The 72,089-nt window shown below is 38.4% G+C and overlaps 2 protein-coding genes, 2 long non-coding RNA genes and 1 pseudogene across 5 annotated transcripts; 2 read left to right on the top strand and 3 right to left on the bottom strand.

Moving 5' to 3' along the window:
- Positions 1–3,297: 3,297 nt before the first annotated feature.
- Positions 3,298–13,744, bottom strand: LOC133707861 (phosphoglucan, water dikinase, chloroplastic). Its single transcript, XM_062133330.1, has 19 exons — positions 13,312–13,744; positions 12,237–12,846; positions 11,788–11,874; positions 11,577–11,708; positions 10,773–10,898; positions 10,405–10,583; positions 9,388–9,472; positions 8,677–8,835; positions 8,491–8,543; positions 7,718–7,926; positions 7,484–7,602; positions 7,048–7,118; positions 6,789–6,906; positions 6,039–6,125; positions 5,860–5,946; positions 5,692–5,768; positions 5,203–5,365; positions 4,838–4,949; positions 3,298–4,496 (listed from the first exon to the last, which is right to left on the bottom strand). Exons 1-19 carry the CDS (start codon positions 13,518–13,520, stop codon positions 3,598–3,600), a joined length of 3,582 nt encoding a protein of 1,193 aa, XP_061989314.1. The 5' UTR covers positions 13,521–13,744; the 3' UTR covers positions 3,298–3,597.
- Positions 13,745–14,410: 666 nt separating this feature from the next.
- LOC133712724 (uncharacterized) lies at positions 14,411–16,767 on the top strand. Its single transcript, XR_009847571.1, has 6 exons — positions 14,411–14,540; positions 14,700–14,781; positions 15,018–15,060; positions 15,597–15,700; positions 15,791–15,859; positions 16,053–16,767. It is a non-coding gene; the product is annotated as an uncharacterized LOC133712724 (long non-coding RNA).
- A 5,089-nt stretch (positions 16,768–21,856) lies between these two features.
- Positions 21,857–25,747, top strand: LOC133712749 (uncharacterized). Of its 2 annotated transcripts, none has more exons than XM_062138852.1 (10): positions 21,857–22,706; positions 23,010–23,205; positions 23,300–23,408; positions 23,659–23,734; positions 23,860–23,924; positions 24,551–24,652; positions 24,975–25,064; positions 25,179–25,253; positions 25,368–25,400; positions 25,528–25,747. In XM_062138852.1, the coding sequence occupies exons 1-10, from the start codon at positions 22,610–22,612 to the stop codon at positions 25,630–25,632; spliced, it is 948 nt and encodes a 315-aa protein (XP_061994836.1). In that variant the 5' UTR covers positions 21,857–22,609; the 3' UTR covers positions 25,633–25,747. The 2 variants fall into 2 exon arrangements, with proteins under 2 accessions (XP_061994836.1, XP_061994837.1); XM_062138853.1 differs by having other exon boundaries at positions 23,040–23,205.
- A 13,100-nt stretch (positions 25,748–38,847) lies between these two features.
- Positions 38,848–40,471, bottom strand: LOC133710785 (uncharacterized). The gene is made up of 3 exons (XR_009846863.1): positions 40,252–40,471; positions 39,952–40,150; positions 38,848–39,333 (listed from the first exon to the last, which is right to left on the bottom strand). It is a non-coding gene; the product is annotated as an uncharacterized LOC133710785 (long non-coding RNA).
- Positions 40,472–41,200: 729 nt separating this feature from the next.
- Positions 41,201–59,500, bottom strand: LOC133710780 (probable aldo-keto reductase 2; annotated as a pseudogene).
- Positions 59,501–72,089: the final 12,589 nt, after the last annotated feature.

The following is a 72,089-nucleotide window of genomic DNA, read 5'->3' on the forward strand; positions in this document are numbered from 1 at the left end:
TTTCAGAACGAAGAAAAGTAAGAACCAAGAATTGGTTCGAGGAGCTGCACATGCGCCTCATGGCGCCATGATTGTGCAAAGACCAGCCATACATGGCCGGCGCCGCCTACCCCCTGCGGCAAATACATGGCATTGACGCCATAAACTCCTCTCTCTACTTCTCAAGTCTATTGTGACATTATGGCTTAACCAAAACCTTCATTGGTTGATTATAAAGCCCATGTTTCGTTCTGTAAAGCCTGTTATTTAGGATTGAGACCATCCTATGCAAAGGAGATTGAGGAAATAATTCCATTCTTACAAAGAATCTAAGGGAATTCTATGGATTTGATCAACCAACTTGCGTACCGTATAGATGTTTTATGGTGTTGGTTGATACGCAAACACGCTGGTCACGTGTTGTGCCATTATCCACTCGTAATGCTGCTTATACTACACTCCTAGCACATAATATATGGCTACGGGCTCACTACCCAGATCATCCCACTCAGTCAATTTGACTTGATAATGCTAGAGAGTTTACATCGACAATTTTCGATGACTATTGCATATCATTGGATATTGATATCAAGTATCATATTCCCATGTACACACCCAATTGGTCTCGCGGAAAAGCCACCATTAAACGACTACGATGGTAGCCCGGTGGTGGTGTTGCCGTTTAATGGTGCCACCCAGAAGATGGTACACACCCAAGTATCATACCTGCTGCAAACATGCCTGCAAGGATTGATGTCCCCACAAGAGGACATGGTACGGCAACACCACCATGGATGGTGGGATGGTGACGCCACAAAGGTGGCATAATGGCGTCATAGGCCATGGGTTCCGCTAGAGAAAGTAGGAGACCCATAGGTTCGATGTATTCTCGCCCTAGAAAGAGAGCGAGTTTGGCACAACTTGATCCATTGATCATTGATACTCAAAATCCGTCTCATGAGAATATTTTGGATTGTGGTTATGTCTAAGAGACATCGTTGGGGGATGCCTCAATGTTAGAACCAATTCCTGAGAATATAGAAATCTCTACAAACTACACTAGTGTACATGAGGACGTGGAATTATTGAGACCAATGACATCGAACCTTACTCCGTTGAAGAATGCCAACGTAGAGAAACTTGGCCTAAATGGAAAGATGCGATCCAGGTTGAATTGGATTCACTAACGAAGAGGAATGATTTCGGGCCTGAGATGCCAACACCTCCTAACATAAAACCTATTGACATTAATAGGTCTTCGTTAGATAGCGTGCTGAGAAAAATAGATGGTAATCTCGCCTTATGGCGCAAGGTTTCTCACAACGCCCTGGAATCGACTACGAGAAGACATATTCTCTCGTAATGGATGTCATTGCACTCCACTACCTTGTCAGTTTGGTAGTTTCCAAATAACTGAACATGCAGCTTACAAATGTGGTCACTACGTATCTTTATGGGGATCTAGATACGGAATATAATGAAGGTTCTTGTGAACTTCATTTACCCAAGTCAAGTGGCTCTAGACCACGGAGCGTATTTGCAACGAGGTTGAAATGCTCACTAAAGTGACTACTTGATTGGGAAGGGATATGATGAACTATGCCCACGCGTTTCCATGACAAGTTCCGGATTTGCAATTGTCGCGGTTTATGTTGATAAACATAATTGGAACCCTTGTGAGTTAAGGAAAACCACTGAACACCTGAAATCCGAGTGTGAGAGGAAGGACCTTGGGAGAACACGGTTTTGTATACCGTGTCAATAGATGCTTAGGCATTTTGATAAAGTCAAAGATGCACTCCCATGGTCGTCCGTAGTCTTGGCCCTAAAAGGGATCCGTTTCGTCCCAGGGATGATGACGAAGACGTGTTAATAGCAGAAGTGCTTACTTATGTACAATAGGCGCATTATTGTACTTAGCACAATACAAGACCGGACACCTCAATTATTATGAACTTGTTGGCTAGATATAGCCCCGCGCCAACGCAACGTCATTGGATTGGCATAAAGACAATCCTTCGATACTTGAGAGGTACGATTGATATGGACTTGTTCTATCCCTACAAAGAGACAGAAGTGTGGGATCGGACCCCACAAGGCAAAATGCGACCTTCCGTGCTCCTCCTCCCCTCCATCAAAATGACAACAAGCACTTCTAAATACTGAAGTGAACCAAATCCGATAAGAGGATAATGTAACGGACTTATTTACTAAGTCGTTACTAAAATCCACCTTCGAGAAACATGTGAAGAGCATCGGATTGAGAAAGTTATCCGAACTCCCATGATTGTAGCAATCAGGGGGAGATATTGACATCAGGGGGAGGCATGATGTCTACATGTTCAATCTCGAAGAGTGAAGGACGTGTTGTGCTCTTTTTGTCCTTCGACCAGGGTTATTTTTGTCCCACAGGGTTTTTGTTACCTGGCAAGGTTTTTAACGAGGCAACAATCAAAGCGTCATCACCAAGTTTGAGCGGCACAAGGGGGAGTGTTGAAGGATATCGACATAATGTGTGCCTCTACAAACTAGGGTTTAGAGTTGTAATAGGAATGTGTTCTAGGTATTCAATTGTAATAGGAATGTGTTCTAGGTATTCAATTGTAATCGGATTCTATTACCTTTTTGAGTACCTTGTAACTCCCTATTTAAAGGGCTCCTATTATCAATAAAATACACACAATTCTATTTTTCTACAACATGATATATATATATATATATATATATATATATATATATATATATACAGTCCGGCTACACTAAGGACGTCCGGCTATACAGTCCGGCTATATATATATATATATATATATATATATATATATATATATATACAAAACCGTTCGAGAGCGGACGTCCGCAACCCAGAAAAAGTGCGGACGTCGCTCCTCCGGCCTCGATCAAGCAGCGACGGCGGCGTTTCTGCTGCCGGACGGAACCAGGCCACGACGTGGAGCAGTTCAGAAGCGGCTGGAGTCGTCGACGAAGGGATCGACGTCGAGCTCGATGGGCTTCCATGGTTTCCGGCGAGCTTGCAGCACACCGCTGAGTTTCCGATCACCTTCGCCGCTTGCTCGAGGTCGTCCGGGATGTCTAGAGGGTGCGTCCGGCACCTGCAGCGCAACGATCGCCGCCTTCCCAACGCCGGAGGAGCGACGTCCGCACTTTTTCTGGGTTGCGGACGTCCGCTCTCGATCCGGCCTCTATATATATATATATATATATATATATATAGAGCACGAACAATTAGTTAGTTTGCCTTTGAAATGATTGTATTATCCGATAACAGAGCCCTGCTATAAGGGATGGAACATACAGTAATACATTGCAAGTACAAGTTTTATTGATCATATCCATTAAACTTTCTCGAACCGTGGCTATCAAGTTTACAGAAGCCATACAGTAACATACTAATCGGCGACTTATTTCTTATATACCAGAACTTTCAGCAAGACGTGTGGAAAATCCTTTCTACTCAGCACTTGTCTACCATTAGTACACAAATGTGGCATAAGTTTTGAAACCACAGTTGACACTTACCTTCTCGCAGATAAATGCTATTAGGTTTCTTTCTACCAACCCATCTTGAAGGTATAAACTTCAACAAAGTTACAGAGATATTTATAGGGGCTGTGGACGTGTCTGGACTATAAAGATGTCTTTGCCAACAACACATCCTTCCACATCCTGTGGGCAGCCGAACTTCTGCTCAAGGAAAAATCCCACTGCACCGAGGCGCTGACCAAGCTGCCGACGGAAAACTGGATCAACAGTTAATGGTTTCTTGCTGTAGTCTACAGTCAAATGGATAACCTCCCCGTCTGCAGGGCCTGCACCAAGTAGTTCCTCACTGAAATTAGCAAATGCCAACGTGCGCACATTCCCATCAAATTTTCCAGACGATATACGCCAGGGTGTGCCCCTGGTGCCTGAAGCCAAAGTTTCACCGAGGCCAGAAGCAATTTCAGCCTCAACCAAATTATGGTCTTGGTCTGTTGGGCTGACTGTATGAAGCACAAACGATAAGTCTGGTGAAAGCATTTCTTGCACCAGAATTGCCATTGTAGCATCCTTCTGGGGTACACCGGCAACTCGACGGCTCAAAACTGCCCTCCTAGTATAAAGTGATGCCCACACTTTGCTTATAGAATTTGCAAATACTGTCGGATTTGAAACACTAACATTGGGAATTGAATCATATAGTCCAGCAGCCGACATTCCAGCTAAGTCCTCAACATTAGCACTTGAACGAACAATTAGCCGCGCATTGCCTGGAAATATTTTGGCTATTCTATCAATGATATCTTTGGAGGGCTGTAGAGAAGAGATCAGTTCCTGGAGCTGACCACATACTTGGTCAAGTTCTCCACTTTCTGGCTTCAATGTTTCTATCTTATTTAGAAAGGACCTGAATGATTCCATGGATTTGCTTTGCTCTAATGCCAGTTCCATAGAGCCAAATGGTATCACTGCTCCAGCAGGGACATTAAAGGAAGCTGGTACCCCTTGGTCACTAAAAACTGCAAACGGAAAAACCAGAGAGTCTAGTAAATGTACAGAAACACAAAATATGCAGGAAACTAACTAATAGTTCTTTTAGGGAATCCACATCACCCTTGGTCATTAGATATAAGCGCATTATATGCACCAATTTTCTACAGTAAACTAATGCACTCCAATGACAAACTAATCCTTCTAGTGCACCCCAATGACAATAATGTTGATACGTCCATTAGAGACAAAAGAGGATATTTAAAGATAGTTTAGGAAATACAGTTGTTTAAGAAAATAAGAGTAACAGGGATTAGTGAGTTAATGCTTGGAAAGAAAAGTTGCAGTCCCAACCAAATTTTAATATTACCTTTATCAGATGCTGCTGCCAAAGAATCTAAACGACCACAAGCAGCAGCTTTTGCACCCGAATTCCGTGCTTCTGCATCAGCAAGTAGTAAAACTCCACCAGCAGATACCCCCTAGATGAAAATACAATTTTTGTGATGATGAAAACCAACATCAGCGAACAAAAATATCTTGAGATTTTGCTCATGTGTGAAGCATGGGTTGACTTGGAGCAATTCCAAGTGCCTTTCATGTGATGAAAAAGGCCAGTGTGATCACAGAATATTTTATGTTCGCTCTAGGAGTGATGACTAGAACCCTACTGGTACGATGCTGGTACTTTCTATCCCTCTATTTTACTTCATTTGTTCTGGATCAAAATTGTACCTGATTGGATTCTGGGGTTTTAGCAGCAGACCAGGAAGGGTCAGGAGTTCCACGGGATTCAACTTTTGGTGCAACATCACTTGAAACATTTTTCACTGCAAAAGTGCCATTGCTGTTTTCTGATGAAGGATATATATCAACACTGGACGAGGATGCTTCTAACCTGCAAAATTCATGGATGCAAAAGGAATATTATATCAAATTTACAAATAATGTTCTAGCACCATTTTATCTTTTTCATTGCTACTGTTCCTTTGGCTCTTCTCACTCGCCTTTTTCTTCAATTTTCTTTTTGTTTTCAAAATTGGACCAAGGTTGAGAAAGGGAGGAAAGCAAGAGTGAGTCTAGCCTTGGATGTGGGGCGTAAGTAATACCATTAGAACTATAAGGCCCACTAGGCATCAATTGCAAGATGCGCTTTTATAAAGATGAGATAGAATTTCAGTACATGATGAATTTCGAAACTTTAGAGATGTCCAGAAAATTAACCTCACATATTTTCCCATGAGTTTTTGTATATCAGCAACTTTGTCATCATCTTCACATGTCACAAACACAACCTTCTCCTGTAGATCACCATCGTAGTTTATTGGTTAGATTTATGCAGTTATATCAAAACCTTTCAATGACCGTCACATTTGGGTAGACAAGACATACTTGTCGAGCCCTGACACCAAGATGAGACAAGTGAGGAAGCTCTTGCAGAAGAACAACTCCCACAATGTTACTCCCAGCCGCTGTTACCTGCCAGATAGAAGTAATATAAGAGAACTATTGTAACTGGATTGTTTATACCATTAATATGGCCTGAGTAAAAGAAATAATTGATCACAAACCTCTTCATCTCCATCTGCTTTGTTGACAACGAGAACAACAGGTCCCTCAACAGTTGATGGTATTGAACCGGGGACAATCCTTTCAACCTGAAGTTATAGGTTTATACTGTTATGGGAAACTGTGAACTAAACATTGCAACAAGCCAAACAGTACTAGACTACTAGCCCATGAAATCCTATGAGGGATGTACAAAGTAGAGATTATATATATTTCAAAGAACAGAAATAAGAAATGTTGATTAATCTATGAAAAAAAAGTATACATATAAAAAAAATAACAGAAAAAGAAAAACCAAATCACGAAACATAATGACCATAAGAAACTATCCTTAACCTCCTCAGAAAATGCTACACTACACCTGCAGTACCTCCCCCCCCAACACCCGCGGTTTGTCTGTACACATAAACCTATAACTTCAGAAGTATCTATTTGCCCTAATGTATACATAAAAACATTATGCTAGGTACTTATTTTATTTTTTGTACACATAAACATAGACAATATCTTCAATACAACATAAATTTAGAAGTATCTATTTGACCTAATGTATATCTACCAACTTTCTTAATGTTTTCAAAATAAAGCATTCTACTTCTATTTCTTTCTTTCTTTTTTTTCTTCAATGTTCTTGAATGTTTTGAACTTCACATGGAGTTCAATTAAACATTGCTCTCTCTAAACTGTACTCACCTTACACATAACTTTGAACTTCCAAAGAAAACATGTAACCAGAAGGATTATAAAGGTACCTGAACCAATGTTCCCATAGCAGCTCCCGGCACAATGACATCCCAACCCTGAGAACCAATGGTAGTTCTAACTGCTTTCAAAAGTAGGGAACAGAGTTTTGAAACCTGAAATATTACACTGCATAGCATTTGTAGGTCGAAAGTAAGACAACAATGTCTCTATATCATCAACACTGCAATTGAATAATTTATATAACTATAAACATTATTAGTCTCAAAAATCATTGTCAAATGCATGTTTAAAATTTTTAAGACATACCCAGCGCGAATTTCAGCTTCAGCATATGTCCTTACACTGTTCTCAGGTATTCCAAAAGCTTTTCCTAATACCTGCAAGAGTTGTTCAAGTTCCAGTTTACATGTGTTCCAAACTTTTAGCAATTGTGCTTATGAATTAACTAACACAAGTAGATAAGATTCAGAGAGGAATGTATCCTATAATACCACGATGACCATGAAAGAAATATAGTATAACTCCCCATGTTGGATTCTAACGATGAAAGAGACCCACATGTGAGGCGCAGTTTTAGAGAAAACTAACAACTGATAACCAAAAAGGAAATTGAAGTGTCCACACATAATCATTACCCAGTGAAATGTGAAATCCCATAGAAATCTACCAGTATTTGTATACTACATCCTCATCCTCATCAACAAGTGTTTCTTTTTCGAAAAGAATAAGGAACAAAAGATACCTGGACATTTTGGGGAAATATTTGAAGAAGTGCTTCAGAATATTCTTCAGTTAACCTCCTGGCTCTATCGAGAGTAGCTTTATGCCGTAGTCCCCAGATTGTTTTGCCATCTTCACTCGCTTCATGAATAAAACAGGAGGAAGGTTGTAAGATGATTGGGCCGTGGAAGCAATCTATCAAGTATTTGCTAGCTAAATGATGCAAAACTGTTGCAAAGACAAAAGGATGAATTACCTTCTGTTTGAGAAAGACCTCTTGCTTTCCAGGCAAGGAGCTCGTTTTGAATAGCAGCACATTCTTCAGGCTTCCAACCAGATAACCTTAGCTGATGAACACCAACTACAAGAGCACCAAGTGGATCATTCCAAGAGCTTACATCCTTTGATTTCACATCTTGTGCCAGCCAATGAGCCCCTCCCATAGCTTCAAGCTCATTAGCGAATCTAACCAAGTCAATGATTGTCAACAACGGACAGCCAAAATATTACTACCAATGGTAGGATTATATCTCTAAATAATGGAAGTTAAAAAGTTTAACAGTGGGGTCATGACTGCTATATGGTAACCTGAACAGGTTGCAGTATACAATGTCATTCACAAGAATTACTCTAGTTGCCTAATGTCATGCACAAATCATAGAACCAGGTTATTGTTCAATGCCATAATCAACTGTTCTTATATCATAAACCATCCCTAGTACATTTAATATAGAATGTTCAGTTTGCAGCGTCAACGTCATTTATTGTATTTTATGCATGAAGACTGGACAGAAAAAGCATCAGATATATAAAAACAACCATTATTTTAATAATAAGACAACAACAACAACAATAACAATAAACTGTATGACCGATAAAAACTTTGATTTTCAGCAACTTTCTACAGAAACCTTCTACAACCAAAAGGGAGGAGGAAGGAATACCAAATAAAACTACAGCGAAAAATAAATAATTGTTGCAATCCAGACATTCTGAATCTGCTTTAAAATCCAATGATTATATTCCTACCTGCTTAGAAGGATGAATGAATAGTCCTCAAGTCCAATCTCGCAAAGACGCCACTGTATTGTTCACAGAGAGATGAAGAAAGAATATCAACGATTAAAAGAAACATTCTCAAATTCTGAATCAATTCAATATGAATTGTTTCACTTTAAACTTTAACAAAATAATTACAAAACATTTTTTTCTCACCTTTTGACGCATAGCTATAGCAGCATCAGAAGCATCATTTCTAAGGCCACTTTCAAGACCCTTTGCAATTATATCTCTCAGAGCACTCAAGGATTGCATGGTCTTGAACAACAAATCAGATCCCAAAACTTTACTTGATTCTGCTGAAGCATCCAAACCCTGTAAGAAAAAATTAAATTAAAAAGAAAATTCCTCTTAACTGCATCAAAACTGAAAAACACACAAAAAAGAAAAAAGAAAAAAAGGCTCAAAGTGGCAATATCAACAGAATTGTTATGTGAGGGGGAAGTGGGTAGGCTGCGTATTATTATTAATTCAAGGGCCAATACTGAGGTACAGTTAACTTCTCTTGACATTATGACCAACAAAAATAAAACACATCTCCCATTGACTGAGAGTTCTCTTTTAATAGTAGTGTTAAACGTTAATTTCATTTCTTGAATCACACCCTGCTTAGACTCAAAGGATGTTGCAGATGTAATGAAAATTGAATCATCATCCAATTTGATCATGAACCTCACAATACAACAATAAGCAAATATGAGGATGCAAGTTCATGCCTAATAACTGCAAGCATTAAATTTTGTATCACATAGATATTAATAACATATAAGCACTAGAACATTGGCCCCAAATGAACTTCACATATTCAGATCCGAAGGGTCTTCATATGCAACATGAATTCAAGAAAATGAAACAGTGAAGGTTCACCTTTTTGCACTCCAAAAACAATGTAAGAGCTGAACGGCCTTTATCATCGATGGAATCTTTGATGGATTCAAGTTGTTCAGCAAGGCTGCAATAAGGGTTAATCAAATACAAAGGTCACATCAACCACACTTAAATTCCATTTATGATCAAAGCGTATTTGGTAAAAGATTAACTGCAGTGCTCATACACAAGTGGATGAAGTTTATCATAAACTACAGGAAAATATTTTGATTAATGCAGAAGAAAATACTAATGATGGTTGCATTTTAATTTGAATAAACTCTTTTATTTCAAAAAAAAAAAAACAGAGAGAGAGAGAAAACACTCGAGATAATCAAACCCTCTTACCTATCGTAGTCCTAACCCACTGCCCCAAACTCCAAAAAGATTATGATTTGTAAAAAAAACAAAACCACCCTAGTCTGAATTCTAGACAGCGTGGAGAAGCCTACAAGTTATTTATGTTTTCTGTAGCAGTAGTCTTTAAAAACAAAATAAAACAAAACAAGAAGAAGAAGAAGGTAGGGAACTCACACCTTGGCAGGACACCCTAGTCTTATATCCAACATCTTCAAGATGATCTAGTCTAAAGTTTTGGGGACAGCATATTTAAGTGCCTGACATTGTTACGCTTTCTTTCACTGATTCTACCGTTTATCCAATTGGATAAAACTGATCTGTTAAGACCATTAAGACCATGACCGAGGGTCATTTCCTGTAAACTCAGGGTAAGGCTCTAAACAACTTTCCTATACATTAACTTTTCAATTAACCAAGTAGGAATTCCAAGTCCAGAATATCATATATTTGATGTCAGTTTAGAAAGAACTAACAACGAGTTTACCCAAAAGAAAAAGGCAAGAACACTAAATATAAACAGCAGTGAAATATCATTTTCTTATCATCTTGTAGAAAAATCTATGTCAATGTAACACACTAAGATGTCATTTAAAACTTAACTTGTACAAGGAAAAGAAACTTAGCAAGTATAACTTAAAAAGTCTTTGTTGTCCAAACCTTCCAGCATTGAAAAAGTCTTTGAGTTCATGATGGAATATCTTGAACTGCTCCACAAATGCTTCACTATATTGTCCAGGGTTCTTGGTTATTCTTGCTAGCATGGCTTCTGTAGCAACTAGATCTTCAGGACCAGCATTGCGGTGAAGTTTGTTTTGTATTGTGTGCTTAATTTCTTGCTGGAATTTATACATTGTTCAATAGTTAAAACAACATTAATTAATTAGAAATAAGAAAAATAATACTATTCCAACCCTTTTTTTCTTTTTTATTTTAAATTACATGGCCAAAAATGATACTTCGTGTGGGATTCATCATACTATGTTATTGCATTAAAATACATGCACTAAATGCCCTGCAAAGTATACCTTGAGGTCATGAGGGATATCATTCCGATGAGCAATGTCTCTGATTCGTGTTAGGGGGACAGATGCAGTAAATTCTGCTTTGAACGATGGCAGACACGGATGAATTTTGCGGATAACAAGTACTTCCTGAATAACAAACATATTTTTGACTGAGAAAAGAAAACCAAAGAAAAAGACAAATCAAGAACTTATAAAAGTAGAATAAAAAACGGAAAAGCGCACACAGTTTGAAATCAACATTCATGAACAAAGATTTACGAACCAAGTTTTGTAGTGTGCTGACATATCTAGGAAATTTTAGTTGGAAAGTAATAGTAGGATTTTCAGGGCAAAGGGGGAGGAAGTGAATTCAAGTGGGATAGTGTGGGAGTTTTTGGCATTGGTGAGGGCTTTAAATATAGAAATACTGCATTATTTTCACTTTAGTTGGACATATATTTGGGGGGCAGCTGTGTTTTAAATCATTTGGGGTACTACATCTTATTAATATTTTGCTTTTTGAAAAGAGACAGATTTTAGTGATCAAAACTATGAAAGCAGGATTCTCTATGCTACCAAAGGAACTACTAAAATACACTACGAATACAGTAAATTAAAACTTTAGAAAGGAAGGTCCTTAGCATCTTATGTAACAACTAATCTTATCCTATATGATACAATGATGTTACACAAAAGACTAAGTGAACAGAATTATATATAATTGATAATTGTCATTGAAGAGAAAACCACAAAAACCATTGATTGTTCCAAACTCATGTCAAACAAAACAAAACAGAAAAACAAAAAACAAAAGTAAAAGCCGACCTGGAGTGAAGTATCTTTCCTACAGGAAATTCTTTCCAGTTCTCGAAATATAACCCTGGAAATCTCAGCATGCCGGTTTGGTCGATGATGACCTCCACCTTCAAAGCAAGGAATCTGGCCTGTGTTTATCCACTGCATTAAGAAGGAGATATAAGCAATGCAAGCAAGAAACCAATATAGAAAAAAAATGGAAAAGAATAGCGAAGTAGACCTTCAAATAAATGGAAGAATTTATGAGAGCATCCAACCGCTCCTCACTTTGCGAACTTTCAAGTAGTATATCACGTACAACTTCAAGCTTCAACATCAACAGGTACACTATTAGAGCAACATAAAAGATAGACAAATAAACAAAATGGCAAAGGTTTCTCATGAACACCATATGAACATTCACTATGTTTGAATCTATAAGAAGAGAAAAGTTTCAGCAAGAGCCCATCAGTATTCGGAGATAGAAAGAAAAAAAAAACGATACGAAAGATATTATCTTAAAAAATAGGTAAAATTCTAAATCACACAACAGAAGACAAATAAATAACAATAAAGAGACTATTAATGTAAACTACATCTTAGAACAGCTTGGACAACAACATTCAATTCCATAATTACTGGAAAATATTTTAGTAGACAAAATAAATACATGATAATTAGTAGAGGTACCTTTTGCCACCAATTCCTGGCATTTCGATCACCTTCAACCAACTTCAGAGACAACCCTTCAAGACCTGAAGTGTCCCAATTTCTTCCTGATTCACGATCCCGATGCTCATTTGACCGCATAAATGAGATGGCATTCCCTTTCCATTGACCAACAAAAGGACTGGTCTCCACATCTGGAGAACTAGCAGTTGTATTAGCAGTTTGGGCAGCAGAAGACCCCTTATATTCAACACCATCCTCCTTGTCCAATGGGAATAGATCTACATTCTCCCCAGTTGCATTCCAGTGGCAAACCATCCCAAAGCTTCCTCCGTTGGGAAGTTTCAAAACCCGGTCATCACCACCTTCCCAAAGCATACTCTTGTCAGCCCTGACAGTTACAAACTTATACTCAACGGACTCACCCCCCTTGAACTCCAATTTGCATACCCATCCACTCTCTGTCCAATTCAGAGGCACCTTCTTCTTCCACGACCCTAACTCCTTTGATGATCCCAAAACCGCAACACTCTCTCCAAACGCAACTTGGTGATCCAACCTAATATTAAGCCAAACCTTGTCGCGCCCAGACTTTGACTTGGACTTCATCTTGGTCTCCTTCTGCTCCTCTCTGCCAACCAACCAAAAAAAAACAAGCTACTTTATCATCACCTATCCAAATTCAACCCTCCAATCTCAAAATGACATTAATTAAATGCTCCTTTGGTCGTTCCTTCGGAATCACATTGTTACCGTCTCATTAAAATCGAATTTTTCATGACCAAATCAAGTGACAGCTTGATTTTCTTGCATTAAAGTCAGCTAAGGCCACTAAATAGTTAAATTACATCAAAGGCAACAGCAAACCAATCTTTTTTTCCAAAAGATGCTAGAGTGAACTGAACAGCTACTTAGATCCAAAAAGACGAAGAAATTACTGTGATCAATACCAAAGCAGGAAAAGAAGCATATAATCTACTTCCACAACTCGTCGGATACACAATTTGCCGTATATACTGAGAAAGCGAAAGGAAATGAAAGCTTAAGCGAGCAAAAAAAAACAAAGAAATTGAGGAAAAACGAGAAGGAGAGTTACGTGGATTGAGGAGGAGAAACACCGACGCCGCAGAGAATCCGAAGATTGTTTGATTTGTGATGGAGAGGACGGAAGCTTGTTGTACGGCCGAGTGGCGCAACGCTTCGACGGCATTGAAGGTGATTGTGGAGGAATCTGAATTGCTTGTGACGGAGGAACTGTGAAGAAGAAGAAGAAGCGGAGGTGTGCAGCGAAGGCACGCAATCCATTTCTCTCTCTGGTTTGGGGTTGGAAGCGCGGAGATCAGTCCATGAAGAATTGGGGGAGGAAGTGGCAGTGGAAGTGAGGTGAGGTCCCTTTATTACAAGGATGGTGATGCCACGTGGAGAGTGCAATCCCCGATAGTAGATCTCCGATTGTCCGGGTCCCAATATTGCCTTTGTCCCTTCCCTCGCAAAAGCCAAAACCACAAAAAAGATAATTATCTTATTCCTTTGAGTTTCTTTCACTCTGACTCAATCTTCTTAGATATTTTTCTATAAATTGTTAAAAATTGGGTTTCAAAAAAATAATATTAATACTTCTTGTTTTGTAATTATTGACCGACATCAGTAGTGTGATTGAGAGTGGAGATTCCTGTGTCAAAAGAGTGACAAGAGGAGAAAAATTATAAAAAATAGGTGACTTGTCACCGTGACACTTTATTAAAATTATAGTTAGTAACATTTAAGATGCGAATTAAAATTATAGTTAGTAACATTTAAAATAGTACCCATAATATCCTTACATAACATAATTATCAAATTAATCCAATAAAATATAAATAGACAAAAGTGTAAATTTGAAAAGTAACGTAATTAACAACTATTCTATGTCCTAAAAAAAAAACACTATTTTTTTTAATTGACCCACTTTTCATTAACCTGACAATATCACTCGCAATAAACGCGGACACCTTGCTAGTTACTATAAAGCCAGGCGTGGCCTTTGGTGTCAAAGGCTTCACCAATTTTTTTAAGTCCCCAAATTGTCCACAATAGGGATATAGTTTACATTAAATCAAAAATATCAACAAAGGTTAATACTGTAAAATACAAAAATAAAAATGAGAAACATATAAATAGGAGACTGAAAACAAAAAGAAGAGAAGAAACTGCCTCACGCTCGATCTCAAGAAAACAAAGACTGTGGACTACGTGGGAGGTGATTGGACCAGATATGGGTTCACGAAACTTTACCCCTATCTCAATTTACAGTCATACGAAAGGAGAACCCAAAACCAAGAGAGGGTGAGCCGATTTGGGTTTATGAATTTTCAACTTAAAATTTTTCTTTTGTGCAATCTTTTTGAGTTTAGATTAGGGATTATCTTTTAATCGTTTAGGTGCAATATTAATTAGAAGCAAGATCTTAATCGATTTCCTTTTATAATTCTATTTCTTACCTAGGAGTACTACAGAAGTCCAAGCAATTTGGGACAGGGAAACAATGGAGTGTGTCTTTCGTATTTGAATCTCTGATGATTATAAGGTAAGTTGTCTTTTCTGTTGTCTCATATATGATATAAAACATCTATTTACGAACAACAGAGATTTAGAGAGTTTTTGTTTGTTCAAATGGAAGTGTGAACAAACCTTAATCTTGGTTCCATAAATGTATTCATGTTGTAGTTTTCTCTTTTCTCCTCCATTTAATTGAACTTGGTTTTCCCCAATTCCTTTTTGGTTTCAGTTCTTATGTTTTTCTTTTTCTTTTCATGTCTCCAGGGTTTGGAAAGATGCATCTTTATATGGTGATGAACTTCAACAGGTTTGTGCTACTCTCCCTATGATTGTGGTAAGATTGTCGTAAGTGATAATTGTTCTAGACTACTATCTCATAGTCAGTTGGTTCTCGCATTTCCCAACTTATTAATTTTGAGCTGTATCATTGTGATAACAATGACAACCTCTATTACTTTTATGTTTTTTTATTTTCCCATCAAGTTTCATTCCTTAGAATTTTATGAGTTCAGCATGCATACGTACAGGTGTACATATTGTCATGCATGCATCTAGATTTTCTCTTTTCAATAAGCAATTTGATTAAGAGTTAGTATCATTGTTCCAAGGTCATTCTAAGCTTCATATATCTATTTGTCATTTGAATATTCAAATCTTTGTATCTCATATTTTTGGATAATTTTGGTATCACGTTAAACAACAAGTCTGATAGTTTTTTTCAAGTGTTTAGCAATTTATGCAAACGTTTGTTTCCTGTTTTGTTTCCATTCCACTAAATTTAGCATTGCAATTGTATTTTGTACGTTCATGAAAAATGGGGATGTTTGCCTTCCACAATTTCAGTAAAAAGGGGGAAGAGATAGATCAAAGAACGAACACAAAATTTGAGCAATGGAGAGGCACTGAATCTCTTAATTTGGTTGAATGGTATTGTACTTATTGTTCTGGTGAGTTTTCTTTCTGTCAATAGTTCTGCAAAGTTCATTTTGTTTTTGTTTTTGAGGTCATCTTTATTTATCTCTATTATTGGTTCTGAGGTGCCTAAAGGGTGAATTACTAACTGCCACATAGAATAGGCCTTGAAGATCAAGCCTGTGCATTTGAAGGTATCTTAATTTTATTATGTTTATGTATATTGTTCACGTAGAAGTAGAGTGAGTTCACTTTTTTGTCCTTTTTATTTTATTGGCTTTGTCCATAACGACAATATGAGGACTAATGAGCTTAATTTGCCTTTTATTTTTGTAAGAGATCATATTTTTCTGTAGTTAGCTTCTTAATACATCTTTGGTGTTGCAGAATCATTTGGCTTTCAAAGTCCACAATCTATATGGAGTATGGAAAGTTAAAACTTGGTTTAATTACAAAGGCTGTTTATTACAATTGGAGATTTTGTAATGCATATTGCAACTTCAAAGTTTTGATTTGTTCTCTTTGATGTAGCTGACAATGGTTGATGATTACTTTTCCTAACTTTATGAGAAATCAAGTTTCATATGCCCATGTGAATTTTGGTGCCTATAATAATGTCTTTTCTACTAAAGCATGATAAAAGTTTATAAGTTCCAGGTTTGCTTAAGTTGATAAAAGTTTAGGTTGTTATCGTTCTCACATTAGCTGCTAGCCATTGCGGCCTTAATCTACTCGGAATCCGTATATATATTTGCCCATGTTTTGGTTTAGTGAAGTTTTTTATGGTTGCTACTTTTTTTCCCAGGATCATGTGCTTCCTTCCATTTTGGATCTTTACTTGGGTTTTCAGAGCATTTTTCTCAATTGTATTTGCATTTTGTTTTGTGATCTTACAGTTTTAGTTTTATGTTCATTGTAATTTTTTTTCATAAGCGGTAAAGTTGATGTCCTCCTTCTATTATACTTTTTTTCCTTTATATGTTAAAAAAAAATGGAGGAAGGGTTGCCGGGTATTATTGGAGTGTGTGGATGCATGCTTTCCATCCCTTTATACTTTCACCAATTTGAGAAGATCAACAAGTCGATATTACTCGAGAGAAATATGAGGCACGGGACAATAATAAACAACAAAATTAAACGCACGCGCGAGCGAGGCCTTTTCGCACGTGCATGGCACGTGCAGGAAGACTAGTGTTAATAAAGCGATAACTTAAATGAAATAAATCTTTCATCTTCCACTAACAAAAATATATATTGCAAATTTGGGAGTGCTATATACACACTCGGTTGAGTGTGTGTTAGCCACACTCAGTCATGTGTCAAAATCTCAAATTTTTCTAATATTAAATTCATATAAAAATACAACAGCTGTTTTGATTGAGTTTTCTTCCTTATTTGCCCTTTCATGTCGTTGCAGCTGTAACAAAAGCTAGAAGCAGATCCAGATGAATCCACAAAGCAGATCCAGATCTATTGCTCCTCTTTAAATTAGTATGGGCTGATCGTGGTGGTACGAGGGAGGAGAACATGTAGGCCTGGCAACGTGCGGGTATAGTGCGGGTACGGTGCGGGTTCTTAACGGGCCGACCCGGTAAGAACCCGTTAGCTTAACGGGTTTCGCGGGCCAAACCCGGCGGGTTTGCGGGTTTTCCGTTAGAACCCGTTAAAACCCGTCAATACCCGTAAACATTTTTAAAAATTTTTTTTTTAAACTTTTTATCAAAGCAACTAAAACCAATTAAGACTTATGTATATAACCCCTCATTTGCCATTTTCTCTATATGAACTTTTTTTGTTTTCTATTTTGAAATTTTTTATTTTCTATCTTTTTAGATTTTTTACCTTTCCTTTTTTGACAAAAAATAATTCACAAATCACAATTATACGACGATCCAACGGTCCGACCCTCACAGATCACCTAGAGGATCATCTTTACCGATTTATATGATGATCCAACAGTCTGATCCTCACGGATCGCCCTTAGGTTCATCCTCTCAAAATTATACGAAGATCCAACAGTCGGATCACCTAGAGGATCATCTTTACCGATTTATACGATGATCCAACGATCAGATCCTCACGGATCGCCCTTAGGTTCATCCTCTCAAAATAATACGACGATCAAACGGTTAGATCCTCACGGATCACCTAGCTGATCATCTTTACCGATTTATACGATGATCCAACGGTCAGATCCTCACGGATCGCCCTTAGGTTCATCCTCTCAAAATTATACTAAGATCCAACGGTTGGATCGTCCCGGATCTCCCTTAGAATCATCCTCACAAAATTATATGACGATCCAACGATCGGATCCTCACGGATCGCCTTTTGAATCATCTTTGCACAATTATACGAAGATCCAACGGTTGGATCGTCCCAGATCGCCTTTAGAATCATCCTCACAAAATTATACGACGATCTAATGGTCGAATCCTCATGTATCTCCTTTTGAATCGTCTTTTCACAATTATACGAAGATCCAACTGTCGGATTCTCATGGGGAATAAGAAAAATTATAAAAATGCCCTGGTTGAAAAAAAAAAAAAAAAATGGGGAACCCGTATGGGTAATGGGAAATGGGTTTGTGAATTCGGAATCACAGAAACAGAGAAATATTTTTGAATTGGGTTTTTCTGTTTGATTATGTTTCTTGAGTTTTATTTCTTTGGCCCAGGTTGATTTTGTTTTCTATGTCTTGCATTGCTCAAAGTGATTGGGTATTTGAAAATCCAAAGAGAATGCTACAAAGATTGAAACTTTGGGACCTAAGAAAAACGAAATACGAATTTGGTTTTGCTTGCTTAAGACTGATAATTCAAAATTTATTCACTGAAGAACATAAAAGAAAGAAAAATGTTTGCTAAGAAAGAAAAACCCAGCTCCAAAACCTCAAATTTCCCAAATTGAAACCAACCCATCTCCCTCAAGATCCAAATATGTATGGTTCCAAACAGAGGAAACCCACCTCTGAATACTCAACCTCAATCAAGAACCGTACCCAAGGCTTTTCAAGGCTCATGGGTCATTAGATTCCTTAAATGGTATTCCTACTCCAGATCAAGGGTCGTAGAAACTCAATTGAGACAATCTAGAGCCTTGTTAGGGCCTCTAGTTGCACCAAAAGGCGAAGAGTCCTAGAATCAAAGTTCCTAATAAGCTAGCCAATACGGCAATCGAAATTGGTATTGTAACTAACCATGTTCTAAACAAGTGTTCTAGCCATAAATTAGAGAAGTGATTAGGTCCCCTAATTTGTTCTAGACATGCTCATCTACACATTCAAGAGTTAATCAAGCTCCTAATCATGCATCTAAGCCAAATATTATAGAATAGAACATATGCCAAACACGAAATTGAAAACCATTAAATCAAAACATAATTATTATATTAAATCCATGCTAGGGCTCAAACCCTAGCTTCTTAAATAGACTACTCACAACCCATCCACAAATCCACAACAAAATACATCAATTAAAGAGGTAAAAGTGAAGAGAGGTGGAAAGTAACAAAAACAAGTCACAAATTTCTATGGAGCAATTATGACAAGCCTTGATTTATGACTTTTCACTTTACCCAATCTCAAATCGTGATGCTCCTTGATGCTCTTTGAAATTTCTTGAGGAAGTGATGAAGATTTGGTATAGAGGAGTGAGAGAAATGAAAGAAAAATGAAAAAGATAGAGAGAATGGTGGAATGGTGGTGTGCGGCTACTCTAGGGTAGAAGAAAAGAGAATGATGGCTACTGGGCAATGTGTTCGGCAGAAAAGGATAATTCCAAATATATGAGTGGTCTCAGTAATTGCAAGAGAGGAGAGAATATGATATGGTAGATACATGGGTGGTGGTGATGAGAGGAAAACTGGAAGGCTGTGTTTGTTTCACGGAATCTGGGTATTGGGAAAGGAAAGTGTTTTCTTTCTTGTGTTTTCCTGTGTTTGGGATGGCCAAGGAAGGGAAAATGATTCCCAAAGGAAAGGAAAAAGAGGAGGAAACTGGTGCCCCCCCCCCCCCCCCCCCCCCCACGGCCCCACCCACTTGCAAAATTATATGTGATAACGCTAAAAGTAAGCATAATTTAACCCTGAAAATATCATCGTTAGTATACGGTAAATAGGGATCGTTCAAATCCGGGGATTGATGGTACACCTGTCATTGTAAAACAAGTAAATAATTAAAATAAATATAAAGTATAATATTTACAAAAATATATACAAATAACAAAAAGGGGGATTTTAGATTTAGGATTTCAAAAATTAAAATAAATAAAATAAAGAAAATACAAAAACACATATACAAGAAGGAAACGTAAGAAACAAAGATCAAAACCAATTCCATGTAATCAAATTCGATTCAAATCTTATAATTGATCCTCTAAGTCATGAGAAAAAAGTTGATCATGTGAAACATTCGAAGCAAATGATTTCCCATATTTTACTTTCCTTTACTAATTAACCTAACTGAAAGCACCTACATCAATCCTATTAAACATGCAATCAAAGTCTAGAAAGCTAGCTAATCAATACATGTCCAACGCAATAAGCATAGAGAAAGGTTATCAACTTAAGTGCACAACCTAGTATGAATAAGTTCATCTATTTGCAATCCCCTTCAATTGAATTCGACCTTTGTCCAAAGCCTTTACTACTTGTGATTTAGGTTCACAAAACTATTAGGTGAATCGTTTACCTAAATCTAGCACCAATTACATGCATATATCCTAAGTTGGCCACCAAAGAACATAAACATATAAAAGTTTTATGTAAAGCAAATTCAATCGAACAAACTCACATAAGCAACTTAGAATCACAATCATAGAATTCGAAAACTTTATTTAAACATAGAATTGGGCTTAAACTTTTCCCTAAACGTTATTGTTAACTAGAAACAAGTTCCTACGAAATCAAACAAGGAAACCAAAAATGGTTACAAGGAAAAAGAACGAATTACACCGTGAGGGGAGATGGAGATGGAGAGCTTGAACGTTGGATCTTGAATCTTGGAAGCAAGTCTTCAAGGTGGATGATGGAGGCTAGGGCTCACGGCTCCTTCTTCTTCTTCCTCTCCTTACTTGCAGACGCGGACTTTGCAACTAGAGAATGGAGAGAGATGGAGAGAGAGCTTTTACGTTTGGAATTTTCTGAATGGGAGAGTTGTCTTGAATTGTGTGAGAAGTGGTGTAGAGAATGCTCCTATTTATAGGAGGATGGCAACTTAGTCTCCAAGTCTTCAAGTTGATCCACACAGCATTAACCAATCAGATAATGCCACGTCAGCTCTGTTATGTCATCCAACCAATGAGAAACCTCCAATTTAACACCTTGATTTAGGGAGATTATTTTTGAATTAATTGCATGATTATTTTCTGATTTGTCTCCTCAATTTCAGCCACGAATGAATGTGGACATCAATGAATGTATCTGGACCTGTTTTCAACATTTCTGCTTGTTGCAATCCCTTGAAATTCTCCTTCCTTATCTGTCGAAATCTCCCTTTGGCCATAATCATGCATTTTGGATTTAATTGAGATGTCATTATCCATATATATTCTTGAAATTCGGCCAAAATCAGTTTGCATCTAATATGGACCCAAAATCTGATTTTTAAACATCTTTTCTTGCCAAAAATGACTCCTAATCCATATCACCTTTGTAGAGGACGTTTTGAGCTTGTTCTTGGGCTCTCCTAGTCCACGCAGGTATCATATTGTCATCAGGACTCCTAGTCCAACGAGGACTCTTCACATAAAATGTTCTTGAACCTTTTGGAATCTTCTTTTGCATTCCTAGTTCAACTGGAACTCCTCGTGTCATTAGGATTCATTTTCCTGGCAGGAGTAGGTTTCCTAGTCGGACCAGAATTTCCTGGCTAGACCAGGAAAACTTCATTTCTTCATTTCAGCTCATTTCTGCAGCCCTCGTGCTTTGCCTTAGCTATCTCCAACGTTTTCCTAGCTTCTCTTTTTCCTTTCAGCTTGTTTCAACTCCATTCCCTCCATGAGACCTAAAAATAGAGACATTTATTAAAATTCCTAAAAATAGAAACTTTCTAAAGATAGAAACTTTCTAAAGATAGAAACTTTCTAAAGATAGAAACTTTCTAAAGATAGAAACTTTCCTACACAAGAAGGATTTATTAAGGAAATAACTAAGTAAATATGAGGAAATAACATTTAAAATGTTGCATTAACACTATGCCAAAAAGGCCTTCAGACGACACACTTCAGACGACACAAGTATTGTTTTGTGTCGTCTGAGTTTTTCAGACGACATAATTTTTTTTTATGTTGTCTGAATATAGGCTAAAACCATACGAGTTCAATTTGGAAAAATGACCAGCATTCAGACAACACATTTTTGTTGTTGTAAAAGATGATGATTTCCTATCTCAAATTTGGAGGGATATCCAAAATTTGATCAAGTACTTTTCCCTCTCTAATAGCCAAGCTCTAGTTGACTAGAAAATGTTGTGACATTCAGACAACATTTAAATGTCGTTCGAGTGTAGAGCTTGTTTTAAAATATTCTAGGTTATTTTGACTTGTGCCTCGCAATTAAGTCATTTTCTGTCCTTCTCACTCGATCTGCTCTCTCAGCTCGACCTAGACCTCGCGAAACTGAAAACCTTAAAAACCAGCCTCTCTCATCCTCACTCAGCTCTCTCATATCTCGATTCTCACCCTCTCCTTCGTCTTCTTGCTCTCTCGATTCTTCTTCTTAATCTCTCCCTCTTCTTCTTAGTTTTGATTTTAGGGTTTGATTTCGATTAGGTTTTTCTTCTATTTAGGGATAGGGACCTGTCCATCAGCACAAGTCTTTCACTTCCCAAGAACTAAATCACAGAGCAGGGGCGGATTCAGCCCTGACTGGGTAGGATTCAAGCCCCATCGCCGAACTCGGTTGGAGAATTGGAGCACTCCCGAGTCCCGACCCGAACACGGAAGATGGAACACAGAACACAGCAACCTGCAAGGCTACAACCAACAACCAGTCTCCGCCAGTCCGCCTCTGCAGTCTCTGAGCTTCGCCTCCAGGCTCCAGGTATCTCACTATCTCTCTCTCCCTCTCCGAGCTCTGCTCCTCCTCTTCTTCTCTTCTGAGTTTCTGAATTCTAAATTTCTAATCTGTAAAATTGGGTTCGCTACTTTGATTTCCATTTGATCTTGTTGGGAAATTATGATGGGAAATTAGATTTTGAATGGGTAAAGTTGAAATGGGTTTGATTTGACGATTTTCATTTGATATTTTGATCTTGATGGTAATTTTAAGTTTTTAACAAAGATAATGTTACTGATTAACTGATTTTCTCCCCTCCTTTTAATTTTGGATCTCTCTCCTTTCTAGTGTTTTCAATCTGCTGGGTGACTGTTGCAGTAAGGAAAAGATCGTCTCCCATCACTTGTCAGCCGTTTTCAATCTCAGCAAAGAACTCAAAGCCGCCATTGACGTGCTTCCAAGCTTTGCGTCGCGGTCCAAACGACGTTATCGTCAAGTCAAGGAGGGATTCTCCAGGCCTTATCTTCTCCAGGCCTCCACCAAGGTAGTTCCTATTCCAACTTTTCCTTGTTCTCATTGTTGTTGTTTCTAAATTTAATCTATTTTGATTTGGGTTTTTTTGGTGCAAAATGAACCAGATGGCTTTGGAATCCTATACATTTGGACCGTTCAAAATCGGCAGCAGGGAAGTGTTTCACAGCTCTAATCTATCGTATGCCTTGGATAATCTGTGCCATGTTGTTCCTGGTACCGTTCTTACTCTCTTACTCTTGGATGCTTTGATGGCTCAGGTTACTTTTGCGGTTTATGTAATACTTATTTTGAAAATTTGTTTGAGATGTAGTTGAGTATTAGAATAAGGTTTTCTTTCTACGCACATGGAGGAATTCTAAATCAATTGTTCTTAGTCAGAATCAATGTGAATTCATTTGAAAGTTCATGGACATTAACATTCTTGAGGATGGTGTAATGAGACTGGACATTTCAAATTGTACAGATGAACAAAATACGGCAGGAGCTGCAGTCATATTTGTCAAATGGACCAATTACAATTGTGACTGGGAGTCAAACAGGTTTTAGTTTTCTTCTCTTGCCTTTCTAAGATTTCTGGGCTATTGATTATATGATTTGTGTTTCATGGTTTAAATGTCTAGTAGTTTATGGGTACTCTTTGACTCTTTATTTTTTGTTAGTGCAGGTGCTAGCAGATATGGTATAATTATTGTTGCAGTAGTGGCAGGATATGGCTACTTTTGGTGGAAGGTAAGAGGTTTGTTTTGTGCGATATGATAAACAGTACAGACATGCATGATTTCTGTGGTTTATTGTTGGGGAAATAAAGAGACAAATATACGTTCACATTGTAATATTGATATTGTAATTTCCATAGTCCAAGTTACCCTTCTGCCCTTATTAGGGTCTTTGAAACTTTTACATTAGTTTCTTTCTCTTTTCTTTTTTGTTCATATCAAAAAAATAGAACAAGAAGTCTCATGTGATGTTTTATGTTTCCTGGCCACGTTACAAAGCATTCCATCTTATTCATACATTGGAAGTTTATTATATATATATATATATATATATATAGGTTTAGAGTACATGAATTATTTCTAATTTGAGGAGCATGTCAATGATTAAGAAATGCAATTTAAAGTGTTGGCTTGGTCATTATCTCTGTACCTAGGGCTTCTTGCCTAAAATTATGTATTTATAGCTTGTCAATTCTGTACTTATGATTGGTTTCAGCAAATAATAACCACCTTGGCTTGATAAACTCATTAATTCATTATGATTCAGGACAATAAAGGATTGGATGACTAAATATTTATAATATTTTTTCCTTCTCTTCTGTACTGTCAAAATTTCTTACTCTACATGTGTGTTTTCAGGGGTGGAAACTTCCTGATATGATGTTTGCAACAAGACGTAGCTTAGCTGATGCTGGCAAGTCTTTTTCTAAACAGATTGACGGTGTCTTTTCATCGATTTCAGTAAGTTTTCCTTTTCTCATCTTATGTGTACTTTGGAAATGGGGACAACTGAAACTTCTTTATTAGATCATGTTGGATTAGATGATGGCTTAATCAACTACCATTAAAGAGCACCGTATATATGGTGCTTGATATTCTGTTAACTTTGGTCATTGATTCTAATTGATGCAGTTTAATTTTGTTTGTCAATAAAATAATGCAATTTCAGTGTCTGTTGTCCTTGAGGAAATTTGGTAAATTCCTTCAAATTGATAGACACATTTACCTCAAATATAAGTGCATAAACAAGTTTCTACTCTGTTGATATTTTGCTTGTTTTCAGATCACCAGGCGACAATTATCTTCAAACTTGGATGGTGTGGACTGTAATTTAGCTGAGAGTATTGAAACTACTGTTAGGACACAACAGGAGGTGGGCCCTGTCAGATACTAATGAGCTACTTAAATTTTTCTTCTTCTTCTTCTTCTTCTTCTTCTTCTTATTGTTCTGGTTTTGTTAAGTTTAACTTTTTCAAGACATTTGCAGGTTATTGAACTACAAGGAAAAACAGATTCCATCAGCACGGATTTTAGAAAAGTTCAACATGCAGTGCTGACTCTGGTAACTGATTTTATTTTGTTTTATCTTATTTATTTATATATCTTTCTTGTTCTCCTACAAGTAGATTCACATATATGAATTCGAAATCTGAATTTTTTTTTCTTTTTGTCTCAGGAAACTAAGATTAACATAATAGAAGGCAAGCAGGTATTATAGTACTACTGACCACATGATACATGTACTTTTGACAAATGATTTATATACTTCATGATGCATTATCTTTGAGGAAAGATAGAGTTTCATTCTAATTGTTCTGGCCTTCTGACACCTCTAGGATTCAACTAATGACGGAGTGTGGAGGTTGTGTGACTATGCCAAGAGATTGGAAAATAGCAGAACCACAGAACGTATTCAGGCATGTATTGAACTCTTCCTGTGAACACTACTGGCAGACCATTTCTTATGTCTTATTTAATAGAATTTTAGGTTTTGTTTCGGTCTAACGATTGATTTCATCATGGCTGTATGAAAAATTCAATACTTATGTCTTATTAGAATGTAGAAATAAGTATAAAGTTGCAATCTTTTTTTTTTTTTGTTTCTTTTGACCCATTTCCCTTTTTTCTGTGCACATCGTATCCTTTTGTATGGTGTTTCGAGTTGAGGCAAGGCATTGTTTTGCTTATGAAAGTTTGGTAGAATTTTTGTGTTTATCTGCTTGTGAATGTGCATTGAGGGATTTTGTTTTTGATTGAGATTGTGGCGAGGCAATACGGAGCTCTATGGGAAGTAGAACATGTAGATTGCAGGTAATCTCAGCCCGGTGGATTTGGGAGTGTTCACTGATGCCAAATTCTTTCTCAATTTCATATATGTTCTCCTAATGATATTATTACTCTCTTAAATCTAGAACATGCCTTTCATGTCAACAAAAGACCTAAAGCATGAACTAATCATAACTTTGGCATATCTTAGATCTCTGTTATACATAACTTAATTTACTGTAATGGTGATGGTGTTGGTAATTCATGGAGCAGTAAATTATGTTTTGAGGGAATAAAGCAAGCCTTGGTAATTAGAATTAATTACTAAACTGTACAGAGACATTGATGAATAAGCATGACTTAGTTTTGTAAAGTTTTAGACCATCAGTGTACCCTTCACTTCGATCTTCTCTCCCTTCCCTGTTCTTTTCTTTGGGTTTGCTGCTAGATTTCATGATTAGATTGCAAAATTTAGATTATTGTTTAGTCATTCCTTAAACAGAAATATTATAGCTACAAGTTTTTTTTTTTTTTTTTTTTTTTTAGCTTTGGGTCAAGTTTGTCTCATAGTGGGATTGCTTTTGTTCAAGTTTGCTTTTTTTGGCTATGGATTCTGGAGCTGAAATCAGCTTGGCTCCTGTTGGCTCAAAGCTTTAAGATTTATTAGCCAAAACATGTAAAGTTAAAAGAAAACAAGGGATAAAACAAGTATGGGAATGGATTAAACAATGTTTTTCTTGTATGTTTTCACTCTATTTCTCTCACTCTCCATTTATTCTATTGCAGTGATGGATTCTTTTTTGCTGTAAAGGAGGATTCATTAATCGATCAAGGAAGCTAGGGAAAGCAGAGGTTTTTTACAACTTAAGCAGGTATATTCTCAGTTTATATATATATATATATATATATATATATATATATATATATATATATATATATATATATATATATATATATATAAACTGGCTTGGCATCTCCTGAACCCTAAGGTCAAACTTTTGATTGCTCCTGATACCTCATTCTGATCGTTGTCATTGCAGTGGGAAAGAAATATAAATCACTATTACACAATGGAGAATGCTGATGTTGTCTGGGCAGAGTGGGCAAAGTATGTTCTTAAGTTCAAAGATAACTAGTGTGTAGGTTAACTAGTAGTTGGAGATATGTAGCATCAGCTTTTGGACATGCATAGTTGATATATAGGCCAGATTTTGATTGCAGTACTGCTAGCTATTTTGCTATGTTGTTTAGTTGGTTGCTCAGATTGTGTATTGCTTCTGGTTTATTAGCTTGCAGTATTGCATGCATATATTTTGCTGGCTGCCCAGATTAGTAGATATGGGCCATTTAGAACTGATGCTGATGATTAGGTTTGTGTACATGAGACAATGGTGGATTAATGGGAATTGCAATGAATGATTTTGGATGTGGATTTTATGGTTTCATGAATGGGCAATTTTAATTTCCAAAATGCATGCATACCAATTGTAACAAAGGACTACTACTATGTGTTATCTCAAATTGCAAGCTACAACAAAAGCACACTAATGTGTGGTTGCAGCTGCACAAAAGCAACACAAAAACCAATTAGAAATCTATTGTCTTTTCGGCTTTGGGACGACAAAAAATTGTAGTCTAAATGGCAAAACAATAACATAAGTTAGATGGAATTGTTGGCTGAAGCATATAATAACAACAAATAAGTGTGGTTTGCCTTGATCACAGACAATATAAAACATGTACTATTAGTGGTCTTTTTTATATTCAGATCACAAATATTTGTCGTCTTAAATAACCTCAAACAACAGTAAATTGTCGTTGTAATGAGACTGACATAACAGAAAAAATATGATATCTATTGTCTAAACCATTTCCCAACATCACATACGTATAATTTCAAAAGCTTTCACACAACACTTAAATGTCATATAAACCTACCCTAGAACGGCACTTAATTGTCCTCTGATGCGCTTTACGACCACAGATAATTGTCGTTTAAAGTCAATTGGCACAACATTTAATTGTTGTTGTATGACAAATCACAATGTTCCCAAAATGCAAAACTCATCAGACAACACATGACTTTTAGTCGTCTGAAAAATCAGACGACAGAACACTTCTGTCATCTGATACCCCCAAGACACGACACCGTACTAGACGACACATTTTGGTTCGTTCAGACGACAGAACAGTTCTGTCGTCTGAAGGCCTTTTTGGCATAGTGTAAAATGCTCCTATCAATATGACTAAATTGTCCATACTCAAAATCATTATTTGCTAATATAACCAACTGTACTTGTTGTTTGTATGATTTTTGCACTGCCCCTGCAATGGAAACTAAAATATGTATTCTTACTACATTCCTAGTCTTTCCAAACACTGGAAAGGAAAATTGCTGGGAATTGCAATTTCCCATGCCTATGGAAAGAGCAAGGAATTAATTTCATTTCCTTTCCTTTCCGCGAACCAAACGCGGCCGAAAAGGAATGTGATGGGCTGCTAGTGTATTGTAGCAGGTTTTGAAGAGAAAGAAGAGATAAATTGATTGGTCAGCAAGTATAATTAAGCAAGCTCTTTGCTTAATTAATTAAAAGATGAACACGTGCAGGTCCTTGACTTCTTCTTTCATTTTCTTATTTTATATATATATATATATATATATATACAGTCCGGCTACACTAAGGATGTCCTTAGTTTTTCTTAGGTACGAATTTCCGGTTTTCACCCACTTTCCGATCAAATTTTCACATCTTAACCGTTCAGTTTTTAGGTCCTAATGTATAGATCACCTCTGCAAAATTTCAGCCAAATTGGTGATCATTAAGTCATCCAAAACTGCAAATTACAACAATGTAAACGAACGGTTCCGGTTCGACAGATTCGGTTCGTTCGTGTAAATTGCAGTTTTGGACGCCTTAACGATCACCAAATTGGCTGAAATTTTGCAGAGGTGATCCATACATTAGGACCTAAAAACTGAACGGTTAAGATGTGAAAATGTGATCGGAAAGTGGGTGAAAACAGTAAATCCGTTCCATAAGAAAAACTAAGGACATCCTTACCTGAGAAAAATCCTATATATATATATATATATATATATATATATATTCTCTTTTCTATTTCTTCTTTTCTTCTTTTCCACCAACACATGGGTTTTATTTTTGATGACGTTGACCTTGGTCAACACGTTGATCGACAGTTGACTTTTCTAAATTGCTTCAATTTCGCACTATTTTTTCTCGATTTCTACAATTCCGCTTATTTCCTACAAAATAAATAAAAATAAATTAATTACATAATAATTTATTTGAGAATTAGCTTAGTTCTAGTATTTTAGATATAATTACATGCATAAAAATGCATGTAATCACTGAGTAAGAGGCACTTTTTGGTTGGGGAGTTTAAACATGATGCCGCCAAGTATAAGTGATGACCTTGTAGAACGTCATACCTATACTAGTCCCCCAACTCCGGAAGCAAGAAGGGACTCTTTGGGTCTTGTAAAGTCTTCCATGGCAGGTTGGTGCCACGGGTGTCACGCCCCGAATTTTGAATAAATAAATTCAAATCCGAAACGCGATAACTTAACAATCACAAGAAAAACACATATAAAATTTTTCATTTAAATTAAGCAACAAAACAAACTGAGCTCACAATGTCAATACCGACTCGTTCTTTAGAGCCACATGTTACATTACAGATAGTTTACAAATTAAACTGGATGACAATTCAATAAGTAAACACGCCCACCACAACTCACTACACAGCAGAAGACTTAAAACTAAGATTACCCTTTGACGTCCACGCTACCGAACGTACCCTTCAGCTTCGACGACGATTAATCGATATTCTAACCTGCACAATAAACCCTACACCATAGAATAGTGCACCGGGTTTGAACAAAACAAACCCGGTAAGCTTTTTAAGCCCGTATGAGTAAACTCAAATAAAATGACTCACGTCATGCATGCTTATAATTTCTCAATTCGTGAGCTAATTAAAGCAACAACATTTAAGATCACAACACAACCAAACATACAATCACACTAGGTAACAATTAGTAATCCCTGCATCGAAAGTTTAGTTCAGGAGATCACCAAAGTCACCCAATTCAAATTATAGTAATCCCTGCGTCGAATTTTAGTTCAGGAGATTACAATTAAAGAAAACAATAGAATTCATAGAAATCCCAATCGCACGTAAACACAAACGAAAAACCCCAAAAACCTTCCCTGAACAACGACAGACTCGAGCTCAACTGAATCGTAACCTGTCACCTCTGCCGAGGTTCAACCTTACGACCAAACTTCAGACCCTTTGGTCCTCAGAATAGAAATCCAGGTTACCACTGTAACCTTCAAACTTCAGAACCTTCGGTCCTCAGAATAGAAATCCAGGTTACCACTGTAACCTTCAAACTTCAGACCTTCGGTCCTCAGAATAGAAATCCAGGTTACCACTGTAACATTCAAACTTCAGACATTTAAAGAAATCACACACGACTCACAAATGTCTCATCATAACTCCAAATCACTCTTTCAACAATATAAGTCATCAAAATTCCACATATCACAATGCCACACCATCCAGATATATATTCCACGTAAATATATATATACGTAGTCATTCACGCAGGAATGACCACTAATACCAACTATAGTTCATACGCATTAAAACCAAGAAATTCATTTTATACTTAAATTCATTTTCATTACCTGTGAACCGTAGCCCTATGAACCGTAGTCGATCAAGTTCATATTATTTCAAACAAAACTTTATTTTGAAAACGATTTACAATTATCAATCAATTCTGACGATTAAATAACTCGGTTCGTAAATGAACCACGTGAGATTTACTCACCTCCAAATCCTGCTGCGTCTTCACACAAAACCAAGACAAGCACAAAATCATCCATACTCCGCTCACACAATTCCGTCAATCACCTAATCACATCAAGGTCACACTCAATACAACACAAAGCACACAATTCACAAAACACAATTATACGACGATCCAACAGTCGGATCCTCATCCAAGACCATCCAATGTCTTCGGAACACTTCTACGATCAATAAATCAAAACTACAAGTCGATCGAACGGCCGAATCCTCACGGATCGAAAACCGAAACGAATCGAAAACCCTAAAACCCTAACATGCTCATACGATCTCCAAAAATTACAAACTATATATCGAAATGCTCGTATCGACGAGTAGATCGAAATCAGGAACAGAAACTGTCATTGAGGTGGCCGGAAACCGCCGGAAAACACCACCACAGTGGCGGCACCGCCACCGGCCCAAAGTCGGAATTTGGCAAAACTTCCAACACCAAAGTTCTTCATCACAACTCCAATTGAAACTTTCCTAACTAGCATAAAGTCTGAATCAAAGCCATTTGGCCGGAATTTACCTTGCAAGTTTTGAAAACCGATGAACCCTAGAATCCCAATCTTCAAAATTCGACCTCCACACTTTGAATCGTTGCAAGCCATCTTGGGAGAAGCATCTACGTCCTCTGGGCTCCAAAAGCCCCCAAGGATCACCGGCTATGGTGGCCGGAAACGTGATCTCCGATCTGGCGATTTGCAGCTCCACCGTGCAACTTCTCGGCCTTGTAGCGTCGTCTACGGTGCTTCCGACGACGAATCACCACCACAGACGTGTAGAGGGGACTGAGGAGAGCAGGATTCCCTTTGGAATCGAAGCAAAAGGTGGCCGGAGGAGGAAGAACGACGCCGGAGAAGGTGAGGGGGCAAACCGGGGTCGGGAGAGAGGAGAGAGAAAAGTTTCCCAAAATGGAAACTCTGATTTTTCTGATATTTTTCCGGAAAAATCCCATATATACCAAAATGGAAACTTTTTCCAAAAGCGATAACTTCTTCATACGAACTCCAATTTCTGCGTTCCGCATGTCCACGAACTCGTATCGACGTGCTCTACGATTTTCGTGAAGGAAGTTTCCACAGAATCCTAACATATAAAAAGTCAAACTTCGTAACACCCTAAAACGTGCACTTCGAATAATTATTCGTCCGAAAATAATTCCACTCCACCCTCGAACAACGAAATCGTACAAACGAACACTTTATTAATCCCAGGAAACATTTAGAAATTAATAACAAATTTCCGAGGTCTTACAACGGGGGCTCATCATCGAGCTAGTACCTGCAAATAAGATAAGAGTGTACAAAGAGCATATTGATTGCACTAGGGCAATTTAAGTGATGTTTGAGTCAAATGCATCGAGGTGCATAAATGGATATATGGATGCCTGCTACACATTACGCGTATGCCCGTATTATGTAGTGTTGAAATACTACGTATGAGTCTGAAATGTATGTGGTTGTGATAGCATACAAAGTGTATATGCAAATATGTGTGATGAACACGATGACATATACATAATGATATGTATATGTTGTATGCATATGATGCATATGTGTTAGGATCGGGAGTGTTGTTACTCACCGAGTCCCCCAAGTCGTAGTTAGTAAAATGGAAGTTTGAACTTGGGTTACGCTCGAGGATGCCGGTGAGGCTGAGCATAGAGCTCCGCTATCGAACTAACTATTGGCCATATTAGCGAGATCATGGCGTGGTCATGATAGTCCCCTAAGTATAGGTTAGAGGAAGGAAATTTAACTTGCTTAACCCAAACGTATAAGCCATAACTCGATTATTTGGCTCATGTGTTAGGGGAATGTAAGAGTTGAGTTCGCTCATGTCGAGGGGGTGATAGGTTGTGTGAGTTTTGTCCTATGGCCTTATTAATGGAATGTAAAAAGAATTTAATTGTTGCGATCAACAATATGTGAAAAATTTAATATTTCCATTAATAAAGCAGAACATGAAACTCACAAGTATAGTTGAGGCATAAGCGTGATGTTTAGAGATGCCTGGAAAGCATGAGAGCGAAGCTCAATGATAGTCCAGGTCGGGTGCTACCTCCACTTGTGATAAGTGGTATGTATAAGTCCCCTAAGTGTATAGAATGCTCGGGAGGTGAGATGACTCAAAAGCAAGAGACCGGACCTTGGCTTACCCCTTGGGGGTACCTCGCTCGGGGTAAGGATTTTGATGCAAGGGATTAGACCTTGGCTTATGTAAGGGAGCTAACCTTTAATTATCCCTTTGGGATACCTCGTTCGAGTAGAGCATTTATGAGGGTTTGAACCTCCTTGGCCTGGTGGGGTCGAATGAGGGTTTGGGCCTCCTTTACCTTGTGGGGTAGAATGAGGGCTTGGGCCTCTTAATCCCGTTAGGGTACCTCGCATGATTAGAGCGGATTTATGCAAGGATTTGACCTTGATCGACTTACCCTGAATGGGTACCTCGCTTAGGTCAAGGATTTTAAATGTCGCATGTTACATTGATTTAGTGTCACATATATACATGTATTAATTGTAATTGAATTGCAATTAAATTAAGTATTAACACGTAGGCATAAACGGATATGCTACCAAAAATTAATGCATTTTTATAGACATGCTTAGATTATAGTAATCGATATTGAAGCATGTTAAGTATAGTATTAGCTCTAGTTGAAAGAGTATGAATGATGACTTATCTGGAGCCAATCGGAAGTAAGTATGAGGATATAAATTGGAATTGTTGCAAAAATCAAATCATGTTGGAATTGTCCAAGCATGACGCTCCATGTCGGCTAGCGGCTGTCGGTATTTCGTTTGGCCTTGTTTGTATAGGCAAGTAGCCCGTTGGGCAAGTGTACCTCCTTGAAAATAAATAAGTGATTAGCAACCTATTTATGTAGTTATATTGACTAAATGTGTACAATGAAGATTTAATGTGCACATATTTGAGAATGTCACGGGGGTTACCATGATAATGTTATTGCATCACATGGCATCGATTGACATATGCATACCTTATAAGCATGTGCAGGTAGATGGGCTCACATTAATTGAAGTCAAAATTGAAAGTTAAGCTACTTTATATATGAAGTTATCAACGTGTGATAAACTGATCATAGAGAACAAGAGGTAAATAAGGCAAGTTCAATTGCATGTGCCAATAAAATAAGCATGGTAGCATGTGGCTGTCATTGAACTTTTTGATCAACTGTCAAAATAGATGTTTAAATGAGGTGTCCACTTCTTTTGTTTTTGGTTAACACATGCTTTGGATATAATCAAATGTGAAGGTATACTTCTGTTATAGACTGCATGGTAATAGGCATGGGTGTAGAGAATACATTTGTGTATATACCAAATACATTTGTTTCTCTGTGGGCACATGGAATCAAATCAAACAAAGTGTATGTGTGCCTAGCAACAATTATGATATTTGGCAATGACATGTGCGGATACACATATGAAGCCTAACAAGTATGCGTGCATTTGATTGAGATAATATAAACAAAATCCATAGAAGGCAAGGAACTTAGCTTTTCTCTTTCCTTCTCAAGATGATCTGCTGCGATATTGTATTGCTTGTCTGAGCAGAAGCATGAGGCCAGTAACAATAGGAGGCTCTTAGCCAACTTTTTGAAGTGCTATCAAGTGGTTTAGTAAAGAGTGATAAAGGATGTGTGCTTCACTGTTGTGAAGTTTGGACTCCAGAGCTGTTGTAAGTCTCAACTCTGAGCCTGGAGAAGAGAAGTGTGGACGGCTGGGTGTCCAGAGTAAATTCTCTTGTTTCTCTTCCTCCTTTTTTTTAATTATGTTGACACCGAGAGAGTGCTGGCACTGAGAGGGGTTGTAGAGGTGAAGTCCCCGAGATAGTGATGTCGAGATCTCGGTGAGGGTCGCCGAGAGAGAGGTGTCATTGTCGGGTCACCGAGTGATGTTGCCGAGGAGGCTGCTTGTGAGACCACCGAGTTGAAGCTGCTGAGACCACCGGTTGCGCATCGAGAGGAGCTGCGATGATGATCACCGAGAGGTGAAAATGTTGCCGAGATGATTACTGGTAGGTGAAGATGCTGTCGGGATGATGGTGAAACACCGAGACCAAGGAGGTGATAGGAGCATAAATATGCCACGTTAATAGCGTTAATCTCTATACTTTCTTTGCTAGTTTAGTGTATTTTCTCTTTATTTAAATTGTTTATTTGTTTTATAGGTATCTTGGAGTAAAGAAGGAGAAAAGAAGTAAAAGAGGGATTGAAAGGCAAAATCGGCAAATCTGCCTATGCAGATCAGTCAACTTCGACAGATCACTGGGACCAGCTCACAACGATCCAGAGAATTATTTTTATATTGATGGAAAGCCTCAGACATCTAGTTTCCAGATCTTTTTACGGCTCATCAATATCATTTTCCTAGAAGAAGTTATGGCCGATTTAGTACAAGAAGGTCAAGCAGTGCGTGAATCTGAGGTTGGACGGGAATTGATGTTTCGAAGCCCAAATCACACCGAAAAGCCCGAGAACGAGTTTGTGCATCATATTCTGACTAAATGGCATGATGTGAATGGTTGGAATAAGTCATCAAGCAGTTCAAGAGCCAATAGGAATTCACGTGAACACTAATTCTTTTAGGTTTTGGATTTCCTACACAATAAGAAAGATGAAGGCAACCTCTAAGCATATAAAAGAAGATCAATCTGTAGCAGCTCTCTCTCTCTCTCTCTCTTCCTCCCCTTCTTTAGTTTGTTTTGTTTCTTCTATGTTTAACTAGGTTTTTATTAGTTAGGGGGCTGCTTGAAGCCCCTAGACATGAACTACAAGATGATTTGACTTTTGATGTTATTTTATTTTAATCCAAGATGAGACTTTTGTTTACTACTTTTTCATTGATGAATGCTTGCTTGTATGCTTTGAGTGCACGCTTAGTATGCATGTTAGGATTCTACCGCTTTGATTGTTTGATGCCTGTGTCAATAGTTGGACTCCTCAAACCTAGAGAAGCAATTGTTAGTTTTCACTATCAAGTAAACTAAGTCCTAGGTTTAGCAAGGCGCTAAGTTTATTGCGATGCCTAGTGATGTCTCAAACTCTTTTAGACCTTAATGATCTCTGCATGTTTAATCTAATAAGCATACCTTTAGGTTGCATTGCTTGGGAATAGTCTAGGTGTAGAGCACTTCCTGCCTAGCGTACGAAGTAAGAAAGGGTAATAGGTTGTGTTCAAGCGTACCGAGCCAACCTGAGCATCTTCATCTAGATTAATTGAATTAGGATTGAACAAATTATCTTGTGTGTGATTGTCCGGGGTGGATGCATCTTCCCTAACTATCTTCATCATATTGTTTTCAAACCATCTTAAAACCAGTTTTTGTTATTTTCAGCTTCTGTACTCTATATTTTCGTATTTGTTTAGAATAGTAAATCAATTCATAATAATCCCAAATTTTGTGTGCTAGACGAACTGTGTGTCTAGTATATCTCTGTAAATTTTCATAATTTTCTGAATAGTTCAGGTTAGGTTTTTAATTAGGTTTTCGACTCCTGTTCGCTAGGAACAGTGGTCACTTTTGTGACATTGTTTTGAGTAGTTAGAACCATAGCCTTCTGCGGGAAAGACCCTTGTTTACCCTTGATACAATGGACAATATTAAGTGTGAATAAGGAAAATCAATATCTTATAAATTTAGCTATCAGGAGGTCAGACACCGGGAGGAGGAAGCTACCGGGTGGGAGTCCGGGAGTGGGTGATGTGTTGCAGTTTGCCATTTTTTTTTTGAATCCCAGTAGGGATAGCGAGATGAAGACAGCGAGGTACCAGGAGTTATATCACCGAGAGTTGGGCCACCGAGAAGTACCAGGAGTGAACCAACAGATTCTTTGAATGGAGGCTGGGTTTGGATTCAGTCACCGGGGTGGGTGTTTTGTCTCAATCGATAATTATGATGACAGTCCCGGAGAGTTTACAGGTGAGACTGGGCACGAACAGGTCCGCAAGTGAGGCCAGGGAGTCCCCTGGCGAGGGATGAATAAGTTACCGGATAAGATCACCGGGGTAAGTCGACTCAAACCTTAACATGTGAATCCGGGAGTATGAATGTCACTGAGAAATGCGGTGAGTTGCTGTACGGGAACTAACTGCCTGGAAGTGATTGATGTGGAGGGGAGATCACCTGTGAAGCAAGGAGGAGCTGCTGGGTGATATCGGTGAAGGGATGAACCCAGCGGGTTCAAGTAGATGCTAGTGTCTCCGGGATGAGTTGACTTGCAGGGCTACGGATCTATATGAAATTGGACTTTGGCTCTTGTGCGGGTCGTGATGTGTTGCATGGCAACATGATGCATGTGATGAGGAGTTGTTGTTGCTGAGTGACCAAGCGGGTCAATTATAAATAAGAACCTTCCATGAGATTGGGGTTGCTCGAGTTTGTTACATGGTTGCATGCATGAGCGAGCGAGCAAGGGAGCTGCCTAAGTGAGCAGCATGGCTTTTTGTATCGTATCCCACAGACGGCGTCAATGTTTTTGTCTTAATCTTGAGACTAAGTAAGAAGCAGGATAGAGATAGAGAGAAATAATACAAGATGTATAGTGGTTCACTTTGGCCCGGCAAGGCTAGGTCTACTTAGAGGTTTCACTATGAGAGATGCTAAGTAGCCTTTTGTAATAATACAAGTGTGGGGATTATGGATCCCATCCATTTTAAGAAGGGGAGGACTCCCTTTTATAACTAAAGAAGTCTCCTTCCATTTACACATTTTCGATGTGGGATAATGTGTCTATTGCTTCTCTTGAAGCCTTTTGGAGAGCATGGGAGGGTGGTCTCCCAACGAGATATAATCCGACCTCCACCATGGCAAGGTAGCTCGGGTATCGGTCTACTGGGTGTATACCGTAAGCGAGGTTAACCATGTCACGGAAACCACCTACGAGGTCGTTGCTTATGCTTGGTGGTATGTAATATAGGCGGTATGTACATACAGGACAAGTCGGTAGGTAGCTGCTGTACCCAAGGGTTGAGTGATTAAGTTCTCTTCCTAATTACAGCTTCTTCCCAAATGTGCAAATCCTAAAGCATTTCTTAGTAGAAAATTCATCATTCAATTTGGCATGATCGGCATGATAGATTAAGTCATCCATCCGATTACATTATGTCTTCAATGTCTCAGCTTCGTCCCAGACATGTAATTATTAATGAAGAGTTCATTCCATTTAGAATACCCTCATCTGTCCAACACACTCTATCTTTTCATTCCGCTCTTCAATCGAATTTCACTCTACCTCTTTCCATTCCTGTTCACCCTACAACTCCCTTCACATGTTTGATTCACATTCCAGCAGTCCTTGAGCAGATCATGCTTGGTGCCCGGCCGCCTGCTCTTCTCCTCAACTGAAGACCACACTGCTTCTTCATTCAACAAGCTAGTGCTAGTTGAGCTGGGGTACATATCCCTTCCTTGCTCCAAGTTTACTAACCCGCTCAAATATTGTTTTCTTATGCTCTAGGTTTTTGGATTGGAACCTTGGCGTGTACGTATAGTAGCATCAAGACAAACAACACATACACCAGAGCACATGATAGAAAAAATGCACTGATTAATAAGCATACTCATAATTTGTAAAAACTGCAATAAAAATTGCTGGGCATGTTCTGAATCAGTCCCTTCTTTTCTTAGCATGAAATGATATTGGAAAATTGTATTAAGGATGTCAACTAAAGAAGGTTCATAAAGGATATGATCATAGCATGCAACGCTTCTTTATTGAGCAAGCATGAAAATACGCCTTCACTCATCATCAAATAACAAATTTACCTAGTGTCCTCAAAATTTGTTTCTGAGGATTAACGAAAATGAATCCTTCTTGGTCTTCTGAGATACATTAGGGATATCTAGAATAACAGAAGACTACACATTCAATTCAATAAGAGTGGACTTAAAGAGATGACTGGCTTTGCAAAGTGAATTACAAACTCAAAGAGTTTCAAGGAGATGAAAGTTTGGGACTTTTGAATATCATGCTACTATGTCTTTTGATCTTGCACATGCATTTATGAACCAATATGTTTTATGACATATCAAGTAAGTATGAATAAACCTTTCGAAAATCATAATTGGGAAGATTTGAAATTAATATAGCTCAGGATGAAAAGAATCCTTTTCCTAGAGGACGTATCAACAATTAATGTCGCTGGGAAATTAGGACAGTGACAATAATTAATAGAATGAATTGCTACTGAAAAACAAATTAGTTCAGTTCCATTGAGCCTTACCAACAGGTAGGAATTATATCTTTTTCGACATCTCTATCTTTAGGAATTATATCTTCTTCGACATCTCTATCTTTAGGAATTATATCTTCTTAGACATCTCTTTACCATAGGGACCACTCAACCTGCACAGCTGATATTGGATGACCAGCATGGGCTCTTCTTATTGTGGAAGCTGATGCCTTAGACAGACCAATGTACTTTTACATTACCCTCTTCAACTAGTTTCTTGAGCTCCCCCATCTTGTAATAAGAATAATAAGGAATTTAAGAAATGAAGAGCAACCTCAAATTATGGGAATCATAAAGCATGTCAGTAACTAACAATTAAGAATAGCGAAATAAAATACATTGCCAGAACATAGCTAGAAGATAATACAGTAATTATGTGATCTACCAAGTAGTATACCATGCAGATCTAAAAGGATGAAGAATAAAGTAGCAAGTCATGTTGAAAAAAGTAAACATAGTTTACAAATCTGTGTACACTTGATTCAACATTCAAAACTTAAAAAGATCTTATCTGTAGTGTGACTCCCAACTGAAGGATGTGGTCACAATAATCACTGCACTTCTATGGGGACATGTCATATATCTTCTTACACATTGGCATGAACCATATACATATGAGGAAAACAGACGGACATATAGACAAATGAGGAACAAGACAAGTACTTAGACATGTCGATTTCAAGTGATCCTCAAATAGTCTTAGACACACACATCATGTATTTCGTAGATTCAATTTACCTATTACACACAGAGTTACTAACCAAAGTGTAATGATAACTCATAACATGTGATTATAAGTTTTAATTAGAAGGAGATTGAATTTCAAAGGAAACAGAAAAGAAAACAAACCGTGACTTCAATGAGGACATAGGTGTCAATCCAATGCTGATAATAGAGATCAATAGAATTAACACCAAGGTGCTTTAAGCTTCCCTAACAAGCAGCCCTCACATATATGCTGGCTTGCCTAAAATCTTCATGTGGTGCTTAACACTCTAACCACATTTGGTCGCCAATTGAACCTTCTCTCTAACCCTCAACTCAAAGCCTGCTTGATCAATCAACACATTAACTTACAATACCACTTCATCCAATTCAATAATTCGAACAAACCCAGAAAACTAAATACAAGAATGTGAGTGATTTTACCTTGCCAAGAAGAGTTTTGTCGGTGTAGGGTGTCAGAGCAAGGTGACACCAGCATCAATGGCGTGGTGGATGAGATTGATCATGTTTAGTTCAGGCTTTGGGTGGCCATAGAAGGTTGACATGCCTATCCAACCTAGTTATTGAGCTGAGACCTCAAGGCCTTGTGACCCAAGCTTGATCCGCCTCACTCCTGTCATGTCTGGTTTATGTTAGGGGCTTAGGTCGCTGGGAGCAGTTTGAGCTTTGAAGCACGAGGTAAGCCGAGTAAGGGGACTGATCAAATGGTGGTTTGAACAAGTCATCATAGGTGCCACGTGTTTTGTTCTAACTTCAGTCTTCAGAAGTTGGCAAGTGTTTCCTTCTTAATAGCTAGTCGTTAAATGTAATAGTCGAATCAGCAAAAGAATTAAAGTTGAAGTCTAGGTCATTTCTCATAAACGATATCATTTCTAGCTTGCCACAATATCCATGCAATCAAAGCCAAGGAAGTAACCATATCGTTGTGTTGGAGTTTTAACTCTAGAAAACCCACAAGCTCACACCAGCATGTCCAACTCTTTAAAATTTCCAATAGAAAAAGAACACAGCAATATATCCTTAGTCGAAGACTAGAAGTGCCTCGGTGCCTCCACAGTAACTTGAAATAAACTCAGGTAGATTGTAGCCATTTTATCTAGTATGTTGTAACAACAAACTCGATTAGAATTTAGAACCGATTTGAAAGAAAGAAATAAATAATAATAAGGCTTAAAAACGATACTCGTATATTTTGATTCCGTGATTTGTATCAACCCCCCTGAAAGATTAGTGAACAAAACCAAATTGAGGTTTCTTGGAAAGTAATTTCACACTTCATTGTGAAATTATCAATTGCAACTATCAATTGCGAGTCAAAACACCTGAAGGCTGAAGCTACTGATAATTTGTTTAATATCCCAAAGTATATCACTCTAAAAAACTACTGAACCCACAATAACTACTTATTCTCAGAGTAAAGAAATTCACTAATTGTTCAAGGTACAAAGAGGCATTACTATGACATCACTTGAGAGGCTAGGCACATACTTATGTGGCTTTCCATGAAGCCAGTGGTGGAGTTTCAGAGTTCATCCATGTACTGATGCCAGTTTGATATCTGTCGCCCTTAACAACATCTGTGGAAGCAAAAGATTCAAGCTCAGCCATATCTTCTGGTGTCAGTTTCTCAGACAAGCCTTTATGTTTTGGTTAAAATTCTCAATCTTAGTAGTTCTGTGTGAAAATACTCGATGGAACAAGTGTTGATGAATCACTTTACTTCTATGAATTTATTTAGAGAAAGTACAATTACGAGATTTGCTAACGCAGTGTAAACCTCTCCACTGAGGAAACTTCACTGCGTGGCTTTTAACGTAGCCAACACGAATAAACAATCCAATATGAATCAAAGGAGTTTACAATATACAAGTAGTGTTGTTCATAACAAACACTTTCACTTAGCAACAAATGCCAACTTGATTTATAATTGTTCTAACTCCTAACTAACACAATAGACCTTTCTAGACAATCTATCTTCAATCCTTCCTTGCTCTTGATCGAATCACTGATCTTGAGAATGATTTATGAGCATGATTGATTATGCAAATGAACATATGAAACACATAAATGAGAGTTTTCAGAAAACGATTGAAACACGAATACTAATGATTCAATAGCCACAATTTTTTCAATCGAAAATCTCTACATCGAAAATAGTTTTCAAAACCTTTTATAGGGAAGCAAGACTCCCCCTCAATCAAATCTTATCTTAATTACAAAATAAGATAAATATAGAAAGGTTTTTAAAACTGTTTTGAACAAGTAATCGGATATGCATACAAAAAGAGATTTTGAGCATAAGTACAATTAATGCATATCAATTTAGAATCATGCAAATATGATATGAATTAAATACACCTCTATCTCAAGATCAGTGAATCAACCTCTTTGAATCTCTCTTCATGATATGATTCTGCGATCTTCTTTTCCTTGCTTTAGGTCACCGAGCAATTAGGAGAGATAACCTCCTTATTCTTTGCATGTCTGTTTTCCTTGAGATCTTGGGAAAGTCATGTGTTGAGGGGAGTAGTCCAAGTACTTACAATCTCCCCCTTTGGGCAATCCCATTCAACACATGACGATTTTTCATCTTGGTATTCCTGCATGTTATGTTTTAAACAGACATATACATATTGTGAACGAAAGGTGCTAACTTGGAAAAAGGAATCAGTTTCCATCCTTTTCCTATCCAAGTTGCCAAGATAAAACTACTTAATACTAATAATAAGAAGCATCCCAAGATCTGTGCTTATGCACTTACAACTTCAAAAGAAAATAACTTTGTCCATAAAAAATTAAAAGTGCAAAAACAGAAACAGCAATAAAAAAATCTTTACTTCTCCCCCTTTGAATGGGAGGGCACGTCGAACTCCTCAATAAGTTTGGTGACTTGGTCCAGAAACTCTTCTTCATCAATGGAATCCGAGCTCTCCTCTGGGGCGATAGGCTCCTGATATTCCTGCATGGCGTTGGAAGGACGGGGAGCGTCAAACCCGGGAGGGTGGCGCTGCATGTTCCGGATCTCCTGTGTGAGGGTGGTCAGAGCATGACGAGTACGAACCAGAAGAGAATGCATGTCGTCCATGTCCGTAGTAAGGCAGGCAATTCGCCAGTCGGCCACCAAGATCTGGTCACGGAGACTATCCAGAGAGACAGGAGGAGGAGCAGCAGAGGATGCATCAGAGGAGCGAAGAGGAGGGCTCCGACTGCGTGCACGATGCATGCCAGGATGGAGAATACCGGCTCTGGCAGCGGCCTGACGGCCTTCCTCTGGAGGAGGCAGGCGGCGATGTCCACCAAGTCGAGTGGTTTGCTTTGTGCGAACCATGGGGAGAAAGCAGTTGGTGAAAGAACCTGCACACAGAGACAACCAAGAGTAAAATCCGAGGGAGACAAGAGAGGCTAGATATATTGAACCAGTAGGGTTAGAAAACCAAAGGTTACACCGGTTGGGATAGCGTCTCAATTGGGGAGAGGAATTATGACAATTAGTGTTCCGAGATACACGCATGCAACTTACTTCTCCCCCTCAACTTAGGCTTAATCAATAAGGAATTTAAGTGCAACCAGATGGCAAGCAAAGAAAGGAAAACGAAGAGACAGAAATATTCCCATAATCTGCAATTATATCACATGATCGTTTCCTTGGCTAAGTATCAAGGCAATGAATGCATTGGTCATATTGAAGAGAGAAAATATAGCATAGTTTAATCACAGAAAGCACAAAGCACGTAGTGAAAGGAACATAGTTCAGAGTACGAAGCATGATGTATTCTATCAACAAAAAGAATTGGTACTCATAGGCAGACCGTAGATAATAATGCTGTGATGAAAGTGAATATAACCAGGATGTGGGGCTTAGAGATAAGTTTAGTGACATGGAGAAGGAGTGAAGTAGGACCAACCATGTAACCAAGCTCATGATATCTACTGAGAAGAAGTAGGGAATATTGTTCCCAAGCACGAATTTTAAGTTGAGTCAGTGACCTCTTTTATTTTGTGACAATTTGAACTCATGTAGCAAGAATCTTCTCAGCAACTCCCAGAACAGATGTTCTTAGGGTACTAAACATATCAAGGATGCTCCATGGAGAGATTCTCGAGTCGTGGTCAGCAATATTGTATTTTACGTGCAAAGATCACTCACCAACTCGTTTCCTGCAAACCTTAGAAAGTTCACCACAACTAAGACCTGATTACTCGGAGAGATGAGAGATAGTTATCCATTCTCGTTTCTTGCAAACCCTAGAAAGTTCACCACAACTAGGACCTGATTACTTTGAGAAGAGGGAATGAATCATCTGAGCATTTTAAGCAGTTCTTCTACTTCACTGAATCTCTTGTGACAGGAAACACATAGTATGCCACCACATAGGCTATGAGTGCAAAGTAGGGTTACGTGATCTAGTGACTAAACATGAGTACACAATTGTATTTGTCCAGAATAAGGCATGGCAATAACAGATACATAGTTGAAAATATGTACATTTCACTAGTGACTGTGGTCAAGGGATACTAAGATCACAATTTCCTCAATCAATAGTGGACATTCATTCTTGTGCCTTAATGCTTAGAACATATCCCTAGGGCATTTCTCAACATCTCAAACCTAGCAGTGTCAAGAGGCTTAGTGAACAAATCAGCAAGTTGATTTTCAGTGGGCACAAAGCTTAACTCAAGTATGTTTTGTTCAACCAAATCCCTAATAAAATGATATCGAAGATCAATGTGCTTTGTCCGAGAGTGTTGAACAGGATTCTTGGTAATGTTGATAGCACTAGTGTTGGCACAGAAGATAGACAACTTACCTTGAGGAATGCCATAATCATGAAGCATTTGTTTCATCCATAGCATTTGCGTGCAACAACTCCCAGCTGCAACATACTCAGCCTCTGCAGTAGATAGAGAGATGAAATTTTGTTTCTTGCTATGCCAGGCAACCAGATTGTTGCCAATGAAGAAACATCCCCCTGAAGTACTTTTTCTATCCTTTAAGTTTCCTCCCTAGTCAGCGTCAGAGTATCCTGCAATTTCCACGTTAGTATCGAAGGTATAGAAAATTTCACAGTTAACTGTACCAGATATATAGCGAATGATTCTCTTGACAGCTTCCAAGTGTGATTCTTTAGGATTAGCTTGAAAGCGAGCGCACACTCCTACACTGTAAGATATGTCGGGTCTGCTGGCAGTGAGATAGAGCAGACTGCCTATCATACTACGATACATTGTGTGATCAACTGATTTCCCATCTTGGTCTTCGCTCAGCTTAGTAGTGGTACTCATGGGATTGCTCACTGTCTTCTTAGATTCAAGACCAAATTTCTTGATCAGATTTTCAGCGTATTTTGTTTGAGAGAGAAATAAACCTGTGTCCATCTGAGTTACTTGCAGTCCAAGAAAGAAGATTAGTTCACCACACATGCTCATTTCAAACTCACTTTCCATGACAGATTGGAACTCTTTGACAAGATATCTAGAAGTGGAACCAAAAACAATGTCATCAACATACACTTGGGCAATGATAATGTCATTTTTGGTTCGTTTTACAAACAATGTTTTATCTATAGACCCTCTGGCATACCCTTTTTCTACAAGATGAGTGGAGAGCCTCTCATACCAGGCTCGGGGAGCCTGCTTTAGCCCATAGAGAGCTTTCTTGAGACGGTAGACATGATCTAAGTTATGTGGATCTTGGAAACCTGGTGGCTGTTCCACATAAACTTCTTCCTGAAGGTTCCCATTTAGAAAAGCAGTTTTGACATCCATTTGAAACAATTTGAACCTAAGATGACATGCTATGGAAAGGAGTAATCTAACTTATTCTAATCTAGCCACAGGAGCAAATGTCTCGTCAAAGTCGAGACCTTCAATTTGAGAGTATCCTTAAGCTACTAGTCTAGCTTTGTTTCTAGTCACATTCCCTCTTTCATCACTTTTGTTTATGAAAATCCACTTGGTTCCTATAACATTGCATTTACTAGGTCGAGGTACCAAGTACCACACATCATTCCTAGTAAACTGATTTAGCTCATCCTGCATGGCACTAATCCAGTTATCATCCAATAAAGCTTCCTTAATATTTTTTGGTTCAACGATAGACACAAAACCAAAATGAGATATAATGTTCATGCTTAGCAGATTTTCAGTAATAAAGCAAAGTAATACATTTCCTTCACTTACCTCAGAAGCACTTACCTGAGTTGTAGCTTTTCTCCTTGTTGTCAGTCCATCTTTCAGATTTCCAATGATATCTTGAGAGGAGTGGTCCTTTTGAACTTGCTTGAATCCTTTCCTTTGGATGGGAGCTGGTTCAAAAATGTTGTCGGGGATCTCCTCTTCCTCTTCATCAGTTGAGGCTTCTGCAATTGGTGGTGGTGTGATAGAGGAGGGTGATGGATCTGCATATGATTCTTCCTGTTTTACACATTGATCATCAATAGAAACATTAATGGATTCCATAACAACTCGGGTTCTTTTATTGTAAACCCTATATGCTCTACTGTTTAGAGAATATCCCAAGAACACACCATCGTCACTTCTAGCATCAAATTTTCCAAGGTGCTCTCTATCTCGTAAAATGTAGCAAGGGCTACCAAAAATATGAAAGTATCCAACATTTGGCTTTTTACCTTTCCACAGCTCATAAGCTGTTTGATCAGTACCTGGTCTGAAAAATACTCGGTTTATTGTGTAACAAGCAGTGCTGATAGCCTCAGCCCAAAAGTTTGTGCTTAAACCTGCAGCATGTAACATTACTCTAGCCATGTCCAGCAAAACCCTATTTTTCCTTTCCACAATGTCATTTTGCTGTGGAGTGATTGGAGCTGAGAACTCATGAGACACACCAAGCTCATGAAAATAGTTAGAGAAAGAGGCATTTTTAAATTCAGTACCATTATCTGATCTTACTCTCACTATGCTAGTATTTGATGACTTCTTTTCAATGATCAATTTTTGACTCAAGTTTTTAAAAGATTCAAACGTTTCAGTCTTGTCTTTTAAAAAATTTACCCAGGTGTATCTTGAGAAATCATCGACAACTACTAGCATGTAGCTCTTACCTCCAATGCTTTCAGATTGAGCTGGTCCCATGAGATCTATGTGTAAAAGTTCCAAGAATTTTGTGGTTGTTGCAGAATTCACCACCCTGTGAGGAGCCTTGGTTTGCTTTCCAATTTTGCAGTCTCCACATATCTTGTCAGTTTTGCCCTTTAAATTTGGTAAGCCTCGGACACATTGCTTGGAAGATAATTTCAGCAAGTCCTGATAGTTTACATGTCCCATATTTTTGTGCCAGAGTTCAAAGGTTTCCTCTGTAGTTTTTACAGACAGACAGGACTGCAAGCTGGAAGATTCATTAGCTTGAATGTGATAACAGTTATCAAAAGATCTCTTACCTCCCATGACACCTTCTCCTTTCTGATTTAAGACTAAACATCTCTGTTTGTTAAACCATACATCTTCGTAGTCGTCAGCCAAATGGCTTACGCTAATCAGATTTGCAGTTAAGCCTTCAACGAATAGCACATTTTTGAGATTAGGTATACCTGGGGTGTTCACTGTACCTCGAGCTAGAATGTTTGCTTTCCTTCCATCTCCAAATGTGACTGATCCTGTTGTGTTCTCATCTTCAAAAGAAGCAAACCAGGATTTGTCTCCAGTCATGTGTCTAGAGCATCCACTGTCGACATACCAGAAATCTCGTCTCTTGTCAGCTAATGCAGTTAGGGCTACTAAACAAGATGCCTCAATGTGAGAGCTTTGTTGAGTTTTGCTTGCACAAGCAAAGAGACAAGTATGATCAGTTTTATCAATATGAGACTGAAGATATCTACTTTCATTTTTCTTGGTCCAAACAACTTTTCCTTTTTTAGTTGGAGGGTTTCTCTTTGAAACAATTTCTGTTAATTTGTTTATGAGTTCTTTTTGTTCTTTAAGTTCAAAACTTAGAGATTCAACAGTGCATTTTTCTAGAGAGTGCTGTGGTTTTGAAAATCTTTCATTACATCTAGGTCTGATATGGCCTATCTTACCACAGTGATGACATGTAGGAATAAAAGGTCTAGGGTTTGCGTACCTGTTCTGACTGGTGTGACACTCTTGGTCAAGTTTTACCTGGAAGTTTTGATTTGGTTGACCTTCCTTCACATTTTTGACAGAATCATCAGTGGAGACTTCTTCCTTTTCAGCAGGTGGTCGTGATGCTCTTACGAACTTGGTACATTTGGAATTCTTTCCAGTGTATCCTAACCCACAAGTGTTATGAGGAGCTTTTCCGGATCCGAGTAATTTGGACATGGCAATAGAGCTGACATCGAACTTGGTGAACCTTTCTTGAGTCGATTTTAACTCTTCTTGCAATGTTTCGTTTTTAACCAACAGTTCCAAGTTCAATGCTCGTTGTCCTTTAACATCCAGTTCCAGTAATTTTATCTTGTTGAGATACTCATTCCTTTCAGTCTTCCAAGTCACTATTCCTTGGTCACCTTGTAAATCGGCTGCTTCACCTTGTAAATTTGCTGATTCCAATAATTGCTCCATTTTTTCTTTCTCGGTTCTCAGAAAATCAAATTCTTTTTCCAAACTCAAGTTTTTTAGCAGGGTTGCTTTTGAAGCTTTGTAGAGTCGTCTGCAGCGGATATTTGTTTCATCATCAGAGAAAAACTCATCACTATCTGAATCAGGTTGATATGATGATACCAGTGCTACGTTTTCAATTTCTTGAGACTCATCATCACTCCAAGTTGACAGTAGAGACTTGTTGTTGCCATTTTCATGCTTCCTATTTCCACATTCGGTAGAGATGTGACCGTAGACACCACATTCATAGCACTTTGGCTTTCCTAAGTGATTTCCTTTGAAGTATCCTTTTCCACTCTTGTTGGTGTAGTCACTGTGATTGCCACTGCCGGTATAATTATTCTTTCTAGGAGCATTCGAATTTCTAGAGGAGTTCTTGCTTTTGAGAAATCTTTTGAATTCCTTTCTCAGTAGAGCAAGATCTTGTGTTTCCTCTTCTTCTTCTGTTCCTTTCACTGCCTTGAAGGCTACACCCTTGTTTTTCTTCTCAGGTTTTAACCTCATCTCATAGGTTTTAAGATTTCCAATGAGCTCATCAAGTGGGTACTCGTCAATGTCAAACGAGTCCTCTATGCTAGTGACTTTTGAATGAAATTTTTCTGGCAGGGCCCTGAGTATCTTTTTAACTATCTTATCTTCATCAAAAGGTGCTCCCAGACTACGACACTGACCGGAGATTTTAAGAATTCTACCATGAAAATCATCCACGGTTTCATCATCTCCCATAGTCATGGTTTCAAATTCAAATATCAGTGCTTGCAGTTTCTGTGCACGTACCTTCTTATTTCCTTCATACGTAGTCTGTAGAAGATCCCATGCTTGCTTGGCAGTGTCACAGTGACTGATTCTCAATTTTTCTCGTTCAGATAGGGCTGTGAAAATACTGTTCTTAGCCTTGAAATCTGCTTGCAAATCACGAACTTCTTCCTCAGTCCAATCCTTCCTTGGTTTGGGAGTGGCAGTGGAGGAGCTTTCTCCTTTTGCTTTTACCATAGGCAAAGTCCAACCATTTTCTACAATATTCCACACATGTTCATCTTGAGCATAGAGATATGATTTCATGTAGATTTTCCACTGAGTATATTTTTCACATCCACCCTCGAACCATGGAGGACTATTTATAGATCCGCCAGCAGCCCTATCACGTGAATGTTCCATCTTTCCTGGGATCACTAGAAGATTCTAGAACCCGCTCTGATGCCAATTGAAAATACTCGATGGAACAAGTGTTGATGAATCACTTTACTTCTATGAATTTATTTAGAGAAAGTACAATTACGAGATTTGCTAACGCAGTGTAAACCTCTCCACTGAGGAAACTTCACTGCGTGGCTTTTAACGTAGCCAACACGAATAAACAATCCAATATGAATCAAAGGAGTTTACAATATACAAGTAGTGTTGTTCATAACAAACACTTTCACTTAGCAACAAATGCCAACTTGATTTATAATTGTTCTAACTCCTAACTAACACAATAGACCTTTCTAGACAATCTATCTTCAATCCTTCCTTGCTCTTGATCGAATCACTGATATTGAGAATGATTTATGAGCATGATTGATTATGCAAATGAACATATGAAACACATAAATGAGAGTTTTCAGAAAACGATTGAAACACGAATACTAATGATTCAATAGCCACAATTTTTTCAATCGAAAATCTCTACATCGAAAATAGTTTTCAAAACCTTTTATAGGGAAGCAAGACTCCCCCTCAATCAAATCTTATCTTAATTACAAAATAAGATAAATATAGAAAGGTTTTTAAAACTGTTTTGAACAAGTAATCGGATATGCATACAAAAAGAGATTTTGAGCATAAGTACAATTAATGCATATCAATTTAGAATCATGCAAATATGATATGAATTAAATACACCTCTATCTCAAGATCAGTGAATCAACCTCTTTGAATCTCTCTTCATGATATGATTCTGCGATCTTCTTTTCCTTGCTTTAGGTCACCGAGCAATTAGGAGAGATAACCTCCTTATTCTTTGCATGTTTGTTTTCCTTGAGATCTTGGGAAAGTCATGTGTTGAGGGGAGCAGTCCAAGTACTTACACTGTGTATAGGGCACACATCATTTCCTTGGTGATGAACCCAAGCCAGGGCAAGTTGAGATAGGGTATATCCCTTCCTTGCTGCAAGTTCACTAATCCGCTTGAATATTGTTTCATTATGTTGTAGGTTTTCAGCTCAGAACCTGGGCAACTTCTGCAACCAATGCAGTACATGTTGAGAACCAAGACAAACAGTTTTATCAAATCAAATGTTATCCAAAGGCACTATAAGCATATTGAACATAGCTTCTTTTTAATACAAAGAGGTGGATAAGGAGTCCATGACAAAAAAAATAATAATAATAATAATACTAAAGACATGACTAAGAGACTCAGCTGCCACCATACAAGCCTACACAAAGAACCCTAGACTACAGTTGCTTTCAAATCTAAAACAACTGAGGGCACGCATAATCTAGATATAGAGGCCCCATAATCTACCCAAAACCTGACTCTCACCCTAAGTTCTTCCAACTTGCACGACCATAGGTTTCAAAGATCCTTTTATTTCTTTCCTTCCAAACCATGTAAATCACAGCTAGCACCCCGCAACCCCCAAATGATTTTCGGGTTTACCAAACGCAAAAGGCTTTGCACTTCAAATCAGTCCTCCCTGATGAACTTGCCCAAGCTACCCCACCACCTTAAACAAATTTTTCCCTACAAATTCAGCAGCTTCACATTGCACAAATACATGATCAACACCTCCCCTTCTGTGACTTGCACAAATATTGAACATAATTATGTATACTACAAAACAAATTCCTGGCAGTAGTGGCTAAGCTCACATAAAAATCTAGGGGCGGATGGCATATTGTTTCAGAATTTTTAATAAAATTTCACGTAGTTTATAAACCAATCTAATAGAACCATATGAACATATGAAGGCTTGGAGGAGCCAAGCAGGGCAGCTCAGGCCGCAACATGGCTCCGCCACTGCCTGGGCACCTTCCTCATCATTCCCATTGGTATATGAATTGTAGTAAGGATGTCCACTGATGAAGGTTCTTATGATCATAGAATGGTAGTCCTCTTATTCAGTAACCATGACATTCCACTGTCACTAATCAAATATCTAATCAACTGAGGTAGCCCCAAAACTACAGTTATTGCTTGCAATTAAGGAGAGCTGATGAGCTCCAGGTTCATGAATTTGTTTCTACAGATTCTCATGAAGTGAGGGAGTTTAATATCAAACATTCTCAACAATAGTATGATGATACATGTATTAATCATATAATGCACATGCACTTCAGAATCGAATTTTGTAACATATTAACAGACATTTCGGGAATCATTGTGTCACGCCCCAAAATTTGGAGGTGAAAACTATACTTTTATTAAGTCGAATTGAAATAAAGAAAAGCTTCGAAATACACTTTAGTTCACTTGAAAAATAAAAACTTGAATAATAATAAATAAATAAAAGGTAATGGAAGCTCCATTCTAAAATTTAGAACAATCTTAAACAAGAAACTTGAATTTTATTCTAGGGGACGCTGACCCAACCACTAGCTGCTACCAAGTCTTCTAAGCATTCAATTCATCTTCAGTACCTGGAACCGCAACAAATTACTAATGAGATATAAACTCAGTAAGTAACTATAACACACCACGTATAACAAATAGGAAGGCATTCCATACTTATATACAATATAGTAAAATGCATAGTACATGGAGTGCACTCAAAACAAATCAAACTGAACTTTTTAGGTCCCTCTAGACATAACATACCAATGAGACTCAAACTTATCAGAAGTGGGAGACAGACGTCACCCGTCGGTGATGAACCCACTATGTGGGCCATTTAACAGACAATGCAGAACTTGCAAAGACAAAACAGTGCATAATTTGCACTTACATAATAGATTTCTCTCCAGACAGCCTACTGGTATTGATATGCCAAGGGAGTACCTAGCAGAAATCTCTTTCAAAACTAATCAAATTTTGCATGATGCATACGTACTAGTACAAGCCAAAGCACTCACAACGGAAACAAAAATGGTGCACTCAAAATCATAAGCATATAATATATAATATAGTAACGTATCATCAATAATATATTTATCATGGTTCCAGAGCAAACAAAAGTTACTTACCTCAACTAACCAAGCTATACAAGCAACTGGTACAGCGTCCTAAGTTGCGGTTTCTCGGCCTAAAGCAAACAAAAACTCAAAATGAGACACGAACTAGAACCTTATAACCTGGGGTAAAAGCAATCTGGCAGGGCCTATGTTCGAAGGAAAAATCTCACTTACTACAGTCGTTAATCAAATCCCTTGAAAATTTACAGTATTAAACTAGACATGCTCAAGTATCTACTGTGAAAATATCAAGTCAAAAGAATAATAAAAACTTGTCCAAATAATTTTCTAAAACCGACATCTGTTGCTGCCAGGAAACGAAACCTTCACCAACAATGACTCTTCCAAAAATTTCACGGGATTCAATATGAACTTAAACTTGTTGAAATTTGGCAAGTCTATTTAAGGCTCAATATTTAGCATATGATAAAAATTTGGGAGCGAAATCAGTTTTTCTAGAACCCCAAAAGCTGTCTTCAAAACAGAACCCAAAATAAGCCTCTCCACCTAAACCGCTAGATTCAGATGGTTAACAAATTTTATAAAAATAATTACGAATGATAAATTCATTAAAATTTTACCCCAGAAATTATACATAAAGAGAAACGTTCCAGAAAAATTTGACTGCTAAAACAAAGCATTTATTTCTTCAAACAATGACTGTAACACGTTCCTAACTTCTGTCAGCGCAGAAAACCTGTTTCCTCTATGTCAACTTTGAAAAATCACCATAAATTCGATTCTTAATATTTTTCTGTGAAATCAACGCCAAAATAACCCTTGATAAGTCTAATTTCAATTAATGAAAGAATCATAATCGTTTAAATAAAAATACCTGGTCGAAATTGTAACAAAAACACCTGATCTCAGACTTGATACATCGTCTCAAGCCTCTGTGGTCAGCGCAGCCTAACCTATTTTCTCCTTTCTCTATCCTTGCACGCAGATGTTTCTCTCTCTTCTTTTTCTACCTTAAACATGTGTAAAAGACTTTTCTTCTCTCTCAAAACTCATAGGTTCAATTAACTTATTAGAAAATATCTGATAAGTTTCAGACTTCTAAGTAAACACAACCTCTTTGTAACTAGTTTAAAATTCCTATTTTCCTTTTTACTAAAATAACTAATTAACCTTAAAACTAACTGTACAAAAAAATAAAAAATAATAAAATAAAGTCTCATAAAAATATAATATGATCCAACAACAAAATATTTCACAATACCAAAACAAATAAGGTCTACAAACAACAAGGCCACAAAACAAATTAAGTAAATTGGTGGATATCACACATTGTTTGGAAGACTTTCAATGAACTTGGCCCCCAATGAAAAAAATCCTCTTGCTAGAGGACTGTATGCAACAACCAATGCCAAGTTCCTTGTATTGATTCGCTGCCATGGGTTGTAATTGGGGATTTCAATGAAATTCTTAATAATAGTGAGAAGATCGATGGTCCTGTTCGATCTGAAAGACAAATGAGAGGTTTTCGTGATGCACTTGGTTACGCTGACCTTCTTGATCTAGGGTTCTCAGGACCCCAATCTACGTGGTGGAATTCAGTGACCCAACTTAGGTTGGATAGAGCAGTCTGCACACCTTCTTGGTGTGATATCTTTGGCCATGCACGTCTTTTGCATCTCCTACCCAGCGATTCTGACCATGTACCGTTACTGTTACAAGCTAGTACAACCCCTTTGGCAAAGAAGAGATGCCATTACCGATTTAAGTTCGAGGCTTATTGGTTACTGCACGGTGAGTGTGATGGAGTGGTGAAAGATGCTTGGTGTACTGATATGGCTGGTTCACCAATGTTTCAAATCACAAAGAAGATAACTCGAACACGGTTGGAACTAGATAAATGGCAGAAGCAAGCCTTTAAAGGTAGACAACAACAAATGCTTGGCATTAGGGCAAGATTGGAGGAGCTACTTGATGTCCCATTATCTGATGTTGTACAGCAGGAGAAGAAGCAATTAATGACTCAGTTACAAACTCTCCTTTCGCAGGAAGAGAGTTTTTGGAAGCAGAGATCTAAAGTGGCCTGGTTAAAGGACGGAGACCGGAATACCGGGTATTTTCACCGGAAGGCAACGAATAGAAAAAGGAAAAATACTATTTGTGGTCTGTACAATGCAGAGGGCAAGTGGTGTGAAGATGACGAGGGAATGGTGGATGTGGTTACATCTTATTTTGCCTCTATGTTTTCTGCTTCGGATATAGACTCTGAAGCAATGGAAGCAACTCTTGCTGCAATCCAACCATGTGTTACTCCAGCCATGAATGAGCAATTGTGTGCTCCATATTCTCAAGAAGAAGTAAAGTGTGCTTTGTTCCAAATGTACCCCACTAAGTCCCCAGGTCCGGATGGGATGCCTCCTTTGTTTTTTCAACATTATTGGGAAACTATTGGCAATGAGGTCACCGAAGCAGTTCAAGATTTTTTACAATCAGGTCAGTTGCTAAAGCAGATAAACTTTACTCATATTTGTCTCATTCCCAAAGTGTCTAATCCAGAACATATGTCAGAGTTGAGGCCTATAGCGTTATGTAATGTTATCTACAAGATTTGCTCGAAAGTCATTGCTAATAGGTTGAAAGTGATTTTGCCTACTTTGATCTCTCCTTTTCAAAGTGCTTTTGTGCCGGGGAGATTGATCACGGATAACATTCTTGTGGCTAATGAGGTGGCCCATTTTGTTCATAATAAAAGGGAGGGCAGTGAAGGTGTTATGGCTTTGAAGCTTGATCTTAGCAAGGCTTATGACCGAATGGAATGGCGTTTTCTCAGGAAGGTGATGGAAAGGTTTGGCTTTGCTTTCAGTTGGATTGAGATGGTGATGCAGTGTGTAAGCTCTGTGCGGTATTCTTTTTTGGTACGTGGTAAACCTAGGGGTTATCTTATCCCTAGTAGAGGACTGAGGCAGGGTGACCCTTTATCTCCTTATTTGTTTCTTCTTGGGGCCGAAGGGTTTTCAGCTTTGTTGCAGCAAAAACAAGAATTGGGACTTCTGCCCGGGATTGAGGTTTGTGATAATGCTCCCTCTGTGAACCATTTACTTTTTGCGGATGATAGCATGCTCTATGGTAATGCTACTCTAGATGATTGTTATCAAATTCAAGATGTTATTGAGACATATGGTAGGGCCTCTGGTCAATTAGTTAATTTTGATAAGAGCTCTGTGGTTTTTAGTAAGAACGTGTCGGAGTTCATGAAGGAAGAAATTTCTAGTCTTTTGGGAGTTGCAGAAGTGGAGTCTCATGAGAAGTACTTGGGGCTGCCAACTTATGTGGGAAGGAAGAAGACTTCTACCTTTCAATACATCAAGGATAAGTTGGCAAAAAGATTAGCTAATTGGCAAGATAAGTTGTTGAGTGGTGCTGGTAAGGATATTCTCATTAAGGTTGTGGCTCAAGCATTGCCTACTTGTGCCATGAGTGTGTTCCAATTGACTAAGAATTTCTGTGATGACTTAGAGCAGATGTGTGCTCGCTTTTGGTGGGGAAGCTCTCTTGACAAGAGAAAAATTCATTGGAAAAATTGGAAAGCATTGTGTAATCCTAAGGAAGAAGGTGGTTTAGGGTTCAGAAGTTTGTCCAATTTTAACTCTGCAATGCTTGCAAAACAGGCTTGGCGTGTTGTGAATAATCCAAACTGCTTGGTTGCTCGAATTTTCAAGGCCAAATATTTTCCGGATACTTCTTTCTGGTTGGCTAATTCTCATGCTACTCCTTCTTTTTCATGGAGAAGTTTATTTTCCACAAGAGAACTTTTAAGGCAAGGCTCTTATTGGCAGGTTGGTGATGGAACTAATGTGAATATCTTGTCTGATTGTTGGCTGCCAGGGGTGCTAGATTACAAACCAATGGAGAATAATGTGGTGGCTAATGAGGTTCGACAGGTCAGTGACCTTATTGCTCCTGCAGGGTTGTGGAATGTTAACTTGGTTAGACAAATTTTTCCTATAGCCGAGGCAGAAGCTATCTTGTGTCTTCCCTTAAGCACAAGAGCTGTTGAAGATAGAGTTGTGTGGAGGTTGGAGAAAAATGGTAAGTTTACTGTTAAGTCAGCTTACCGCTTTGATTTTGCTAGCTCTAATGTTAGAAGGCCTTTCCAATTATCTGTTGGAATGAGTTTTTGGAAAAAGCTATGGAAGGTTCATATACCTAACTCTGCCAAGGTTCATATCTGGAGAGTTTGTCATAATATATTACCTTCATTGGAAAGGCTTGCGTCAAAAAGGGTTATACTGGACTCTTTAGTGTGTGTTCTATGTTCTTCTTCTTTAGAGACTACATTGCATATATGTCGGGATTGCCCTTACACTAAGCAGTTGGTTCAAGCTAATGGAGTCTTGGCTCAGGTGTGTTTTAATCCTCATACAGCTCACTGTGATTTATTGGAATGGTTTAGCTATTGTGTCTATGAGCTTGCTTTAAAAGATTTGGGTGACTTGATTTATATTCTTTGGGGAGTATGGAAGGAACGAAACAATAGAGTTTGGGAAAATAAAAGGCTTCCTGCATGTGATGTTCTACTCAAGTCTATGACTCGGTTGCATGCATACAGATTTTATAACTTGAAGGTGGGAATTGGACGTCCTGTGCGGGTTGTTCGATGGTCTGCACCACCTTTGGGTTGGTGCAAGATCAATGTAGATGGATCTTATAATCACACAACAAAGAATGGAGGCATTGGTTTTGTTATTCGAGACTATCAGGGTGTGTTACTTGCTAGTGGCGGACGACCACTACATGGTCTTCTTTCGCCTGAACATGCAGAAGTGCTTGCTTGTAGTATGGCAGTGCATTTTGCTGTAGAAAATGCTTTTGTTCCAGCCATTTTGGAAACAGACTCTCAACTTGTCCAGAGGCAGTTGACAGGGCTAGATGGGATTAACACTTCTATCTTGGGTCGAGTTTATGAGGACCTGAGGCTAGCTTTGGAAGGTCAGAATAATATGAAGATTGTTCATATCAACAGGAGCGCAAATAAGGTTGCACACCTTATGGCAGCACGAGCTTATTTTGAGCTGCAAGAGTTTTTTTACTTTTCATCTTCCCCTTCATTTTTGTCAGCTGCATTAGCAGCTGAATCCACCCCTCTGTAATTTCCTAAAGTTCAATAAAAGTTCTGACCTCTTTTCTCTCAAAAAAAAAATGCCAAGTTCCCTGAGAAATTTGGGATAGTAGTATTACAATTAATTGCTAACCACCCTTATTAAAAAACTAGTTAGTTTCGTCAACCCTTACCGACAAGTAGGAACTATTTCTTCCTCCACATCTCTTGACCACAAGGACCACTCCAGCTGCACAACAGTTATTGGATGAACAACATCGGCTCTTCTTATTGTTGAAGTTAACGCCTCAGACAGACCAATGTACCTTATCTTACCCTCTTCAACTAATTTCTTGAGCTCGCTACCTTGTAAAAGACATAAAAAATAAATTTAAGAAATGAAGAGCATGCTCAAAATAAATGAATTATGCATTTGAGCAACAAAAAATTAATAATCTAGTAGGAAAAGATAGATAGCAACCAGAAAATAGAGCAGATTATGTGAACTAACAAATTTGGACATGATATGTAGTGAAAAGCATGATAGAATCTAGTAGTCAATTGTGTTTAACAAATAGTAGTTTACATGTCAAAGCACACTTGATTCAAGATTAAGAATTTCAGGACTATAGTCATAATCCCAACCAAAGGATGCAATAACAATGATCACCCGCACTTCTATTGCATATCACTCATATATCATAATGTAAATGTCTCCATATACATATGAGGAACCATAGACATATGCCCATGAGAAGAAAAACACAAATAAATGGAAGTTCACAAACTATCACTTGATCCAAAATTTAAAATATAAGGGCTTTAGTTGTTAATCTCTTAATAGATGCAAACTAGTCACCATACTCTGCCACACTAGCTTTTCTCCACATATAAGGTACATAAAACTTATAAAAATTAGGAAGGTAGCACAAGCACAGACATAGTACCCCTAGATAGCACAAAACCTACCCCTAGGCCTAGGACCCCATTATTCCCTTTCTCTTTTCTTCCGTCCTTGTACTAGGCAATTTACATCTCTTTTCATGGGGTAAGGGGTGGAGGAGCTTTTGTAGTAAATGTGGGTCAATCAAATATGAAATGGCTTGTTTGTTATTTAGTAAGAAGCAGATTCACACAGATATAGATCCTTTACATTCTTGGTGATCCTTGGTTTCTAAATGTGGTCCATTATTAAAATTAGGTGATAGTACAATTTTAAATTCTACTTTTACAACTCAAACAAGATGAGAGAACAGTGGTGAGGGCAAAAGTCCAAAACTGAGTTCAAGCAAAGCTTGACTTGTGGTCAAGCACTCACTTCCATTGGAAAAAACACAAACGACAAGAAATTGAAGAATTGAGAGATCAAATTGAAGAAGGAAACAAACCGTGACTTCAATGGGACACGGGTGTCAATTCGATGCTGATAATAGAGATCAATAGAATCTACACCAAGTCGTTTCAAGCTTCCTTCACAAGCAGACCTGACATAAGCAGCGTCGCCTCGAATCTTCGTTTTGTTGTCTGCAGAGCTGATACCAAATTTGGTGGCCAATTCAACCTTGTCTCTCACCCCTCCATTCAAAGCCTGAATGATTTATTCAAGTCAACAATCCAAATAAGCTAGCTCACAGTGGCTACATGCAAAGAACAACAGTGCTTGATTATTTTGCCCAGAAGAAGTTTGTTGGTGAAGGGACCGTAAACATCAGCGATATTAAGGAAGGTGACGCCGGCGTCGATGGTGTGGTGCATGAATTTGATCATGTCCGGTTCGGGCTTTGGGGGGCCATAAAAGACAGACATGCATATGCAACCCAATCCTTGAGCCGAAACCTCCACGCCTTGTGACCCCGGCTTCATCTTCCTCATGATCGCCATGTGTTTGTGTTAATTTGTGAAGCAGATGGTAGCAGAGTGAGTGAGGGAAGATGAGAAGACGGAGTGAGGGACTGCGGCCATCGTCGGTGCCAAGTGTTGTTCACTAGACTCATGCTCTAATTTGGAAGCGCAATGTCCTACCTCCCAAGATTTACTATTAGACGGTTGTTTTGGGAAGTGAAATTTACATACTCCCTCTTTTCTTTTTTAATAATTTAAAGATTTGTCTGGGACAGAAATATATTACAACACAAAATCATGAGGCGCAAAGAGCCAATCAGACTGTTAAACGCTCTTTCTCTCTGCTAGGGCATACTTAAAAAACCTTTTACTCCGTCCGGCGGTGCGTTCCTTGGACGCTGTCATCGGACGGGATACTCTCTTCGCTGTGGGTGACGGCTGATCTGGTAAACCAATATCTGGGGGTGATGGCTCGATCTGGTGTGGGGATGAGGTGGGTTGGTTGGGCTTTGTGTGGTCGTTTTGTCGGATCGATCTGGTGTGACATTTGATCACTGATGATAGAAGGAAGATGGCTGCATGGATCGCTGATGCTAGTGTGATTGCCGGTGATGGCGCCCTCGGTCAAGCCTGGATGGGCAAGATTGTGAGCATTCAATCAGCCTGCGTGGTAATGGTGAGACGGCGGTGTCGTTATAGGGTTCGAAAATTGTGGCTGAGGGTGGTGGTGTGACGACAGCCGGGAACGGTTGGCAGCGGAGCACCTGGTTCACATCGATGATGGCGGTCAGGCAGAGGCTGGGCTGGGCTGGTGTATGTTTTTTGCTTCAGATCTAGGTATTGCGCCTGGATACAGTGGGCTATATTTTTTGTTTTGTCAATTTATGTTTTATTTTGCTGTTATTTTTTAGTAGCATATGGCTTGATGCCGCATTAATAAGTCACTACCAGTGTTTGGTAGGATGAGGACAGCTTTGTGCCAATTTATGCACCTTGTGTGCCTCGTCTCCTCTAGATAGGAGACGATTTTCTTGCTTTGTCAAATGGCCGCACCCCTCTAGTGGCAGTAACTTGTCTGCTCTAGGTAGGCAGCGAGTTCCTAGTTTGGTCAAATAGTCGCAGCCTCCTAGTGGCAGGATGAAACTAAGTGTCGTCGGATTTATCCTCCGGAGGCAACATAGTAAGAAAGCTGTGCAATTGGTAATTATGCTACGTTGTAATCGGGTTACATATTGAGTTATTTTTTTGTTATGTCACTGCTATGTCAAGACAAATGGAGTAGCCAGAAGAGCACTTTTTGCTAGTTGGTGCTTGTTAGAATACATGTACTTTATAGAGATTCCTGATATTATTTCGGGACATACTCTAGATGCTTATTGTAATCAGGAGTTTGGGCTCCATGTCTTCCCCTTGTATTCGACAGTTTCATTAATCAAGGCTTGAGCGTAGCCGCACCAGCCCTTTTTTCAAAAAAAGAAAAAAAAAAGATTTGTCTTTAGTAATTACAATCAAAAATGGAAAGAGGGAATGTGAATTATAAAATGGGGAGTGTGGATTTCACTCTCCTTATTTTTAAGCGTTTTAATCCACATGTGTCAAATCTCTAACACAAGTCAGAGTCAAATGAGTCATGTAACTGAATTTTTTTTCTTTTTTCTTTTTAAGGGAATTGGGTGTCAATTTGTTAAACATAAAAGTGGGTAACAATACACAATGACCTCTCTTGGAGGGCACGATAGAATTATATCATTGTTTAGGTAACCCTATAGCTACCTTAGATAGAAAGCATTGAAATCAATAATCTCACACTACTAAGGTTGGCGCTAAGCAATTCAAAATCCACCTAATTTATTCTTAAACCTTGGACCACCATACGCAGAGAGGGCTTCCCTAGTAATATCAACTGCAGCTACAAATTCAACTTGATCCACAACCTAGTCTTTATCAACGGCTTCATCCTTTGCTTAATTTTTGGGAAACTTGGACTCCTTCAGAAGTTCCAACTTTTTGGGCTGCAGCTTGTCACTCTGTACCTTGTTCTTGCTGCCAATTGGTCGACCTAATTTCCATTTCTTTGCAAGAGAAACTGTTATGGCCCCGGTTGTGAGCCCCCGAAAAATTTGTTTAATTTTTAGAAGGTCATTTTCACCAATAAGATTTTTCCGCAAGGTGATATAAGTGAACAAATCGATTTCGGAGATTGTTTTGGTGTCGAGACCAACTATTGGGCCTTATGATTTAAGTTTGGGCCGAGATTCTTTCATTTGGGCCTAGAAGGTTACAGAAGTTTAGTGAGGCGACCGTTTATTGAAGTTTCGAAGACAATAATTTGAGTTGTAACAAAGTTTTGGATTTTAGATTTTTATGAGATCGAGTTTTGGGCCTAGGACGAAGTTGAGAATTAACTTAGGAAGTTTCCGACGAAAAATGAATAAAAGAAAAGTTACGAGCCCAAAACCGAAAGCAATTAGCTAGAAAAGTTTTGTAATTCATCGCAAGGGAAAAATAGGTATTTCGCGCACATAAGTATAAATAGGATACTTGGAAACCCTAGAACCAAAAACTCTCCCCTATCTCCCTTGCAGCCGCGTCATTCTCTTCCTCTCCCCCGACCTCTCGCTCCCTCACTCTTCTTCTTCCCTTTGCCACCACCGGAGACTCTAGGTCCGGCCACCATCTCACCACACTGCCGCCACCAATCGATGCAGCACCTAAACTCGACCAAAACCCGAGGCTCACAGTCGACATGCACGGCTTCCGGCCTCCACCCGCGATGCTGCTGTCTCCCCTAGTCCTCTGACTTCCAACCATCGATTCAAACAACCACTTCCATGAATCGAAGCACCAGGTCCTAGAGAGCAAAACCCGAACCGTGGCCTCAAACTCGGACGCAGGAAAACACTGTGCGAGCTCGCCGGAAACCGTAGCTCTACATGTCTTCGTTTTTCAGACTCCAATTTGAAATGAGCGAAGTCACCTCCAAAGATAGAGTCAGCACCTCATAATCCTCCAAAGCCCCCTAGTTCTGACCTCCAATTCGGACCAAAAACGCCACACGCACCACCGCTAGTGCGTGGACCATCGTAGCTCCGCCGCTCACGGTTGCCGGATTTTGGGGACTTCTTGATTAGGTAATTTCGCGATTTCTCTTTAGCTGGAGCTTCTGGTTTGAGTAGAGTGAACCCTAATAACTTGTTGTTTAATTTGGAGTATGAGGTTTGTGGAATCTGGAAAATTGAAGGTTTGGAGAAGAAATGAGCTACTGGGTCAGTTTCGATTGAAATCGATTAAGGTAAGGACCTCAAACTCTATTCTGGATGCGAAATTGGTTGAGTGTTGAATATTGATTGTATTGTTTTCTGCTAGAGGTCTGAATGGGTTGATGGTGGTGGGAAAGCAGCTGGCTTGAATCGAATCCATGTTTGGAAAAGAAGAGTGGTAAGGGCCCGGTTACTCTGAATTGTGAAATTGATGGTGTTCGGTTTCTTATTGTTGTAAATGGGTTTGTTGGAGTTATTTTAGGAAGTGAAGTTGTTAAAAATCGCAGAAAATTGTTTGTTGCCTCATGAATGGAAAAGAGTAAAAACGGTGATATGGTGGTTTAAACTTTTGGTATGGCATTTGTGGTGACTTTGTGATTACTGAAGATGCTTGTGATTTGTTTGTGTTTAATTAAGGAGATGACATTGTTATAATTGTGGATTTGTCGTAAATGCAAGGTAGACAAAGAATGGTTAATTTGGTGACCTTTATGTGATTAAGTGAAATTAGGACATTCGATTTTGATAAATCAAGTAAATTACAAGTGAAGTACTTTAAAGCTACCATATCCCAAAATGGTAATCCATTGGGAATGGTAATTGTGAATTGTTTTCTTAAAGTAAAAATGCTGAACAAATGAAGGTGAAAGTGCCAAGTATAATCGCCATATCTCGAATGATTCAAATGCTATATTGATCATTTGGATTATTTGGGAATGGATAATAGAATTTATCTATTAAAGGAAGATCTCTACAAACATAAGTTCTAGATCACTGTTCGATTAACGAATAATTCAATGGGCTTTAAGGGAATTAAGTGAATGCTTTAGGTGCTCGGTTAATTAAGTTAGTGACGTCAAGTTACTCATGGTTAATTTTATTATAAAGGACTCATGCGTGTGCATTTGGAACTAGACGAAGTATTGAAAGTCAAGAACGAATCTCATTGTGGACGAGCACTCCATATCCAGGTAGGGTGAGCTGTCCCTTCCTTGTTAGAGGCTTTTTGATATACGTGGAATGCTCTAGTATAATAGTATGTTGCCTGCAAGTACGTTTTTAGTTGTTCATTAGTCGATGCCTCGTGATACCTGTGTTTTCATAGCTGATAATTGCTGATTGCGAAAACCGAGGCTAGACTTGCATGTTGAGATACTGTACTTATTGAATGTTTGTATTTGTGACCTGAAAGTGAATGGGACCTAGACGTGTTGATTCCTAGGGATCCCACGGTGTAGATAACCGTGAACCTCCGGAGGGGGCTGTGCTCCTATGTTCGTCAAGGCAAAGTGAGTACCGATGGTGAACCAGTCATAGTACACTCAGGGCCATGAAATGGACACTTTCGCTACTTGTAGTCACAAGCACTACAGAGTAGTTGGCCGGTTCTCGAAGGATGACGAACTGGGCCGGTCACTGATTGTTTTAAAGTAGCCGGCAGGTAAGTATCTCGGAGCTCCAAGTTGTGTGAAGCATGCTGCATATGTTTTATAAAAGAGAACACATGTTTGTGGCTGCCTCTCTTTAAAGTATTTTCAATAAACGTGCACAATATTATGTAGTAAATATTTTCAAGTATATTATTTTTCAAACCTAGCATGGTTGGGTCGGCCCTTACTGGGCATGCGAGGACGAAAGCTCACCCCTACAACAGTGTGCAGGTTTCGAGCATGTGATCGGAGAGCATATAGAGGAGGCACATGGCCCAGCTTGGCGCATCCCTCTTTGACTTTATCAAAAGAAGGTTTTGGTCCTTTATCGGATTTTGAAGTCACTTATTTATTTACTTTTTAATTGTTTCCTACTCGCTTATTTACAAAACTTCGAGAGACCCGTGACCCTGGGGCGCGTCTCTCATACTAGTTGTTACTTAGTGATTTGTTTTCTAGATTGAGCTTCGATTGTAAGCCCAAATCCTTTAATCCACTTTAAATTCTGCTTTTGAAAATATGTTGTTTGGTTGCTAGAATGATTTGTCCAAGAAGATGTTTTGTAAACCAACAACCTAAACCCAAAAGGCCTTGCGATTTCGGGTTGATGAGTTATCAGGATGTCATTCGTGACATGTCGGTTTCTCATTGGCTAGGGGTCGCGGCGCTGTGGGACCCCTCTCTCGGGTCACCACACCGGTCTTTGAAGCTAAATCCAAGGAAGGTTCAAAATCCAATTGAACAGGTGAGAAAGTAATCAGCTATTTTGATTTCTCAGCATAGTCATAGGTGCCGAAGTTGGGCTAACACCTGTGATCGGAGTAGGATCGCACACAGTTAAGCTTTGATGATCATCACTGTCAATAGCTGCAAGAGTCGGAACATGAAAGTATGCTACCTGAGCTGCCAGCGCAAAGGCAGAAACACTGAGAGAGCAAGCATACCACCAGAAAAGGGATTAGTGTTAGACCATAATTTACGTATATATGCATTCCCTTAAATATTGAATTTAACTTGTTCTTGAGTCTATTTTAACTTTCACTAAGTCATTTACTTATTTATCTAAGAATATTGCAAGAGTGAAGGAAATAACTATTTTGGGTTTTGAAGTGGAGAATTGGAGTTAGGAAAAATGACGGTAAAATGTGGAGCAAAAAGTAAAATTCCGAGTTCCGGCGAACCACCACAAATGACGGCACAAGTAGCGGCTAACCATCACTCATGGTGGTGCCATGTATTTTCCGGCCATATTCATGGAGAAGTAACATTACACTCATTTCATTATATCCATTCACGATCATCTCCCATAACCAAATCCCAACTTTTCAGTTACAAATCAAACATCACCTTTCCTTTTTTTCCCACACCATCTCTACTCCCCATGTTACACCAAAAGTCCACTCCATCACACACAAAAATCTTTCATGTTTTTGTAGGGGTCAATCACCATGTTTCTTCATCATGTCCCTACTCCAATCACACACCTTATCTCCCATGCTTTTCCCCTTGACTTTAGTGACCTAAATCCACTCTAACACTCCATCTCCTTGCCCCTTTCATTTCCTCCAAGAGACATATCCTTTGCCTTTCTTCATCATTTTACACCTCTCTCTTCCCTTTATAAGCATCCATTCATTACACTCTTGAACCATCACCCACACTAAGCCATCACATCTTTTTCTCTACACAACCCACTACGATCTCCTCCACAAAACCTCCATCTCCACCACTCAATTTTTCAACTACATCCCTACCCATAACATCTTACATATTCCAAGCATCATAATCATCTCAAATCTTGAAGAAGGAGTTCAAGGAAGAAGCTAGAACACAAGAGGAGCCACCACATCATCTCCGTGTCAAAGTTTCCATGATCAATCACTTTATCATCCTTCACTTGTGATCATCCCTAGTCATTTCTAAACTCTATTCTTTGATAGCTTAATGTTTTCTATTATGTTGATGCCAGTTTATGTAGATATGTGTGAGTAGTCTATTGTTGGGGCTAGGGTTGAAAGCCCTAGCCAAACTTGTAATGAATTGATGTTTGAATTTTATTTGATGCAATTTCCATAATCATCTTCACATGCTAAATCAAGAAGTGAATGCTTGTATTTGAATCTAGCTCATTTGAATACTTTGCATTTGTCATTATATGAACAATGTTTAGAGAGTAGCTAGTTTTGAACATTAAAAGCATGATAGCACACTAGGTGTGTATGTGAGGGTAGTGAGTTAAAATCACCTAGATTTAGGAATGGTTTGCTTGCTTGATTATCTAAACTCAAATCTTTATGCATTTAGAAGCAAAGAATTGATACTTATCCGGTAACATAACTTGTTCTTGGATAGTTAATTTCGCACTTATCCGGTGGAAATTGATAAAATCAAAGGAGTTTAGGCCTTAGTAGTCTTATCCGGATACTAAGAGGGTAATTGGATACTTGGGATTGCTTTACTTATAGTTTGAACATCAATGCATGTAAGGGAGGCTATGGTGAACAACCTAAAGCTCTAACTTTCATCCATTCTATCACATCTAGTTTAGCATAGCTTAGTTTACATGTCAAGTTTTTATTTTGTGTTAATTTGAGTTGAAACCATCTCCAAAGCCAAAATCAAATCACTACCCCATCTTGCATATATTCACCATGAACTTTGGTTCACTTGTGAACCCTTGTTTGTGATTTGTACATTTGCATATTCATCTAACTGCCTCTATAACCAATGCTGGAGGAAGACTAAAAACTTACACTCACACCAAAATAAAAGTGATCGAGGCCGACTTCATGCTGAAGAGGCCATTGTAAGGGGCCAAAGCAAGCAAGGACTTTCTATAAAACTAGGGACCCCCATTAACAATGCGATCCCTCTCTTTCCTAGAGGCGATTCTTCAAATCCCAAATGGATGACATCGTTCCCATCAGAGCCTTTGCATTAATTTTCTTCTTCGTCGAAATCAGACATCCAATTGCGCAGTGATGCTGGGAAATTGTAGCATTGCAACCGCCCCTAAAGATGATTTTCTCATTCTCAGAAATGGCGAGCGACGCCGTAAATCAAGCAGAGACCTTGTCCACCATTATGGAGAATGATGACGTTGGTGAGAGTAGCTTTCTGGTTGGTGAAAGTTTTTGTTGTTGTTCGTGAGAGTAGATTTTTGGTGTTGGTGAGAGTAGTTACTTCTGGTGTTAGTGAAAGTAGCTTTTAGTGTTGGTGAGAGTAGTTTTTGGTGGTGGTGTGAGTAGTTTTTGTGATCTTGCAGGAAGTCGTCAGAGACCTCGCTGGAGAGGAGAAAAGAGATAATGATTGATGACTTTTTACTCTAGTGACATTTTCATAAATATGTTGATTTTTGATATCCAAAATTTAAAACAATTTTTAATCTGGTGGCTTTATGAAGAAAAAATAAAGTTGGTGGCCTGCTCGGTAACGTAATATTCAAATGAGTTTTTACTTCAACAGTGTTTGAACTCTTCGAGGACTTTTAAAATGATACATGAACTTTCAAAGTTATCAATATGATACCTGCACTCATTTTTTTTTATCAAGGTCATACCTACGGTCAATTTCCATCACAGAACCGTTAACTATGACCACATTTTCCGCATGTGAGGCACAAAATAAGGGTAAAAATGACTTTTTCACAAGCCTTCAGCCATGAACGGGATCAAAGTCTCCATTCCCTTTGGCTTCTGTTATGTTTGTAGGTGAAATGAGATGGAGATCAACAGAAGGAGACATAGGTGGAAGAAGAAGAGAAAACTGCAAAAAAAAAAAAAAAAAAAGTAAGTGAGGGTATAATAGACATTTCGGTGTGTACGGAATGCCACGTTAGCAATTTAATGGAGATTTTGACGGAGAATTAACGACAATGACCAATTGGGTGAAATTAGAGAGTTTAGGGAGTTTTTAGGTGAAATTAAAAGGTGAGGGATGATTTGGTGCTTAAATGCAACTTACGCACAATAAGGGCACGATCATCAAAGAAATGGGAAATATTTGAATCCGAAATTATCATACCACGGGGATTGAAAAGCTAATTCCAATCCTTGGTTGTACCTATTACTAAGTCACAACAATTTAACAAATAAAACCTCAAAAAATAGCACCAAGCTATTTACATGCCCGGGTCAGAACAACCAAGCCTAAAATGGGTTAAGAGAACCACAAGTAAATGTGGTAGCTCACAACCAAATGGTATGGACATTGAAAGTGGTTTGTGAAAATTGATTTTTGATTTTGAGAAATAAATTGACAATTAAAATTAAAATTGTAATTAAAAATTAAGATAATAGAAACTAATCCAGAAATGGAAATTAGGTCACTAGGGTATCCTCCTAGCCAAATTCAATGCACAAATATGTTTCGACAGTGGTCATTCAATTCATAATGGCATCAAGAACCGTACCCAAGACTTTTCAAGGCTCATGGGTCATTAGATTCCTTAAAGGGTATTCCTACTCCGGATCAAGGGTCGTAGAAATTCAATTGGGATAATGTAGAGCCTTGTTAGGGCCTCTAGTTGCACCAAAAGGCGAAGAGTCCTAAAATCAAGGTTCCCAAGCTAGCCAATACGGCAATCGAAATTGGTATTGTAACTAACCATGTTCTAAACTAATGTCCTAGCCATAAATTAGAGAAGTGATTAGGTCCCCTAATTTGTTCTAGACATGCTCGCTCATCTACACATTCAAGAGTTAATTAAACTCCTAATCATGCATCTAAGCCAAATATAATAGTTTAGAACATAAGCCAAACATGAGATTGAAAACCATTGAATCAAAATATATTTATTACATTAAATTCATGCTAGGGCTCAAACCCTAGCTTTCTAAATAGACTACTCACAACCCATCAACAAATCAACAACAATATACATCAATTAAAGAGGTAAAGGTGAAGAGAAGTGAGGAATAATAAGAACAAGTCATAAATTGCTAAGGAGGAATTATGATAAGCCATTTATGACTTCTCACTTTATCCAATCTCAAATTTTGATGCTCCTTGAAAAGTTGATAAAAATCTGGTGTAGAGGAGTGAGTGGAAAGACAAAAAAATTGAAAATAGAAAATAGAAAATAGTAATGGGTGTGGGTGGTTTCGGTGTTGCCGAGAGGAAGAGATAGAATGATGGTGGCGGCGGTCTAGGTTAGAAGAAGGAGAATGGGTGCTGCTTTATTAATTGTGAGGCGTCAGCACCTAATTAGACGTAGAAAAATGAAAGAAGATCAAACCATATGCTGGCGCGTGAAAGAGTATGGATAGCTGCACGTGGGAGATAGCTTAATGCTTTAATTCCACCTTGTTCAATTAAATCAATTTGGTTTAATTAAATGTTAAGCTGCCACACTTCCAATTAAACTAATATTTAATTAGTTTAATTCATTTCCGTTTTCTTTTATCTCATTTCTTCATTTCCATGATATCGGCTCATGGTTGACTCTTTGTCTTCTTGTCAAAAGCTCAATTTTGCTCCAATTTTCCATTATTTCCTCACATTTTGGCAATTTCGCTTATTTCCTACAAAATAAATAAAAATAGATTAATTACATAATAATTGACTCGAGGATCAGCTTAGTTCTAGTATTTTAGATACAATTACATGCATAAAAATACGTGTAATCAAGGGACTGAAACGTCGACTCCCTATAAGTACAGGTAAACCGTATTTTTTTCAAAAAAAAAAATTAGGATGGGACAAATGGATTGAAATAAGAAGTATAAGGGTAATTGTGATGAAATTAGAAGTATAAGAGCACATGTGATTTATGGATATAAAGGTTATGGAAATGATTTTTTTTTTTTTTTTCAATGCTAGTGGCAAAGGAGTGCTGCGGTGAGGGTTTAATTGGGTCATTCATGGATCCAATTTGGACCGTTTTGCTTCTGTTTGTGGTGGTGATGGGTGATGCCGTTTTCACCAAATTGATGCTGGTAACGATGGAGAATGTGCGATCTGGTGGCGCTGGTCAGACCTCTTGGTTCAAGCTGTGGGTACATGTCTCATGTTGGGGTACCCCTAGAAAACTGTCAATAGCTGAGAAGGATAGCGGTGATGCGGCGCATCAACCCTAAGCATTGGATCCTAGTCTTGGTTAACGACCACTGTGCTCGTGTGGTGGTCCAGCAGAGATGACAAGGTGTGGGCTTTGGGTGCCCATAGTGATTGAGAGGCCCAAAGTAGACTTTTGGGTGCAGTCATGGCCCATTCTTTTTTCTCAAGTTATTGGGTTTGGGACCCATGTGGAAATGGTTAGGGTGTGGGCTTCTTAGATTTCCGGAGGCCTTACCTATTGGCTAGTATTTTAAATAAGGAGAATGATGTTGTCTTGCAGTTGACTATCTTGGAAATTGGTGTCGCAGATCAGACGAGTTTTCCATTAGTTTTTAGTTTAGTTATCTTTCCTGCAAATTGGAGAAGAGAATTCTTAAGGACTTCAATGACTCTCATTTGGGCTACTGTACTTTGAGCACCTTAATTGAGAGCATTGGCAAGCAAGTGAAGCAACATAACCAATTTTTCATGGACTAGGATAGCCTACGTCAGTTGGTTTTGTAGTCGTATTGTTTTTCTATTTCCAAGAAGTGAGCTTCAATTTTGTAATCAAACAACCATTTCGAAAAAATATGGTTTGTTCTGCCTTAGTTTTTTAGTTCAACCTTCTTAGATTAAGTGAACAAGTTCTGTTCCTGTGGATTTTCAGGATGCCCTGATTCTAACAATTGTTTATGTTTAATTATAAGCTATGTTTTTACTAAAAAAAAGAGCGGATAATTTGTGTATGAGGTATTGATTCTTCTAGTTGTAAAAGTCACAATATACTTCCTCCACCAGATTGAATGTGAGGAGTCAATCCACATTTTCTCGTGGGTTCGTGTAATTTTGAATCACATTGATCTTAATAACGCATGATTGACCTTATTAGTAAAAATCGCTAAATAAATTAAATTTTTATTTATCAAATCATGACAATGGGCCATTAATTCTTAACATATATAGAGGTTGTCTTGATACTCTGAATCAGACTTTTATCTTTTTATATAGATATCCACATACATTTTCACTCTCCATCCCTATCTCTAATTATCTCTCTCTCTCTCTCTCTCTCTCTCTCTCGTCTATGCACTCTGCCTCTATCTCTTTAAAACCTCTCTCTTCATCATTCTCTTTCCGGATCTCTCTTTGAATGTCTACTTCAGGTCATGAAGATCTCAAATCGATGTTAACCAAAATGGTGGTGGTGATAAGTCATTGACTCTTAGTCCTTCTAAATTGTTTAAATTTGAAATGTAGAATTTAAAAATCGTAGCATATTAACTGGAAATATATTGGTTGAAAATCTAAGTTAAAGTTATTATGCTATTACTGAAATCAAAATCAATTTTGGAATGTTTATATCCACTAAAGGATGAAACCACAAACAATCGAAGGACATCAACAAGTCTGGTATGTTTCAAACTGACCTTAATACCATGACAAATATACTCAATTGTTTGATATAATTAATTAGTATATAGAACATCAAAGGTTCTCAATGGTACAGCCACTTTAGGCCTAGAGAAGTAAAAGTTTGCATCAGTTCCGATTTAAATTATATTGAGACATTCATCCAAATTAAGACTGTTAATTGGTCGATCGTGTTTAGGTATTAATTTGTCAAAGTAAATGAACTCAACCCAAATAGAATGAAAATACGCACATGGAACCACCTGGTGTGGCAAGCTTGGTCGAGCTACCTAGTATGGAACCCTCATGTCTAGAGTTTGAGTCCCAACTCCCACTAGTTTGTGCCCAGCAGGTTTGAGAGGCCTTCAGGTTCGTGCGCCTGTAGCGTGAGATTAGTCTAGCTTTGCTGGGATACTCTCATGGACTCGGTCCAAATACTAACTGGGTGGGTGTGTCACTAACTCGCTAACGTAACCGAGGTGGCTTGCT

The sequence above is a fragment of the Rosa rugosa genome, chromosome 5 (genome assembly GCF_958449725.1).
Source record: "Rosa rugosa chromosome 5, drRosRugo1.1, whole genome shotgun sequence".
Taxonomy (NCBI): domain Eukaryota; kingdom Viridiplantae; phylum Streptophyta; class Magnoliopsida; order Rosales; family Rosaceae; genus Rosa; species Rosa rugosa.

Coding starts and splice junctions, on each gene's coding strand:
- LOC133712749 (XM_062138852.1), top strand. CDS start 22,610: ATGGAACACAGAACACAGCAACCTGCAAGGCTACAACCAACAACCAGT. Junction 23,409..23,658: donor TCTGTGCCATGTTGTTCCTG/GTACCGTTCTTA, acceptor CAAATTGTACAG/ATGAACAAAATACGGCAGGA. Junction 23,925..24,550: donor ATGGCTACTTTTGGTGGAAG/GTAAGAGGTTTG, acceptor GTGTGTTTTCAG/GGGTGGAAACTTCCTGATAT.
- LOC133707861 (XM_062133330.1), bottom strand. CDS start 13,520: ATGGATTGCGTGCCTTCGCTGCACACCTCCGCTTCTTCTTCTTCTTCA. Junction 11,709..11,787: donor ATTCTTCCATTTATTTGAAG/GTCTACTTCGCT, acceptor TTCTTAATGCAG/TGGATAAACACAGGCCAGAT. Junction 5,947..6,038: donor AAGCAGATGGAGATGAAGAG/GTTTGTGATCAA, acceptor TCTATCTGGCAG/GTAACAGCGGCTGGGAGTAA.